The sequence below is a fragment of the Magnolia sinica genome, chromosome 5 (genome assembly GCF_029962835.1).
Source record: "Magnolia sinica isolate HGM2019 chromosome 5, MsV1, whole genome shotgun sequence".
In the NCBI taxonomy this organism is placed as follows: Eukaryota; Viridiplantae; Streptophyta; class Magnoliopsida; order Magnoliales; family Magnoliaceae; genus Magnolia; species Magnolia sinica.
Window position 1 is genome coordinate 55,035,793 of NC_080577.1, and position 72,089 is coordinate 55,107,881.

Here is a 72,089-nt window from a genome sequence, read left to right on the forward strand (position 1 = left end):
AATGTGGGTAGGGTCAGGAACATATTTCTTCAACATCGATACGTGAAATATATTGTGCACAGCTGTGAGTGGTGTGGGCAAAGCAAGGCAGTATGCTACCACACCCACCTGGTCTAGAATATGGAACGGATCAATAAATCGTGACATGAGTTTCCCCTTCTTGCCAAATCTAAGGACTCCCTTCATTGGGAAAACCTTAAGGAATACATCATCCCCAACTTTAAATTCTAGCTGTCGCCGCCTAGTATCAGCGTAAGTCTTCTGTCTACTCTAGGCTGCAAGAAGTTAATGCCTGATAATATTAATCTTCTCTGAGGTCGCCTGTACCAAGTCTGGGCCAACCAAGCTCTGCTCGCTAACTTCTGCCCAACAATGTGTAGCTCGACATGGGCACCCATATAAGGCTTCATAAGGAGCCATGCCAATGCTTGCTTGGAAGCTGTTGTTATAAGTAAACTCGGCATAGGGGCGACAGTCATCCAAACTGTCCTTGAAATCAAGCACACACGCTTGCAACATATCTTCTAATATTTGATTTACCCGTTCCAACTGCCTATCAGTCTATGGGTGGAACGCGGTACTGAACTTCAGTTGCACTCCCATTGCTTCTTGGATTCGAGTCCAGAAAATAGATGTGAATCGCGTGTCCCAATTCGACACAATCTCCATAAGAACTCCATGCAGCCATACAATCTCCTTGATGTACAGCTTGGCTAAATCATCTACTGAGTTTGAAAGTCTAATCGGGAGGAAATGAGCCAATTTCGTCAATCGGTCCACAATCATCCAAATGGATTCATGCCTCTTTCTCGTCTTCGGTAACCTAAAAATGAAATCCATAGATATGAAATCCCATTTGCTCGACCAGTCGAAGGGAGCTTGACCCGAACTCCAGCAACTAAATTCATGCTCTCTTGACCAGTCGAAGGCTTTGCTCGACCAGTCGAGTAGGCCACTCGACTAGTCGAAGGTCAATTTTATTCGATTAAGCTGAAAAATTAAAATTTGGTTGATTCTTAGACCAGTCGAAGGAACCATTTTTTAGCCTATAAATAGAGGTATTTTCTCATTCTAATTCATTTAGAAAAGCTACAAAAAGCCTTCACTATTAAAGAGAAAAGTCCCCATCATTATCAAGCTATAGTCTGGTAATTTTAGATATTTTTATAACTTTTGTTTTTATAATTCCTTGATCTCTATTTTGTGATTCTGATATTTTAAAATGGAGTCTTTACTCTACTTTGTGAGATCTAAGGAATTCAAACAAGTAGCTCCAGGTTTAGTAAGCTAAGGGGTCAGCGATGTTCGGCCTTAACCTGCTGGCACGTGAGACAACGAGACACAAAGTCTGCTATGTGGGCCTTCATGTTGTCCCATCAGTACGAACGTTTCATATCTCTATACATCTTTGTACTGGCCGGATGCATCGCCATCCTTGAATTGTGAGCAGCTTCCAGGACTTCCCTACTCAAGTCATAGAGATTCGGGACGCATAGGCGGCCACGATATCATAAACCTCCGTCCGAGCCAACTCTCCATTCGTATTCTTCGCTATCACTTGCTCGCTCTCTCATTTTCACTAACAGTTCATCTTCTTTCTGAGCCATAATAATTCGATCATCAATAAGTGACTGTGCGTGGATGTGTACGACGCTCTTGAACGGCTCCTCTATGTAAGCTTCTGTTCAAAATCTCACACATGCTCTACCATATTCCACTCTTCTATCATCAGCAGAGCTGTAAATTCTATTATTTTCTTGCGGCTCAACGCATCAACCACAAGGTTGGCCTTACCAGGATGGTAGGAGACCTCAAACTTGAAGTTTTCAAGGTTTCCATCCAACGTCATTATCTCATGTTCAAGTCTCTCTGAGTAAAGATGTACTTAAGGCTTTTGTGGTCGCAAAAGAGCTCGAACTCCTCTCCGTAGAGATAATGTCTCTAGAGTTTTAATGCGAAAATGACTGCTGCTAATTCTAGGTCGTGCGTGGGGTAGTTTTCTTCGTGTTTCCTCAACTGTCGTGATGCATAGGCAATCACTCTATCCTTTTGCATGAGTACACAACCCAAACCAACATGAGAAGCGTCGGTGTATATATTATATCTGACCCCTTGTTCTAACAATACTAGCACAGGTGCAGATGTCAGCTTGTCCTTTAATTCCTGAAAGGCTGCTTCTGCTTTCTCGTTCCAGGCAAACTTAAGATCCTTTCGAGTGAGTTGAGACAACGGTATAGCTATCTTGGAAAAATCTTTAATGAATCAGCGATAGTATCCAGCAAGTCCTAGGAAACTCCTCACTTCAGTAATGGAGCCGGGTTGCTCCTAGTCTTGTACTGCGGTCACCTTGGCAAGGTCCATGGTAATTCCTTCCTTGGACACCACGTATCCCAGAAACTTGACTTCTTCTTTCCAGAAGTCGCATTTCTGATATTGTGCAAACAACTGATTCTTCCTGAGAGTATCGAAGACTGCGTGCAGGTGTTCTTCATGATCCTTCCGACTCTTGGAGTATATCAAAATGTCATCTATAAACACAATGACAAATCAGTACATATACGGCCGAAACACCCGGTTCATGAGGTCCATGAACACGGCTAGTGCATTTATAAGCCCAAATGGCATCACGAGGAACTCGTAGTGCCCAAAACTAGTTTTGAATGCTGTTTTCTTTATGTCTTCATTTTTGACGCGTAACTGATGATACCCGAACTGTAGGTCAATTTTTGAGAAATAATGTGCCCCTTTCAACTAGTCGATCAAGTCATCTATCCTGGGTAGAGGATACTTTTTCTTAATGGTGATGTGATTCAGTTTGCCATAATCAATACACAATCACAGCGATCCGTCTTTCTTCTTTATAAACAACACAAGTGCTCCCCAAGGAGATACACTCGATCGTATAAAACCTGAATCCAATAGATCATCAATCTTTCTCCGTAACTCCTCCATTTCATATGGAGGCATGCGATATGTCGGTAAAGAGATAGATGTCGCACCCGACACTAGGTCGATGGTAAAATCGATCTCGCACGAGGAGGTAGCTCAAGGATCTTTCTGAACACATCGTGAAGTCTTGGATTACTGACGTGTTCCCAAGTGTCGGACCCTCAACCTTTTTTAATAAGGAAGCGTAACAACGGATGCGGAAGGGGCAACTAACCTAAACTGGGAAAGTGAAGGTTGTGCCCTCGGGTCCATGTGTCGTCACTAATCTGGTTTCACAGTCGATCTCGACCTTCATCTTAGTGAGCCAATCCATGCCGAGGATGACATCATAATGGTATATCGTGGTGACAATCAGGTCAATGCACACTACCCTGCTTCCTAAGTCTTTCAGGCAACCTTTACAAAGCTTCGTACATCAGTAAAAGTTCGTACTGCCGCGATGACTCTCACCCTAACCATAGGTGTAATGTTCAGCCCTAATTGCTTAACTGTGGAGTATGCAATCATTGATATACTGGACCTGGTGTCCACCAACAGGAAAATTGGTGTACCTTGGATATGGAAGCTAATGGTACTACAGTTGCTGACTCAGATGCTTCAGCTGCAAGTGCATGTACATGGGCTTGTTGTGGATAATTTGGTTGTGCTGCCATAGGTCATTGTGGCGGTCTATTTCGAGGTACAGGTGGTCGGTAAAATGGCTGTGCTGGCGGTGTTGATCGTAGAGGTGGATTTGATATAACTTGTGGTGGTTGGCGGTTGATCTTCTAAGGCAGCGTAAAACCATTGTCCCTCATCTTAGTAAAGCAAAAGGGCTCGTTATGACCCGTCTTCTTATAATAGGCACACCAAAGATCTGATTGCCTCTGCTGGGTCAATGGAGCCATTAACCTGGAAGGTGAATTTACACGTGGCCTCTTACCGAGGAATGGTTAATTTAGTAATTCAGGCCGAGGCCTCGGGCCTATTGGTATACTTGTCCGAGACACTATCTCCATCCTGCTCAGCTCGTAGGGACATGTTCACTAGCTCAGCATAATTGGGAATGCTAGCGCAACACATCTTAGTGCGGATATCAGGCTATAGACCCTCTGAAAATCACCGCATTCTCATCGTCTCATCTGCTAGGATTAATGGAGCATATTTGGCCAACTCCGTGAAGCGGTTTTCGTATTCAGCCACTGTCATACCCCCTTGTCAGAGGTGAAGAAATTCACCCTCCTTTTCATTACGATAAGTGAGGGGGAAGTACTTTCCATGGAAATGAACTTCGAACACATCCCACGTCCACACGTATCCTAAGGGAACGGTTCGTAGGATGCTATCCCACCAAAGACTAGCCTCCTTCTTGAGCATATAAGTAACAAGCTCCACTTGCTCTGCCTCAATATAATGCAACGGCTTTAACATCTTAGAGATGCGATCTAGCCAGTATTAAGGCTCCTCGGGCCTGTGAGTACCCGCAAAGGTAGGAAGTCGGAAGCGCTGGAAGTGCTCAAATAAGCCACTAGTATTCATAGCTCCCATAGGCTACATAGGTGGCATAGGCGGGACCGCATTCATGTTCTGGGCAATGGTCCCTGCAATAATAGCCAAGAGTTGTTATTGTTGTTGCATTAGGAACATCATCTACTCCAACCTATTAGGAGGAGAAGCCGACTAAGGCATGTGTGGCGTCGACGAAGATGCACGGTTCTGTCCCATAACCGGTGGTGCATTCGGTGTTGGCCTATTCGTAGGGTCAGTGGCCAGTTGTGAATCCGACATAGTCTCAATATCCAGGCCCAAACTGGGGTCCGTTTGGATATCGCTCAGGAGAGGTGCCTTATTAATCGATCCGCCAAGTGCAAGACATGCTATATTTCGAGTGTTTTTAGGAGGCATTCCCTATATACAACATAGGGTGCAACATGTGTAAGATTAGGATAATATTACTCACTTGTCCACACATTCTACACATTCCAACTCAAAAGAAGCTTCATGCATTTCATTTAACCAAAACTTGTCACAATACATGAGATGTAGTATTACATGAATTATGACAGAAGATGCATGTGAGCTAATTTAGCAAAAGCTTTAACACTAACTACTCTAACATCCAACTAAGCCGACCAAGGCTATTACAAAGATAAGTAAGAAATAAGGAAAACCAGAAAACAACTGCAACACATGACTAGTCCTCTGACTCTGGTGAGGGAGGAGGCGTACCCTTATCCTGTATACAGCACAGGAGGGTCTTCAAGGTGCGAGACATTCTCTTGAATTTCTGTTTCAAGTAAGCCTGATTCTCTTTGAACTCCTGCTTCAGGGCGGCCTGGTTTTCTTCAATCCTAGCCATGCGGGCTTCTAAGGTAACCCGATCATTACAATCTTCATGTGTAGCAGGAGATCCCCCATCTGAATCTTGGGCCTCCTTTACCTCTTCATACTCTTCCTCCTCACTTCCCACTTCATCCTCACTGCTTTCTTCCTCACTGCCTTCTTCCTCTTCATTTCCTTACTCATCTTCATTTCCATCGTCCTCTTCACTTTCTTCTTCTATTTCATCCCCATACTCATCGAGTCGGGCTTAGCGTTGCCTAGGGCCAATCCCCATATTGTTGAGTGTAGTCTCACTGATAGAGTGGATGGGCGCAAGATTATCCATATTTAGTCTGAAATCGAAATTACGATTATAAGTCGGCCGAATGGGAGTGAGGCGTCTCCCCCAGTAGAGCGTGTGGTCCTAATTATTTATGACAAGGCGAAAGTAGGTAAACACAACTTGTCTCCCTGTCCAGCTCTATACAAGAAGTCAGCATAAGGCGAGTGCATTCTGTATGGTTACTCCACCTAGGATACATGTTGTACGTGCATATGTGGTGGAGTAGGCGGAAGTCTGCCATCATCTTAGTGATGCGGGGCTATTGTCTCACCTCTAATGAGCCAGTCGGCCACAAAGAAAATGTGTGCGGTGATCTTTCTCTCGTCTACTAGAGAGATGAGTTGCACTTGCATGTACCACACTACACTTAATTCCCATAATATGGGCCACCACATCCACATTGACTATGACTTCCTGCCTCCCTAAAGGGATAGTAAACTGAAGCGGCTCCAGTAGTGGATTTCGTATGTGGGCATAGAAGGCTCGTACGGTGCCTTCACTTGCATGAGCCTTCCCTTCAAACATGAGACCTCACCCGGTCTCCAACAGAAAGTCAATAACCGATTACAACCCAAATAGTTTCTCATCAACATGAGCTTCAAATACAACTTTACAGTTACAGAACTTACCAAATTCGGCACCCACCGGTAGCGATCTTTCCAACGGGATTCGAGGATCGAAGTCCCGTTTCGATCTTTGCTCTCGCTCGGCACTTGTACTAGCCTTGGAACTCACCTTCTTCCTCGAGAGGGTTGGACGGCTCGGCTCGGCTCGGCCTCATCCGGGGCCGCTCGTCTCTTTCCCATAAGGGAAAGGAGCGTTGAGATGGAGAAAATAGTGGTGACAAGCTCAAAGAGTGCCATGGAGATGGAAAAGTTTGAGAGTGAAGTGGATTTGAGGATATGGGAAGTATCAAACACAAAAGAGGATTCTTTTGCTCAAATAGGTGGAAATAAGGAAGATGGAGAGATGAAAAGGTAGTTTTTGAGGAATAGTTATGTAAGGATGAAAAAGATAGAAGATTTGAAAGTTTAGAGTGAATGGGAGAGGGGATTGAAAGAGAAATGGGGTTTTGGAAGGTTTGGAGTGTTGGAGGGGTGAAATTTGGGTGAAAATGGCTAAAGGGGAGCAAGGGGAGGGTTTACAGGGTGGTCCCACACGTGGGAGGGCCCCACATGCATGGTTGGTGGGTGGCGTGCCACCGCTGCCGCGGTGCCACAGGGGCCCGCTGTGGAGGGGGGTAGTGCCGCCACGCCCCTCTAGGGTGTCCAGCGGTGGCTCTGCCCTAGGGCGATGGCCACCCCCTCCCAGGATGCCGAATAAGCGCAGGGGACCCCCTGGGTCCCACTATCTTTTGCGGTTTGGGCCCCTATGCCCGTGAGATGCACTTTCGCCATTTAGCACGTGCATATTCCTGCCTTTTGGCTTGTTTTAAGTTTGGGATTTGCCGAATTATAGTTTAAACCCCTCAATTGACGGCCTAAAAGGGATTAAGAACATTTCACATGATCTATGACACGTACGAGTTACACTACAATGGTCAATCTCACCCGTCGTTGAAACTTTGGGATCCTACGATCATTTCTACATTTCATCGCCCCCTTCCTAAGTAAGAGTGCGTTTAGAGTGCGTTGTATTACCTATAACCTAGGTCCAGTTTAATCCAAATCATGCTCTGATACCAACTTGTAACGCCCCGGATTTCGAGGGTCGAGCAAGGCTCAACTCCCGAGATCCAACACATCACTTATGCAACATGGATAATGATGTTTAAATGTTGTCCATATCAATGCATTAAACATGAGTGAGATTATACTAAAATGACATATCTTACTCCAGATATAATTAAATTTAGCAAGCGGATGACTGAAACATAAATATATCTGAACAGGTAAATGTTTTACAACCTCCAAAGTATGGTTATGTAGCCAGGCTGAATATGTACATGTATTGTTTTAAAATAGGCAAAATATCAAAATATAAGTGACCAGCTAATCTATGTGACCCAGTTATCCCGTCAAATCAGTACAAAGTCTACGTAGACCTGCCCGATAGCTGAACATAGGAGAATTCCTCCTCATCTATGAAGTCCAACTCAGCCGCATAGACTTCGTCATCACTTGCATCTACAATAGAGTATGGTTGGTGTTTTAAAATATCATCCCAAGGTGGGAGTGAGTGATCAACTCAGTGGTACTATAAGGCAAAGGTTAACATGTTATCAAGTCAATCAAGTAGTAATGATAAAGCAATACAACAATCATTTCCTAACTACTCTTGTTAATGCAGGGATGGTATGCAGTAATGATGTATGCCCTTGCACAAAGCTCCCTCACAAGTGACTCCAACAACCAAATTCACGCATGACAAACTCCTTAAAGTGCAACTTCCTCACCAAAGCACATGCAATGCGGTGCATGGTCGTGTTAGCGGAGTACTTAATTAAGCTTATTCATACAACAGATTTGAAAAGCTAAAGTACCTCCATTTATATCATTCACCCAAACGAAAATCCATTTAGGGTCGCCAATCCTAGTTAACCACATACGATAAGTAAGTTATAGGGCATCACTCCTGATGAAAAGTAGTGGATAGGCAAATTCAAAAGTTTATACTTGCGGTCACTACGGGGAGGCTCGTCACCTCAGCGTAGGCCTGCAACTCGAATACGGTGTCCCATACCACCATGTTCGGTTCACGAGTCTGGGTTGCTCACTTATCACTACGGGGAGGCTCGTCACCCCAGCGTATGCCGACAGCTCGACCACAGTGTCTCATACCACCATGCCCAGCTCATGAGTCTTAGCAGATTGTGGTACCATGATTAAAATGGGCTTTTACATTGGTAAGCGGTACCTTAGATTCAAGCAGTGATATCCACACATGGTAAACACACAATAGGCCAATCGGTTTGTTTGGTAAGCTCGATTGGTACGAGCCCAGGTTGACTTAATCGACATGGAGCGCATAAGCACCCCTTGTGGTCTAACCACTGTCGACAATTGCTATACGACACAAATTCGTCAAATTACCCAATGTGGCAAGACTAATTCTGCCACTTGTACAAGGATTGTTACCGATTGCCTAGGCCACATTGTAGCCCCAATCTTACTCAGATACAATAGATAGACACATGTGATAATCATATCAGCATTTAACAAACAGTCCAAATAAAATCCTCATTTGAACATTTCATCAAACATATTGAACATATCACCAAGCACTTGCATTTTATCCATAAATTGCGTAGCAGCAAATATGATTACATGAAAGAAACTATACATATGATTAAAGTAATAGAGAATCTTATCTTAATACACTTAATAAATACAAATCATCAACATTTTCTCATTCAAACATTTTATCAAACACTTAAGTTACACTTCACCAAATACATAGACTAGATTAGTTATGACATATATTATGACAATTCCTTACATAAAAAGATCATCATGCATCCGACAAACAAGTATCCTATATTAACAGTCATGGCAAGCACAAATCATAATTTCATGTTCATTCAAACATTTCAACAAACACATAGGATGCATCTTGTATTCAACATAGTTCACACATGTATAGTATATCGAAAACGTCGGATCTAAGGCAATATGACAGTAATCAAGTCAGACATAAATCATTAGCTGACATTGAAAGTATTGAAAACCATAACCTAAACGTTTATAGTCCGCACCTTTCGACGGAATACTCGTTTTGGACTTGGTTCGAATCCTACATTCCCAAAAATGGAATGACATGTACTTAAATCATGAAATCCATTAGCTAGGTTGATAAACGATTATTCTAGGTCTTAACTACGACATTAGGGTTTGGATTTCTTACCCAAATCATAGTTGAAATGAGTTGTGTAGTGAAATGGGGAGGTGAATCAGTGCGTAAAGTTGTGGGAAAGAATCCCAGCAAAGATCTCCAAGAATCTTCCTTCCTTCCTCTTTTCTCTCATTCTCTCTCTCTCTCTCTCCCTTAGAGTTTTTAGAAAATTCGTATGGAATGGGAATGGGGTGGTTTAAGGGCTTTATATAGGCCCAGAATTGATGCAAATGGCCCCAAGGCCATGGTATACTTAATTTATAACCTAAGGGTGTCTGTTTTTGACAAACCAGGCTCGTAGGAAGGCCCATGACTCACCTATGCCACAGAGTAAGTTCCTTGACAATGGATCTATGCTAGAATGTGATTTCAATGTGATCGGATAGGCCGATCAGCCATGAAAGACCCTCGTCAGATCAACGGTCATGCTTGCTCGATCGAGGCCACAGGTATACGGATATGAGCAAGGAAATTTTATTTTTCCCTGGGTGAAGTTTGGTCAAAAATTGACGGGCCGAAATCCTCAATTTCGCGCGTAAGAGAACAGCCTAATTTACTTAAGTTTCAATACATTTTATAAAGATATTCGCGTTTCTCATAGACCTTACTTAGGGCTCAAGTTATGCGTTTCTGAATACTATCCGGGCTCGATTCCTGCGATGGTTGTCAAGCCCAGTAGGACGAACATAATCCTATAGTTTCGCGGTCGTCGAATTTTCGCCGTGCAATCCAGGTCTGATACAGAGTTTCAATGTACTCCCGAGGGCAACAGGCTCTTGGGATTTCTCCTAGGTTTTTAAGTAGTGTTGAGTTAGCGATTTTGATGGTTTTGGGTCTTGCCATTTGTGTAAACGGTGGTTCAAGCTAAATCCACCAATTAATTTAGTTCAGTACTTAAATAAATTTTCGCCTAAATTTCTACAAAGTATGGTCCCTAGGGATTTCTGCCCGAGTTCTACAAAGTACGGTCCTTAGGGATTTCTGCCTGAGGTGGTACTCGGGCCTTTGTACAGATTTTTCTGAGACGTTACGCACCTACATCTCGGTGTGTTTCCACCGTCTAAATAGCTGGACGGTGTGGATATAAAGTATATACATCACGTGGGTCCCATGGAGGGACGGTATAGATAAAACACATATGGCATGTGGGACCCATGTACCTATTCAGGACGGCATGAATGAAAGTGCGTACATCGTAGGTGGGTCCCACACAGATGGATGGTTGGGATATAACACATGCCTCATGATCAGAGCCACATAACCTGCTGACGTTAACACAGATGGATGGTTGAGATAGCACATGAATCAGATGGGACCCACCGTCCAGCTATTGGACGGTGCGAATGCAACATATACATTGAGGTGGGGTCCACGTGTACGTGGCCCACCCGCTCTTAATTAATCTGGTATTTGTGTCTTGCTTCTCCAACAGTGCCTACTGTTGGATGGTGCAGATACAATACGTAAATCATGTTGGTCCACGAGTGTGGACGGTGGATAAAACACTCACATCAAGTGGTCCCACTTGTGGAAAGTATGGGTATACAACACATCATCCAAGTGGCCCCACGTCCGGGCCCTAGACGGAGTGGATGCAGAATACATACAATAAGGTGGGTCTCACCTTCTAGCAAGTTGGACGGTGTAGATAAAACTCATAAATCATGGTGGTCCCACGTCCAGTGGGCCATATGCCCAAGATCAAGCTAATAGTTGTATTTTCCTTCATCAAGGGCCTGTCCCAACAGGTAGGCAGCAAGGTGGAGCCCAATACGTGGACGGCGTGGATCGAATGCATCATGGTGGGCCATAAGATGGGAAAGAGAGAGGTAGAGACATGCGATGGGGGGACCTCGCCACTATGGGCCCTCCCTTCTATGCATTGCAAAACATACATCAAGTGGGTCCCATTACATGTGAGCCCAACAATAAAAATCAACGGTGGAGATCCCTTTCCACCAAATGAAATGCAAGGTCTAAATGACCTTTCACAATGGTGAAATAAACATCATGATGGGGTCCATGGAAAATGGTTCCATCATGGGTTGATCATATGAATCATGGTGGGCCATCGGCCACACCTAGGGTCCAAAGTGAGAACCATTCCATTGATCGGTAGGCCCCACTTGGCCCATCATCAAAACACAATCTAATCCTATAAAACACCCACCGCTGGTCTTCTTCTTTAGCTCCTTGGACTCCTTAGCTCCTAGGCTTTCTCTTTAAGGGTTGATGATGAAGTTTGGCTGGTTGGATGGGAAGATTTGGTGGTAGGAAGATGGCCCTTGATCTTTGGTTCTCTTTTCTCTCTTTAGCCTTTTTCTCTCTTGGTTGCTTAGAAAATGGTAGAGAAATGGGATGGGATGGAGTAATGGATGGGAGAGAGGGATGATGTTGTAAGGAGAGATGACATGGAGGGTATGGTGCTTGTTGACTTTCGGGTGAAAGAAGAATGGGTGTCATGCCTTGTTGGTGAGAAAGGGATGTGCTAGGTATGAGTTGTGATGAGATATACTTGACTCGTGATTGATTGATTGATGTGATGTTTGGGTAAGATTCTCTCAGGTTTTGCAATGCACTGCATTTTTCTCGAAATAAACGCGGGCCCACAACTCTTAACCAGGGCATCACATTGGTATGCAAGACGCGGCGTTGGAACCGCGGCAACGGCACGGTCGCAAGGGTATGAGTCTTGGGTTCAGTCAACTCGGGTTGACAGGGTGTGACTTAGGGTCGCAGGAAAATGCCGACTACAGGTCGCGGGTTACCAGAATTCGACAGAGAGGATCGTGGAAGTCTAAGAGAGGTACGGATTAGGATACGGGCCTTACACATCAAGGTCAGTACGATCGGTTTTTCGGTTTAAAATGATAAGAAAAAAGGGATGTACAACGTGGATAAAATTCATACCTTGTACGAAGACTTCTTTGGGGAAGCGGATTGGCTGGTGTACCATACACCAGCTATATAGTTGTTGTCTTGACATCAACAAGTTCTGTGGGTTCCATCATGAGGTATTTGTTATATCCAAACTGTCCATCCATTTGGTTATCTCATTTTAAGGCTTTAGCCGAAAAATAAGACAAATTTAAAGATTAAGTGAACCACATTGTAAAAAGCAGTGGGAGATTGAACGTTTACCATTGAAACCATTTTGGGGGTCACAGAAGTTATTGATCAATATGAAATTTGTTTATCCTCTTCATACATGTATTTTTGACCTTATTAACATATTAGATGGAAAATAAACGTTATGATGAGCCTTACAAATTTTTTAACGGTGAAAATCATTATGCTCGCTGCTATTTTTGGTGCGGCTCATTTGAGCTTTGGATATGAATTTTTTTTTTTAATTTTTTTTCCAATGCTCTAAAATATCTAAAAAATGGATGAACGGTGGAGATATAATAAATACATTAATTTGGGTCCATGTAACTTTGATCTCCTTTGAACCGTTTGCACAACATGGAGCTCGATGAGCATCAACGCTAGTCTTCGCACGACACGTATATACAGCGGCTGGTGTGTGGTACACCAGTCAAACCGCTTCCCTTCTATGGAAATGGTACGGAAAGGTCAATTGCAAGTTTTTTAATTTTCTTTTTTATTTTATTCCTTTCTTTCTTAAAACAATTAGAGGAACGGATGAGTCCGTACGATGCTTTTTTAATTTTCGCTGGGCGGAAACTTAGTTCGTAAAAAGTGACTTTTTGGGGATCGGAAGCTGCTATTTTAACCAAAATACCCCTTAATGGTTAGGGTAAGCAGCTGTAGGAGAGGTATTTTGGTCTTTTTGGGTTCATCCGTACAACCTTAGGTCTAGTTTCACAATTATAATTTTTTTTCCAGCGAATGAAATTGCTGGCTGAAACCTGAACTCTATAGGCCTTAAGAACCCTTCTTTTTTTTTATTTTATTTTTTATTTTTATTTTTTTTATTATTATTATTTAAAGAAAGCAGAAGACGAAATGTAAACGGAACTTGGTCTTTTGCGTGTGGGACATTACAAGTGACGTGTAACAGGCAAAATGCGTCCTCTCTGCTTGGAAAAATCTTTATAAATAGGAGGCCAGGCCTGTCAGGAAGGGGCTTGAAGGCGCAGGTCAAGCATACATCTCTTCTTCCCTCTTTTTCTTCTCCCCTCTCTCTAGATCTTCTCTTGTTCCTCTCCGCTCTCTTTATACCCAACTGGGCCCACCTCATCCTCATATTCTAACCCTCAAACCCTGTTACCAAGATCGTCATCGTTATCATGGTCGACCATACCCTCAAAAGCAATTTCACCGTTAAATTTCTCTGCAGCTACGGCGGCAAAATCCTCCCCCGTTACCCCGACGGCAAGCTCCGTTACGTCGGTGGTGATACACGTGTCCTATCCGTGGACAGATGCATCACCTTCCGGGGTCAGTTTCTTTTATCTTCCCGCTACTCCGTTTGTCTCTGTGCGTCTTTTTTTTTTTTTTTTTTTTTTTTTTTTAATTTATTTGAGCCCGGATTCCGAATGAGCGAGGGATATTTGTGTATTTTATTCATTCACATGACTCGGTTCTGGTTTTTTTTTTTTTTTTTTTTTTGAAATTTACTTTTTCGGTGACGGGTTTTCTGAAATTGGGTGTTTTGTATACAGAGCTAATGTTGAAAGTTAGAGAGTTGTGCGGATCGTCGGCAGTGAGCCTGAGGTGTCAATTGCCGACGGAAGATCTGGACGATGCGTTGGTATCTATCACCTCCGATGAGGATCTCACCAATCTCATCGAGGAATATGATCGTGCCGCTCCGTCGCTAAAGATCCGAGCCTTCCTTTTCTCGCCAAAACCAAAAATCTCCCCTCCATCAACGGCTAAAGGGAAATCTTCCGACCGATTACCATCATCTCGGTCCATCCCAGCCGTCGCAGCAGCGCCCACTTGTATGATGCCCATGGGATTTCCTGTCTGTCGCGAGAAATCCAAATTAAACCGTTGCTATGCCTGCGTGACGCAGCAGGGAAACGCTGCAAATAACATGTTTCTTGTACACAACGGCAATCACTGGCAATAACTCCTCCAAAACCCCCATATAACAAGATCCGCTCATGCTTTCAATATCTAAAATGAAAAAAGAAAAAAGAAAAAGAAGGGAAAAAAAAGAAGAAGAAAAGGATCTTGATGTTGTTGTAACGGAGTGGCAAACGGACAAGATGGACGGACTGTAAAATCGTTAAAGGATTCCCAAATTCGCGGCCATTTAATGCATTTTATAAGCCCTGTTTGCATCGTGAGTTTCTTTGTGATTGGCTGGTTGTGGCGCCTTCTGCTTCTTCCCCCTTTTCTTTCCTCTGGATTGTTTGCCGCCTATCATTTGCTGCAAGCATAAAAGCACCTGCATCATATTCGTTTCTTTCCTTCCCAGCATCATACGCTTGCGGTGGCCGTTAGGGTTCCGTATTTTCCGCCGTTACATGTCATCTACGCGTGTCATTTATTAGTAAATGTGGTCTCATCTTGTTGCCTCGTGCAACGTAATCCCTTCCCAATTTTCATTTCCTTTCAACTTGCCTCACACGTGTCATCTCATTCATACCATATCCCCTCCGTAGAATAGTTGAGACGTTCAGTAGAAGACGTGTTGGTGATTCTTTTGTTTTGTTTTATTTATTTATTTATTTATTTATTTATTTTATACAATAATAACTTGTTGTATATTTGGCTTGGCAGGTCACCGGTTACGAGTGATGAATGATTTTTTAAAAGTCCACAGGAACGCATGTAGACGGAGCGTCGGCGTATGTGACAAATGATATTTTAAAAGTCTGCAGGAACGCGTGTAGACGGAGAGTCGGCGTATGCACATCTCAAGTATCGAATAAAAGAGTCGGTAATCTTATCACGCTGTTCAAGAATACCACTGCTTTGAAATGCTTTATTTGTCTACTCTACTGAGCCTGTTTTTTATTTTTTATTATACCAGATTCACTGGTTTATCAGATTTGGGTGGTTTATCAGATTTGGGTATAGTGGCGACAGGCGTTTGCTCTTTTGTGGTCCGCGCAACCACCATGGCAGAGTTGGCTTGCGACGTACGCGATCGCGTGTAATGGCTCTATGGCGCCCGCCGCGATGAATGCATCAGTCAAGCTCAAATCACATCCAAAAGTCCCAGTGGACCACACCAGATAACACAGTAAAAATTGAAATTGAACATTTATGGGAGCCACATAAGTTTTAGATGAAGCTAATATTTGGTCCGTGCAGCAACCTCCACGTTATGAACAAGTCTGAATGACAAATGAACATTTTTGGAAAGCATCAACGGTGGATTGATATCATTATCCTCAGTGTTTCCCACTTGATCTTGGGATATGCTACAATTTTAGGCTATCCTCTGAAATGAGCTGGCAAAGCTTATCGACGGCATCACGGTAGATCCCACAAAGTCATTACACCGCGTGGCTCCGCGTCGGCCATGGGCTTCCAGTATATACGGGACCCACCACTTGTCAATTTCGCTGCATGTTCCAGGAATGGGACAACGGGGGACCAGTGCTTTACAAAAATAAAATTTCGCTCGCTGGAAATATTGAGGAAAAGAGCGAAGCGAGAAACTAGGGAGGAAATATTTCTCGGCCCTACCGGCCGTTAGCGGTTGCGTCCGGTCCAAGCGAACAGAGTTCACGGCACCCTGAGGCCGTAACCTGTTGTCTGGTCCAAGCCACTTTAGACGGACGGGTTGGACATCTAACAATGAAACTATACTAAATAAATGAATCTATGAAAGGAAGAAATGAGTTAAAAAAAAACTTTAAAAGACTCAATAATAATTTTTAATAGAGAAGTTGGAAAATAAGGGTTTCTTTTCCACAAAATTGTTTTGGCCGTGTCTAAGGAACGGATGGGCTACTCCCCCGGACACCAGCCCCATGGCTGGTGGTCGATGCTCGGTGGGGCCCATGATGATGTATGTGTTTCATCATATCCGTTCATCCATTTTTACCAATCATTTTATGGCTTGATCCCAAAAATGAGAGGTATAGAAATCTCAAGTGGACTGCACCACATGAAAACAATAGTGATTGGATATCCATCATCAGGGCCCACAGAGAACCGACATGGCTGGTGTCAGGGGGAGTAGCCAAAGGGAAATGGATTGGCTACTCTCCCTGGCACCAGACCCGTGGCCGGTGGTCAATGCTTGGTGGGGCCACCATGATGTATGTGTTTCATCATATCCGTTCATCCATTGTTACCAATCATTTTATGGCTTGATCCCAAAAATGAGAGGTATGTAAATCTCAGGTGGACCACACCACATGAAAACAATAGTGATTGGATATCCATCATTAAAATCCTCGTAAAGCCCCACTGTACTGTTTGTTTGACATCCAATAGGTTGATTAGGTCATTCAGGCCCAGGTGAAGGGAAAAAACAAAAATCAGCTTGATCCAAAACTTTTATGGCCCCAAAATGTTTTTCAATGGTCGACGTTCATTCAACACTGTTTCCTGTAATCTGGTCAACTTAAGATTGATATATACCTCATTTTTTGTCTCATTTCATAAAATGATCAGTAAAAATAGATGGACGGCATGGATGAAACACATACATCATGGCGGGGCCCACGGAGTACCTACCACCAGCCATTGGCTGGTGTTGGGGGGAGTAGCCAATCCGTGTCCTTCCTAAAGATGTGGTGGTGTGTATACCACACACCAGGCATGCCTTACCCTCAAAACGAATGGACATATTTTGATATTTAATGTGTGATCCACCGCCATCAATTTCTTTTATAAAGCAACAATACAAGGCCGGCGCACTGTATGCAGAGAGCTACAGGGCAATCACCGGCTACAAGCAACAATAAAACAAACCAAAAGATGAGCGGGGAAAAAAAAGAAGAAGAAGAGGGTGAAACAGCAGCCACAAAACACAAACGGCTGGGAAAGCAAGTAAAAAGATGGAGCTCCAATTGGCTCTTTTGGAAGTAGAGTATTAACATGCAAGGACTTCTCTGGCTGATAGGAATTGAAACCTCCAAGAGTACGATGAAGTCGGAGCTTTTGGATGACTCTCTCTGGATTGCTCTTACTGATACTAATTTACATGGGCTAGAATTTTTACGGAGTAGAGAACCACCTTTGCCTGCATATGAGCCTAGGGCTGAAAGTTGGGCGGGTTCAACCTGACTGACCCATGACTCACTCAACATTGGGTTGGGCTTGGGCAATATGTATCGGGTTTGGTCTCGAGCTTGAGTTATATAAACACTAACCCAATAAAACTTGGGTCAGGCTTGGGTTGCCTGACCCAACTCGAACCGATCGATATATAAGTTACTTATAAATTATAATTGTGGATCGTCTTTGTTGAAGGCACGGGAAATTCCAATGTTGTCCGATCTCATTGGTCCACACCATTTCTGATGACTCAAGCTAACAAGATATGCCAGATTTCTCTCTCCCAAATAGATTGCGTGCTACACAACATGATTTTTAAAGGAGTTGTTGTCTTATATTTTAGCTTGTTAATTTAGAAAAAATAAGATTCTTTATGATAAACAACTATATATATATATATATATATATATATATATATATATATATATATATATATATATATATATATATATAAAATCATAAATGGTATAAATTTCCACTTCATCCCTACTTATAAAATAGAAATTTTATGTAGAAAGCTTCGAAATTTTCAATCGCCGAATCCGGTGCCGACAGCCTTCGTAGTACCCCCATTCTTGGCTTCCGGCACCCACATGCCAGATTCCGATCCTGGGATCCTACAAAGATGATTTTCAGTATAAATTTTTTTCTTTTTTTGAATGGTTAATCTGTTTTAGGCGATTACACATTTTGTACATGGTATCAACGCATATCGAAGAGATGAACCTGTTTGATATATCACACATAATAAGGTGCACCAGCTCAACAGTAATGAAGGAAACAATAGCAACTCCAACAACTCTTGCATGCGTCCTAAAAAAGTGAAAGTCATCTATTGTAACACCCTAAAAATCGGGGGTCGAGTAAAACTCAACTCCCGAGTTCCAACGCATCACTTATGCAACATAAATAATGATGATTAAATGTTGTCCGTATTAGTGTATTAAACATGAATGAGATTACACTAAAACAACATATCATACTTCAGAGATGATTAAATTTAGCAAATAGAAGACTGTGATAGATATATAAGGTATATGAGTGGTTACAAATCTCCAGAGTATGATCATGTCACCAGGCTAAATATATATATATATATGTTTATTCCAAAATATACAAAATGACAAAGTGTAATGTCCCACTAATTCGTATATCTGTAATCCCGTCGATCAGCACATGGTCTACATAGACCCGTCTGATAGCTGCATATAGGAGAACTCCTCATCGTTGTAGAATTCAGGCTCCGCTTCGTAAGTCTCAACATCATCTGTAGCTAAAATAAAGTCTGGTTGATTTTTTAAAATACCGTCTTAGAGTGGGAGTAAGTGATCAACTCAGTGGTACTATAAGGCAAAGGTTAACATGTTATCAATTCAGTCAAGTAGTAATGATAAAGCAGTACAACAATCATGTCCTAAGTACTCTTGTTAATGCAGGAATGATATGCTATAATGATGCATGCCCTAGCCTGCACTCCCTCAGCGGCATCATCTCACGCTCTTATGACTCTAGCCAAATTCACATTTTCAGATAATGACTCTACAAGTGAAGAAAATCTGAATAGTGAATGTGAAAATGAAGATGATCTTCAAGACACTTACAATGCCCTATATTAGGAAAGTTGTAAAATTGCTGTCAAACTTAAACTTCAAAAAGAAAAGTTTTCTAAACTCAAAAATTATTTTGAATCACTTGTCTTAGAAAAATCACAAATTTCAGATTGTTTTGAAAAATCAAAATGCGATTTGGAATTCAAAAACTCCCTAATTATTGATTTAAAATCTGAAATTGAGAAACTTAAAACTGAAGTATCTTCTCTTCTGAGTTTAAAGGACACATGTAAATATGCCCAAGGTGATCCAAAGTTAGAGAAACTTTTATCCGGATCAAGAAAATGTGGCGATCGATCTGGGTTGAGCTATGATAACAATGTACCTCCTAAACAAAAGTATACTCCTATGTTTGTTAAAGGAGAGTCCTCAAACTCAAAAGGGAAAAGTACTTATCAAGATTTTTCTAGAAATTCAAAAACTTTTCAAAAACCTAGAAGCAGCCATGTCAACTTTAATCAGAAACGAAATCCACTAGCTGAAAAGATAGTTGATTTACTCAAGGAGCTCTTAAAATCTAACTCTATAGGTCATTCCTACAAATATACACAAAAGAAGACCAATTATGTTCTTCAACCCAAAACAGTTATGAAATGGGTTCCTAAAGTCACCTGCTTGGTTGCTCACACTGCTTTCAAAGCAACAAGTCATTCAAAGTAGTACCTAGACAGTGGATGCTCCAGGCATATGACAGGTGACAAAGCTTTATTCACGGATCTGAAAGATATGACTGATGGTTCAGTCACATTTGGTGATGGTAGCAACTGCAAGATTATAGGCCAAGGTACGGTTCAACCTTTTAATCTTCCTGTGTTTAAAAATGTTTTATACATTGAAGGCTTAAAACATAACTTGCTTAATATATCTCAAATATGTGATAATAACCATAATGTTTGGTTTTCAAATCAAATCTGTGAGATTCTAAACAATAAGGGTTCTGTAATATTAACTGGACGTAGAACGTCTGAAAATTGCTATATTATTAGCGAATCCAGCTCATCTAATCAAACATGTTACATGGTCCATACAGACGAGACTGATTTATGGCATAAACGTCTTGGACATGTACATTATCAAAATTTATATAGATTGAGCAAACGAGAACTTGTAAAAGGTTTACCCAAACTTCAGAAATTAGATAAAATATGTGGTGAGTGCCAAATAGGCAAACAAACAAAGAACTCACACAAAAAGGTGAATTCAAATACCACATCAAGACCACTCAAACTTCTCCACATGGATCTGATAGGACCTACCAGAACAGAAAGTCATGGTGGAAAAAAGTATATCTTGGTAATAGTTGATGACTTTACCAGATTCACTTGGATAGTCTTCTTAAGGGATAAATCTAAAACCCTTGAAGAAGTAAGAAAAGTTTTCAAAAGGATTCAAACTGAAAAATCTTCTCAAATCAGTAAAATTCGTAGTGATCATGGATCTGAATTTGAGAATAGCAATTTTGAGAAGTTCTGTACCGACCAAGGAATATTACATGAATTCTCTGCTCCCAAAACTCCACAACAAAATGGAATTGTAGAAAGAAAGAATAGGGTGCTTCAAGAAATGGCTAATGTCATGTTGAATAGCATGAAGCTCTCTAAAAATCTTTGGGCTGAAGCAGTCAACACAGCTTACTATATTATTAACCGAGTCTACACTAGCAAAGATAATAATAAAACGGCTTACGAATTGTGGTTCAATAAAAAGCTCACTATTAAATACTTTCGAGTTTTTGGCAGCAAGTGCTATATTTTACGTGATCGTGAAATTTTGGAAAAATTCGATACGAAGAGTGATGAAGGAATTTTTCTAGGATATTCCTTAAACAGTCGAGCTTATAGGGTCCTGAACAAAAGGACTGGTGTGATTCAAAAATCCATTAATGTTGTCATTGATGATCACTTAAACACACCAATTTCTAATTCAAATAATGATGAAGTACTAATCATTGATAAACCCAATACTTCATCGAATCAAACTGATTCTGAGTTGAGGACTATTAAAGATCATCCAATCACACAATTCTTGGAAACCTTCTCACCAGTGTTCGCACCCGTAGACAACTTGAGGTTACATGTAATTATGTATGTTTTACATCCCAAATAGAACCATCTAACGTAAAAGAAGCTCTTACTGATGAGAACTGGATTGTTGCGATGCAAGAAGAACTCAACCAATTCATAAGAAATGATGTTTGGTATCTCGTACCAAGACCTAAAGATAAACACATCATTGGAACAAAATGGATTTTTAAAAATAAGTCTGACGAGTGTGGAAATATAATTAGAAATAAGGCTAGAATAGTGGTACAAGGTTATACTCAAATTGAAGGGATTGACTTCGATGAAACTTTTACACCAGTAGCACGTCTTGAATCTATCAGACATTTATATCCATTGCATGTTTTAAAAAGATAAAGATCTATCAGATGGATGTGAAAAGTGCTTTTCTAAATGGCGATTTACATGAAGAAGTCTATGTTGAACAGCCAATGGGTTTTGAAGATTTCAAAAATACTGATTATGTATATCGGCTTAAAAAGGCACTTTATGGATTAAAACAAACACCTAGGGCATGGTATGAGAAACTAACGAAATTTCTTTTAAGTCATAATTTTCAAATGGGATATGTTGATAAAACTCTGTTTGTTAAAAAAACATAATGATCATATCTTAATGGTGCAGATTTATGTTGATGATATCATTTATGGATCAACTTGTACTGACTTAACTACTGAGTTTGCAGATTTGATAAAATCACAGTTCGAAATGAGCATGGTTGGGGAATTGACTTATTTCCTTGGATTGCAAATAAAGCAACAACCTGAAGGAATATTCATTTCTCAATCTAAGTATGCTTTGAATCTAATCAAGAGATTTGGATTTGAGAATGGCAAGAATTTCGATACTCCTTTGAGTACTACCCTGAAACTCTCAAAAGACTCTAATGGTAAAAATGTTGACTCAAAACTTTATCGGAGTATGATTGGTAGTTTGTTATATTTAACTGCTAGTAGACCTGATATTTCTCTAAGTGTTGGTATTTGCGCAAGATATCAATTTGATTCAAAAGAATCTCACTTGATTGCTGTCAAGCGAATTATTAGATATGTCGCAAGTACTGTAAATCTCGATCTCTGGTATCCTCATGAGACTAGTGTCCAATTAGCTGGGTACTCGGATGCTGACTGGGCTGGTAATCTAGATGATAGAAAATCAACCAGTGGTGGTTGTTTTTACATTGGAAATTGTCTAGTTTCCTGGTTTAGTAAGAAACAAAATTCTATATCACTTTCAACAGCTGAAGCTGAGTATATCGCAGCTGGTAATGCATGTACACAGCTTGTTTGGATGCAACGAATGTTAAGTGATTATGGAATTAAACAGGATTCTATGTTATTACATTGTGATAATTCCAGTGCAATAAATATTTCAAAAAATCCTATTCAGCATACTCGTACTAAGCACATTGACATTAGATTTCATTATATAAGGGAATTAGTAGAAGAAAAAGTTATATCGCTATAATATATTCCTACTAAAGATCAACGTGCTGACATTTTCACAAAACCTCTCGATAAAAGCAGGTTCAAAAAGATGAAATTTGATCTTGGCATGTGCATTTTAAATTGATTATTTATATCTTCTTGTATTATATTGTATATATTTGCTAGATTGAATTTTAATTTTTGTATAATTTGCAAGATATATGAATTTTTGGGCTTTCTTCAACCAGTCGTGAGTATACACGACCAGTCGTCCTACGACCGGTCGTAGATACCCACGACCAGTCGTAGAACTCGGGATTCACTTAAAATTGGGAATTTTTGCTTTCTTCCTCATTTCATTTTTCTTCTCCTTGGAGCCGAGCTTCGACTTGTCGAACCCATCCTTCAAGTTCTTCAAGTTTAGTATTCTAAATCCCGTTTTGCTTGTAGATTTGTGTCTAGATTGCTTTCTTTTCAAGCTTTAAGCTTTCTATTTTGAATTTCATTGAGATTTGGGATTTGGATTTTGAAAAATCTGTTTTGTGTAAACCCACTTCTCAATCCTTTGCAACTTCTTTATTCCTTGAAATCCTTGTTGCAAATAGCTTCTAGAGATAGTAAAACTACTTCACGTGGTCCTTCTTCTTCCTCCAGATCAACCGCTATCTCTAAGCGTCATCTTCTTGTTCCCAATGATGATCCATCATATGTCAGGGACATTAGATTACGTAATGTTATTGTTGAACATTCTGTTGATGTTAATCATATTGCACCTTTTGACATCCTTCATATGCTTGAAGCTGTAGGTTGGGTTAACTTATTACATTGGGGTGGGCCTGCATATCGGTCCATTGCCCAATCCATGTTTACATGTATTAGTGCTTTCTCACAGGATGATTTAACTTTTAAAATTTCTACTAGAGAAGGGCCTTTTGATGTTGATCGTCATTTAATTTCAGCCCTTATGGACATTCCTGTGAATGATGAGGGTATTCCTATCCATAACTTAACTGATAAACCCTCAATATCTAAAAACGCATGCACACTAGAGATTTGTGCAACATGGATGTTCAATGGACACAAAAAGGGAATGCGCTCCCCGCAAGGTATTTGTTACCCAAATACAGAATTCTCCACAAAATCTTTGTGTCTAATCTGTATCCTCGTTCGGGTAATAAATCTGACTTGACTTCGTTTATGGTTCGTGTTATCCATGTTATTTCCAATGGTACTCAGATTTTTTTGTCATCCTTAATCTGTCATTTCATTCTTCAGTTTAGACTCCATCCTGGTCATAGTAACATTCCTTTTGCCTATTTAATGACTGTATTGGCTACTCATATGTTAGTCGATATGCCGGTTGATGAGGCACCAATCCATCATCTGATTTTCAACAATACTAATATCAATAAGATGAAGCTGGATCTACTTCCTGAACAAGGTGGTGGTGGTGGTGGTGGTCATGAAGAAGCTGGTGATGACATTAATATGGATGACATTTTTGAGGAACTGGATTCTGACTCAGCAAATGATCCAGATTTTGTACCATCTGATGTTGATGCACGTCTGAGTGCATTAGAGGGTAAAGTTGAGAATATAAATGTAAAGTTGGAAAACATGTCTGTTGCTCATGATTTACAATTCAAGTACATGCGCAAATATCTTAGGTGCTTGAACAAAAGCATGCACCAACTTGATTCCTCTATTCCTGCTCCATCATCTGGTTCTGGTTCTGAGTAGTTTATATGAGACTTCTGGTCTGTAATAACTTTATAACTTAGCACTTGGTTGACTGATTTTGAGTTGGATACTATCTATGTCTTATGCTGGATATTTATTCTATGTGAAGCTATGCTGAGTATCTCTATCTCTGTTTTACTATACTCTCATAACTCCTCATGTTTACTCTCATATATCCCTTTATTTAATTCTCCTTTGTCATATTGTAACAAAAAGGGGGAGAATGGTTTGTTCTTAACGATGTGATTGTGAGAACGATGTGATTGTGAGAGGAATAGCATTGGTTATGTTACTCAGGGGGAGTATGTTTGAACTAGTTGAATGAAACTGGTTGAATGTTGAATGTTGAATATTGAATATTGATTTGCAGGTAAGCCAGTTTATATGACCCAATTGTTTTACTTTATGTTTATCTTGGTTATGTGTTTTGTCACTAATTTGACAAAGGGGGAGATTGTAAGTGCTATAGTTTATATCCCTGTTTGTTGTCAAATTTGTGGTGCCAAAATCACTATTATACTCTGTTATATATAACTTGCATAAGTGAAGCTCTCTCAAGGATCAACATTCATAATCAGCTAAAGCTCACAACAAGTAAAGCTCACAAGTACAAGGATCAATCTTGAATACAAGAACTGCTCACAAGACAAGACTCAAGCTGCAAGACTTCAAGAAGAGTACAAGGCAGTTTGTAAAGAACTCAAGACTCTTTCAAGATTGAGCTACATCAAGATTTCAACTACATCAAGACTTCAAGGCTCATACTTCAAGGTCACTTGTTCCTAATGTTTCAATGTCCATACTTCATGGTTGAGGTTTGACTGACCATAGGTTGACCTTAGAAGTAGGTCATTTTGGATACATAAGTCGAATGTTTATTTTACATGAGTTTGGTCTGTTCTTCGACTAGTCCTAGGCCTTCTTCGACTAGTCCTAGAGTTGCTTCGACCAGTCTAAGAAATTCCTCGATCAGTCGTGAGTTTGTTACAAATTTCGGATGAAAACTGTTAGGCTTCGACTAGTCCAGGAATCTGTTCGACCAGTCGTAGGAATAGTGTCGACTGCATCTACGACCAGTCGAAAATCTTCGACTCAAAATCCAGCGATGTGTTATAGGTTCTTCGACCAGTCGAAGGAAACCTACGACCAGTCGTAGGTGACCTACGACCAGTCAAAGGTGACTTCGACCAGTCGTAGAACGGTCAGAGCTTATCCCGTCGGATCTTTCAAATATCTGTTATTGCTTCGACTAGTCGAAGAGCTCTCTAGACCAGTCGAAGACACGATCTTCTCACCTATAAATAGTGCACGAATCTCAGAAGAAATCATCGAATTAATTAATCTATTCAAGCCAATCTTCGTCGAACTTCTGAGAGATAATTTTGTGCTTCATCTAAGCTAAGTGTGCTTATTTAATATTCTCTTTCCTTAGCTTTATTTTAATTGATTTTGTTTCTGCTATTCCAATCTGATTTGATAAGAGGAATTATTATTCCCTTTCTTTGGAATCAAAATCAATTAAGGCAAGCCCTATTAGGTTTAATTTAAAATCTATTAGAAATAGAACCATTGTAATTGAGTACTGGACAATGAACTTGGACATTCAATCATCTACTCTGATTTGGTTCTACCGGGCTGCTACAACGAAGGAGATAATCAGGTATTTTACATTTAATTGTAAATTCCTTTTTGTTTTGGTTTCTTTCAAGATTTGCCAGAAAAATCTTGTTGTATTGGTTATCTGAGGACAGCCAGGAAAACTCAGAAGTGGGGTTTTTTTTAATTATATAACCCCACATACAAAGACACAATTGTAAAGGTTTTGGGTGAACCTGGGAAAACCTATTTTTAGTGAACGCTAATATCCCCTGTGTGAGGATATTATGAGTGGAGTAGCATTTTGTGTGGCTGTTGTTTAACAGTTGGTGAACACACAGGCGAACCACTATAATCCCTTGTGTTGTGGTTGAATGATTTATACTTCTGATTTTTAATTATTCTTTTGTGGGATGTATGTATGGTGGTGAATGTTGTAATAATTTAATTCAAGCATTGTGAGAATGTTGTAATAGTTTAGAATTTATTTTCTGCTATTCCTTTATCGCTTGATATTTTAATTTCTTTTGAAAGTTGTTCCAGCAAGGTTGCCCTGCCATTTTTATTGTGTATGGCTGTCCCTAGAACAATACATTTGTGATTCAATTTATTTTAATTCAGTTTGTATTTATTTCTGTATTCCTCTTCGATTTGAGATTTGATACAAAGATCTTTCTAGAAATAAGGTTGTCTTACCATAAACTCTGGTTTTTGGTGTAAAGTTGTCCTTAGAATAACGTTTGTATCAACCTCTCAAGATCTGAATTTTGAGGCTATTTTTCTTTCCTGCATTGTGATTTACTTTGGCTATCATATTCTATTTAATTCCGCTGTTATAAGTTTTATTTGGCATTGTCCTATTCACCCCCCCCCCCCTCTAGGACATATAGCTTGGCCTTTTCAAATGCTGTGTGGGTGGATTATGTGGATGTTGAATCTCACAGGTTGCATCCTCCGTTGAATGTAGGGTATGCCTCCTAAGGGTTCGAAGACTTCGGCATGTCTCTCTTTGGGCGAGTCGCTTGCCGGGGTTTTCCCCTAGGCGATAGCCAGACGAATCCACAGTCGGGCCTGTCTCATTTTGGTGCTGGGCCGGAATCTCAGCCAGCTACTAGCCCCGCTACTGGGCCAACTCCTGTGATACCACTTATGGCTCCACCAGTCACGCCTTCGGTTCCTGAGCCGAACCGTGCATCTGCGTCGACGCCTCATGCATCTTCGTCTGATCCACCTCCTGATAGGCTTGAGCAAATGATGTTGTTGATGCAGCAGCAGCATATCCAGCAGTAGCAGCACCAGCAACACCACCACACCAGCAGCAGTAGCAGCAACAGTTTTTGTCTCCATGGCTGGCATCTTTGCTCAGTCGATGGGAGCGACTCCACCTACTTCACCTATGCACCCATCTGGGAACGTTGATGCTAGTGGCACATTTGAGCAATTCCAACACTTACGACCTCCCACATTTACGGGTTCTCATAAACCCGAGGTGGCCGAGTACTGGATTGACCGCATCTCTAAGATGCTGAGGCTGCTTCACTATTCTGAGGCTGAGCAGGTTGAGCTTGCCTCCTTCATGTTTGAGAAGGAGGCCAGTTTATGGTGGCATAGTGTTCTCCGCACAGTTGCGGAGGGTTTTGAGTGGACGTGGCAGGCGTTTGAGGCACGCTTCCACGAGAAGTATTTTCCGGTCACTTACTGACACGAGAAGGAGAGTGAGTTCTTTCACCTCCGTCAGGGAGGGGTGTCGGTGACAGAGTATGAGAACCAGTTTATTGAGCTGGGTCGATATGCTCCATTGCTCCTGGGGGATCAGCCGATGCGGATGCGGCGTTTTTCTGAGGGGTTGAGGCTTGAGATTCGATCGAAGATGTGTTGTGCTAGCATATCTTCTTATGCTGAGTTGGTAAGCATGTCCTTGCGAGCTGAGCAGGACGGGGACAGGACGCCCCATATGCGAGCACCTATGGTTCTCAGACCGCGACCTGACTTTTCGAGTACACCATTTCTCGGCAAGAGGCCGCGAGCAGATTCTCCTCTAAGACATGTAACATTGCCCGCTCAGCCGATGCGTTCTGACTTGTGCTGTTCTTACTGTGTAAAGATTGGGCATTCGGATCGTAATTTCTTTATGTGAATGCGGGATAGTGGATTTACGCTACCGCAGAGGATCAGCCGTCCGATGCCTCAGGTCATATCAACTCCACCCCTTCGTTCAGCGCCAGCTCACCCATCCTTCAGACCTTCTGTACCTCGCTTTAGGCCACCTTAGCGGCCCATGGTACCACCGCCGAATCGCCCACAGCAGGCTCGAGTTCACGCGCTTACAGCTGAAGCGCCTGGGGCTGACTTGACACCGAGATCCTTTGAGGTTACAGCTCACATCCAAGGTATTCCCGTTTCCTTGTTGGTGGATACCGGGTCCACTACCTCTATTATATTGTATTCGGCAGTTAAGCGGCAGAGTTTGGGCACTGTTACTATGAAGGGAGTGACACTCATTACCGCTACAGGGACCTCCTCTGATATTACCAAGATTTGTATGGGTTGTTTGATTAATCTAGGGAGCAGATCGATTCTAGTTGACCTATTTGTCTCACCTCTATATCATTACGACGTCATTTTAGGCATGGATTGGCTCACGAAGATGCGAGCAAAGATTGATTGTGAAGCTAGACTGGTGACAGTCCATGGACCTGAGGGTGAGACATTTACTTTCCCTGTTCAGGTCAGTTACCCTTTCCGTTTTAGTTGTTATACTTCTCTGTTGGAGAGTATTGCTGGTTCGGCACTTAAAAGCACGCCAGTAGTTCGAGATTTTGAAGATGTATTTGAGATTAATTTTACTATCAATCTCATGCATGGTGCGACACCTATTTCATTGCCCACCTATCGCATGCCTTCGAGTGAAATGGAGGAATTGAGGAAGCAGATAGATGACTTGTTGAAGTTGGGCTTTATTCGACCTAGTGTGTCCCCTTGGGGAGCACCTGTTCTGTTTGTCAAGAAGAAGGATGGTCCCTTACGATTATGTATAGATTCTCGCAGGTTAAATCAGGTGACTGTGAAGAACAAGTATCCCTTGCCCAGGATCGATGATCTGTTTGATCAGTTGAAGGGGGCACGGTACTTTTCGAAGATTGATCTGTAGTCAGGGTATCATCAGTTGCACGTCAAGAATGAGGACTTGCAGAAGATCGCATTCAGGACTAATTTCGACCATTATGAGTTCCTTGTGATGTCGTTCGGCCTTACGAACACATCGGCCATATTCATGGATCTGATGAACAGGGTATTTCGGCCATTTTTGTTCCGATTCATCATTGTCTTTATCGATGACATTTTGATATATTCTGCGAGTCGGGAAGAGCACGAGGAGCACTTAAGAGCGGTCTTGGATGCTCTCAGGAAGAATCAGCTTTTTGCGCAGTTCAAGAAATGTGACTTCTGGAAGGAGGAAGTCAAGTTTGTAGGACATGTGGTGTCCAAGGAAGGGATAGCAGTCGACCTCGCTAAGGTAGCTGCAGTTCAGGACTGGAAGCAGCCTGGTTCGGTTACTGAGGTGAGAAGCTTTATAGGCCTAGCAGGTTATTATCGACGCTTCATACGAGACTTCTCGAAGATAGCCAGACCGTTGTCTCAGTTGACACGGAAAGACTTGAAGTTTGCTTAGAATAAGAAGGCAGAAATAACTTTTCAGGAGCTGAAGGACAAGTTGACGTCCGCCCCTATGCTAGTATTGCCAGAGCAAGGGGTTAAGTATACGATATATACTGACACCTGCACATTGGTCTGGGTTGTGTCCTTATGCAGAAGGACAGAGTGATTGCATATGCTTCGAGACAGTTGAGGAAACACGAAGAGATTACCCTACACACGACCTGGAGTTGGCAGCTGTCATTTTCGCATTAAAGCTCTGGAGACATTTTCTCTACGGAGAGGAGTTCGAGCTCTTTTGCGACCACAAGAGCCTTAAATATATCTTCACGCAGCGTGACTTGAATATAAGGCAATGCCGATGGATGGAAACATTGAAGGACTTTAAGTTCGATGTCTCTTACCATCCGAGCAAGGCAAACCTTGTGGCAGATACGTTGAGTCGTAAGAAGGTTATAGAGTTTGTGGCTCCGCTAATGAATAAGACATGATGGAGTTTGTGCTATACTTTGAGCAGAAACTTACGGTGGAAGAGCCGTATGAGGTTATCGCACACATTCAAGTGTAGCCCCTCATTGACGAAAAGATCATTGCAGCTCAGGCAGATGATGAACTATTGGCGAAGATCAGAGAGCGGGATTATACAGATGAGGACTCCGAGTGTAGTGTTGGTTCAGATGGGGGCCTATGATTTCGTGGCCGGCTATGTGTCTTAGACATTCCTGACTTGAGATGAGAGGTTCTAGAGTCAGCCCATAATTCTAAGCTTGCGATGCATCCAGGTAATACGAAGATGTATCAAGATATGAGGAGATCTTATTGGTGGGACAACATGAAGGTTCACATTGCTGAGTTTGTATCTCGTTGTCTCACATGCCAGCAGGTCAAGTCAAAGCATCGCCGACCTCCTAGACTGCTTCAGCCCATGCCCATAGCAGAATGGAAGTGGGACTTTATCTCTATAGACTTTATTTCAGAGTTACCGAGAACGAGGAAGGGACATGACTCTATTTGGGTGATCGTCGACTGATTGACGAAGTCGGCTCATTTCTTACCGATCAGAGTCACAAACTCTGCAGACGAGTTAGCTAGGTTGTGCATCAAGGAGATTGTACGTCTGCACGGAGTTCCCTTGGAGATTGTGTCTGACAAAGACACGCGATTCACATCTATCTTCTGGACTAGTATCCAGAAAGCGATGGATGTGAAATTGAAGTTCAGCACTGCGTTTCATCCGCAGACAGATGGGCAGACAGAACGTGTGAATCAGGTTCTGGAAGACATGTTGCGAGCTTGTGTTTTGGATTTCAAGGATAGTTGGGATGACTGTCTCCCTTATGCAGAGTTCGCGTATAACAACAGCTTCCAGGCGAGTATCGGCATGGCTCCCTACGAGGCATTGTATGGCTGCCCGTGTAGGGCACCGCATTGCTGGGCAGAAGTTGGCGAGCCTAGTTTGATTGGCCCAGAGTTGGTACAGGCGACTTCAGAGAAAGTTGACATTATTCAACGTCGACTTCTGACAGCCTAGAGCAGGCAGAAGAGTTACGCTGATACGAGGCGACGACCGCTTGAGTTTGAGGTTGGAGACCATGTATTTCTTAAGGTTTCCCCTATAAAGGGAGTCCTGCAGTTTGGTAAGAAGGGGAAGCTCTCGGTGAGATTTATTGGTCCATTTTTAATACTGAATCGAGTGGGAGCAATAGCATACCGCCTTGCTTTGCTCACACCACTTGCGGGCGTGCTTAACGTATTTCATGTTTCTATGCTGAAGAAGTATATTCCTGATCCTTCGCATATTATCAGTTGGGAGCAGGTGCAGTTGAGCGAGGATGCCACATATGTACTGCGACCGACACGTATCCTAGACAGGAAGGAGCAGGTATTGCATAGCAAGGTCATCCCTCTTGTTGTGGATGCATCACAGCGAAGAAGAGGCTACTTGGGAGACTAAAGCTGAGGTTAGAAAGAGATACCCTCAGATCCTTGAGGAGTATGAGAAGGTACGAATTTCGAGGATGAAATTTTTCTTTAAGGGGGGGTAGATTGTAATGACCTGAAAAATTTCGTGTAAAGACCTGAGTACTATCTCAAATTCCTTGGAAGTTAAATGTGGGTTAATTAGCGCTACACTCGATTACTTGTGAAATTAGCACCAATCACTTTAAATTTGATTTGCAGGACCCAAAACCTGTAGAATCGTTAGCGCTATGTTACGTTGAAATCTAGGATTCAACGCTAAATCCAGTTGCTCTCGGGAGTACTTGGAAACTTTGTATCGGACCTGGACCGCGCGTCGAAAGTCTGATAGCGATGATCTTAGACAATTATAATTACCTTGTTAGGCTTGACTATCACCTCAAAAATCAAGACCAGATGATGTCCTGAGGCGATTTGCTTGAGTCCGGAGTTAAGAGTGTGAGAAAGGTGAGAAATTAAATATGAATTTATGAAATCTGAGTCGTGTCGCTTGTGCGCCGATTCTAAGCTTTCTGACTATTGAATTCTGACCCAAATTTACCCTTGGATCAGGGAAGATGGCCCAGATATGTCAATGTGCTTGTGGCCCTGATCGAGTTTCGGTGACCGTTAAAATGAGATTGGTCCACCATCGTTGATCTGTTAATCCGATCAGTACAAAAACTCAGCCTGACCTAGATCCATGGTCAGTGAGCTTAAGTCCGACCGTACGTAGAAAAGGGACCACCAAAAGTGCTCCGTTGGATCGAAATAGTCCCGATTTGGTTATAACCTAAGTATACCTTGGCCCTGGGGCTATTTTCATCAATATTAGGCCTATATAAAGACCTTAAAACACCACTCTCAATTCTATACGAATTTTCTAAGCCTATCTAAGAGAGAGAGAGAGGAAAAGAGAGAAAGTGAGAGAGAAGTTGGTGAATCATCTTGAGATTCTTCCCTGTTATTCTGCGTTTCTAAACCATCACTTCTAAATCGTTATTCCGGCGATTCTAAGTTCATTCTTGGGTAAGTCAATCAAACCCTAACCTGTTTTGGAGCTTAGAATAGTCTAAGTGTTGATGTAGCTCATTTTATTCATGCCTTAGGTTCTCTAGTTGTCGTTGACGAAGACTTATCGTCTGAATCAGATCTGTTGTGCATGTTCTGGTTTAAGGTGCGGACTATATTCGTATAGGTTATGGTTTTCAAGGCTTTCAATGTCGGTTAATGGTTTATTATTATTGTGGGTGCAATTTCACATGCGAAATGCGATGTTTATATTTCATTCCTGATATATATGAGATATATTGAGATTTGTGTATTCTATGTATATATAGAAAGTATGTATACGTGTGAAATATGAACATGTGTTTGCCATGATTAATCATCGTGTATTTGTGCTAGTTGTATGTGTATCAACTCGGCGAAAGGAATTATCCAAATGTGTGTTATCACCAATATATATCATGTATGTTGGAATATGTAGCCTAAGTGTTTGTAGAAATGTCTAATATTGCACTTTGAGGGGCGTTGAGAAGAGATTCTCAACTATCTTATTGGTGTGTATGATTTTCTACATGCAATTTACATTCTTTGTTATTTAAATTTAAGCACTAATTATGGGTAAATCCATGTTAAGTTGATATTCATCAAATACTCACATACTGTATGATTAGAATTGTTGTTCCTTTACTGTTCTAAATTGTTAGTGTGAACATCTATTATTATTGAAGGTATTTGGGACTATGAAATAGTCCAGGAAATCGGTAACGAGCTTGAATTTGTGGCTGTGGTTGTTTTCGCCACGTAAGACGTGTTGGACGAACGCGATCGCATTAGGGTTGTCGGCAGTGGTTTGGCCACACGGAGTGTTTGGCACTCTATGTTGTTCAACTCAACGTGTGCTCGTATTAGTCGAGTTCGTCAAGTAACCCGATTGTTCCGGTGGATGTGCACCATGTATGGACATTATTGTTTGAATCTAGGGTACCAAACTTATCAATGAAATTCCGTTAACCATTGTACCTAGATCCGCTAAGACTCATGAGCCGGACATGGTGGTATGAGACACCGTGGTCAAGCTGTCAGCCTACGCTGGGGTGACGAGCCTCCCCGTAGTGACCAGTGAGCACACCAGACTTGTGAGCCGATTATGGTGGTATGAGACCGTATATTCGTGCTGTCGCCCTACATTGATTGGTGACGAGCCCTTTGTAGTGACCTCGAGCATACCTTGATACTGCATTAAGGCGACGAGCCTTGGGGTAGTAACTAAGGTATGATAGGCATGCATTGATTGGTGACGAGCCCTTTGCAGTGACCTAGAACCATATGATCGTATGAGATTGTCTAGGACTGACGACCCTAGAATGGATCACCGTTTGGGAATTGATATGAGGAAGGTACCTTAGCTTCCCAATCCTGCTGTATGAAAAGGACTAATAACAATTTGGTAATCATGTTCACCATCGCATTGCATGTGCTTTAGTGTCGTGGGCACTGCGGGAGGTTGTCATGCGTACCGTAAGATGAAGACGCTGAGGGAGTGCAGGCGAGAGCATGCATCATTTCTACATACATCCTTGCATTAACAAGAGTAATTAGGACGTGTTTCATAAGTGATGTTTTGAAACTCGGGAGCTGAGTTATGCTCGACTCCTGAATTTCAGGGCGTTACAGAAAGAAAGTGTGAAAGAGAGAAAAAGAGAAGGAGGGAGATCTTGTGAGAGAGATCTTGAAGTGTTCTTGATGGATTCCCTTTGATCAAGCCCTAGCCTCGACATTCCCCTCCACCGAATCCATCCCACTTATGATCAAGAGGTAAGGAATGAACTCTACTTCCCAACCTAGGTTTTTCTATGTTGAATTGCATGAATTTCACCTAGTTACTTTGAAATTGGTGTAGGGATCATTTTTCCCCAAATCTCTAATCCTAGGAGCTCAAAATCAAAAATTCCTTCTTAAAGGTGCAAACCATTATCTCTAGGTTATCTTTTATAACGTCTTGTATTTTCACTATTTTGAATTTCCAAAAATCCTTGAAAATTTTCAATATAACTAGCCTACATTGTCACTTATTGACCCTTGACGCTCGATGTGAGCCTATACGTGGTTGGTACTAATAGAGAACCATACAAATCTGATTAATCAACCATAGGAAGTCAACGAATCCGTCTGATCACTTAAACATCGGGCTTAGCCTCATAATTTGTTACGTAGGGTCCAAATCTAATTGACCTATCACTGACTAATCATGACAACCATTATTAAATAAAGATCTACCTAAAGCCGAGATGATTAGGGGTCAGATCTTAATTAATAAGTCAAATTGACTCAATTACTCATCTAGCATGAGAACCAATGGTTTAGGGTGATTATGAATGAATGGTCATTTTCGCTAGTTACGAATATGCATACTATCAACTTACCTATTGCAAACCCAAATCATTGCACACAAGAAATTTGGATACTCAATTCATTCCAGAAATGCTCTAATTATCCAAACAATCTCTAGACCGCTCGTTAATGAGCCATTAAACCCAAGACTATAGAAAGACATTCATATTAGTGGGTTTGACGTCCATCGCGAGACATCGAGCTAAGGTCGTATCTCGAATTGCGCAACTTGGACCCACAAGCTAAGTGCATGAGATGTGTGAATGCCTTAAGTGAAAACCTGAAATTTAAGTGAAATTGGCCTAATGCTCTTTCGCGAAGTTGTAACTTTCAGATCGTCAGTTCATGGCCAAATTTGGGGTATCGACTAAAGATAGTTCTTTACACATATCAGTATAACCACAGCCACGATTGATCATCGGTGACCGTCAATCTAAGTTAGGGTCTTCCCAGTTGATCGCCACATCTGATCATCGAATGGCTGTGTCCAAATGTAGATTGCCTAGTGGGACACCTATCACATGGTTTAGATTAACCCACACACCTCCCAGTGGGTCCTATTGGTTGGAAACAACTCCCTCTATGGTTAGTATAATGAATAAAGAGTCATTGGGGCCATTTGTGCAACATCTGGCACATAAATACCATTTCATTCCACACCCCCTATCCCCATACGATTTTACCCTAGAAATAAAGAGAGAAAGAGAGAAAGAGAAGATAAAGAGAGAAAGAGGAGGGAGATCTTGGAGTGTTCTTGATGAGTTCTCTTTGATTAAGCCCTAGCCTCAACCATTCTCCTCAACTGAATCCATCCCACTCGCAATTGGTAGGTAAGAAACAAACCCTACTTCCCAACCTAAGTTTTTTGAGGATACATTCTATGAATCTCATATGGTTATTGGTTTTTGTATAGGAATTGATGATTTCTCCTAAAAGCACTAACCCTAAGCACGATTAAGTTATGTAAAACCCTTTATGATGCAGACCATTATTCATAGGTTTCCATTTATCAACCATTAAGGGTTCCAATTAATGATTTTGTTGTTTGTAGATAGGTTGGTGTATGTTAACACGTTCACATTTCAATTTGATCGCAACATGCGTTATTTCTTATTTGTGGATGCTCACATGTTTGATAAAATGCATAAATGATTGAATATGTTGTTCTATTGATGCTTACATGTTCGATGAAATGCCTATGTGATTATATTGTGTTGTTAATGCTCACATGTTCGATCAAATGCCTATGCGATTATGTGTCATTAATGCTCACATGTTCAACAAAATGCTTGAGTGATTGCGTTGTTAAATTTAGGCTTCATATGAAATCTTATTATGATTGTTGGATGAATTATTAGTCCTTGGCAATGTTTAGGATTGCTTATGATGTTGGGTCAGTCAGTAAATCACCTGAACCAAGAGGTGGCCTGAGTTAGGCCGGCCACCCTAGGCTTGTTCGATCGACTCAGGTTGAACATGGATGACTGACAGTAGCTCGACTACACGAGATGTTTGCACCTAACACCGGTTGTGCCAGAGTTCTCCAAATCAATCGAATTAGCCTAATAGTCAACTGACCATGTGTGTTCACAATGTATAACAAAGGACAACAAAGGACAAATAGAATCTAAGATACTCATTCCCAGTTGATGAGTCCATTCATAACTGTTTATATGATACGATCCCACTAAGACTCATGAGTCGGGCATGGTGGTATGGGACACCATGTCTGAGCTGTCGGCCTATGTTAGAGTGACGAGCCTCCCCGTAGTGAACAGTGAGCACTGATGGAAATGAGAGATTGTTATTTGAAGAGCTCCCATCAAATTACTCCGCCAATGGTTCCATGCCAGAGTATCATTCCCCAGGTATAAATGAAATTGGGTGACGAGACCTTTCCTTTGTGGTGAATTCATCTTATGTGACAAGCCCGCACCCCAGAACTAAGTGATCATACTTGGTGTTTGGATGATGACCCATATCGAGTTGATCCTCATACATTTAGGTATCATGTCGTACCTTTAGAATTGTTGATTGGTGAGATAATCGGGTGATATCTAAATTTGGATCAAGGGATATTGGTGATGAGCTGCTACGTACAGTAACGAGACACGTGAGGAGCCGCTAAGTTAAGCGGTTGTACCTAATCCTATCGTGCAAATTCGGTAAGCAAGGAAGTATTAGAACCCCTTGCTCCATCTACCATCTCAGGTTCAATTCAACACCATCATGGACAGGCTTGATTCTTATATAAAAAAAACAAAAAAAAAAACCCAATCAAGACAAAATACAAAGGAGACCCTAACATGCCTTTTAGAGGAATATAAAAGAGGGCACCACAAACTTTAGCTTCTACACCAACTCTTTGGGGTTTGGTGCGGACATGATTATGTGGCGCTGATAAGGCTTAATGAATCCATCGTCCATAGTTTTGTCGATAAAAGTAAAAAAGGGAGTTGTAGTAACCGTCCACATTAAGAAGACCCACCTACACATACATACAGATATCCCATCTTTAAGATACAAGTACTTCTATGTTGGGTGTATGTGATTTTCTGTTAGTAGAGATTGCTTACGGGTTTAACATGGATTCCTAGATGAGCCCATGTGATGACTTCCAAGAGCTCTTCTAAGGTTCCATACCCATCTGAAATAGGAAAGGAAATAAGAAAACCTGAAAGCTTTAAGAATCTGATTAAATGGGTTATTGAGAGAAGAAGAATAGAACCCGGTAATGTGATGAAAGCGTCAGAATGGTGGGACATCATTGCCTTCCTTTGATGCATGCTGACCCCTGGTTTCACCTATTTTACTGTTTCTCCTATAACCTTCCATTAAAGAACATCCTTCAACAACAAAAGAAAATGAGAATAGATGAAAGAAGCAAGAGAAGAAAGGAATATCTACTTCTTTGCACATGAGAGTCCTTAGTATGATCCTATAAAGAAAAGCCATCAAAGAAAAGGTCGAAAAACTTTCATTAATCTAATGAAAAACAAAACCCATATCAGAAATCATTCCTTTTTTTGTGATTGTGTTGGTTTCTCTCACCCTATAACATGTCATCCTCCTTTATAAAAAGAGTGAGAAAAACTCTGTTTCAACATTGAGAAAAGAGTGACAAACTCAGCTCCTTTCTTTCAGCCAACATTCACAAAAAATTTTGTTTACTTCATTAAGGAAACAATGATGAAGGTTGATGAAAAGAGTAACAAAACCTTGAGGAGAAAATAAAGTGATGATGGAATGATTAATTCCCTAGTCATGATTACTAGATTCAAATGTCTAGAAAGCAAGACCCGCACACATGCCAATATGTTAGAATTAATAATATAAAAACCTATGTATCAAAAAAAATTATAAAAACCTATATATATATATATATATATATATAACTAATAAGCTTTTATTCTCTTCACAATTTGTTGAGAGAAACTAAGAAGATAGATAGTTTGATCCGAATCTAAAAGAAATAGTACCATGCCTGATCAAATGACACCTGATCATCACATCGAGGTTTAAAATAGTTTGTGTGAGGACTTCTAATGTGTACAGACATGAAAACATGGGTAGAAGCCTGATTGTCAAACTTAATTCAACAGCATTTAAGCAACCATGAAAAGTAAAGATAAATTAGTACAAGGTGCACAGGATGAGATTTAGCTTACAGGAATGATTAGCTTTTGCCCCCACGATGGAATTTAATTCTCCAAAAGATTCCCTACTATTGAGAAAAATATAAAAATAATGATTTTTTTCTGTAAAATATAGAAACCAAAAAATTCAAATGGATCTGATATAAGGACAGGTTGAAGCACGTATGAAACGATGTCCTTAAAGCATTATTTTCCCCTACTCAAATAAATTGAGTATGCCGTAAGGTTATAGGTAAATTGTTTCTAGGATACGATGAGCCTGGTGTGGGTCTGCGTTCAGCAAACACGAAGGCCCACCAATGGAACTCTGTTACACGGTATCTGGAAGAAATTAAAACGAAAATCCCAGAGAAGAGAGAAGAAGAATGTGAATTAGACCACTGCACTGGCTTGGTCTTCAGCTAATGGTTCAGATAAACTGTTCTACACCACACTGTTGGTCTAATCTTCAGGCAATAGTTCAGTTGAACCTTGCTTTGTTGCTGGAATTTCTAGTCTGTAAGAGAGGAGTGGCTCTGGTTCGTATGGTTTCTGCTGGAGTGTGTTGAGATAGATTGAAAACTCATCCAAGCCCTACTTATATAGGCATTGGTGGCTGGGGGTAATGGTCCAGGGAAATAAATCTTATTGATTATTTTTCTAACTGTTGGAGAAACTAGCCGTTATTAGCAATTTCTGGCTATTGTGCATGAGCCATAACAGCTGCTGCATGCTGACTGTTGTGAGACAGTGGCTAGCCATTTCTAGCTGTTAGGCTAGCCACATGCAGCAGTTTCTGCATGGTTAGTAATGAGCAATTACACTTCTTTGCAACATCTCTTTTCCAGCCTCTATATATTCAGAGGGACTCTCATTCAGTCCTCAAGTCTTCCAGCCATCCTCTTAGTCGCACCGCAACTCACACATGTCACGCACCGGTTCGCGTAAGGTCACGAAGGAGCGACCCTCTGCGACATGATGTGGACATGCGAAGTGCAAATTGTGCCACTAGAGCCTCTATAGCCACACTGCCTCATGTGTCCACGCCATCACACCGAGCTCGTGCCCATGACCATGACCGAGACTAAGCCCGAGCACGAGCCCGTGCCCGAGCGCGAGCGCACGCGCGGGTGTTCCAGTACTACGCACTAGAACACGCAAGTTGCATACTACTTAGACCATGTGGGTAAATATTAAATACTCCACTCTGCACATTTAAACCAAAAATTCTTCTTCTCCATTTCTAATGTGGGATTATTCCCAAAAGCCATGAAAAAGGTATTTTGTAAACCCTTTTTGTATATATTAATAATATTTTTATTATTAAAATATATTTAAAATCAATATATTACAACAATCCCCCACTTGATTTTTAAAATATATTTTTTCAGAAAAAATATTTCTGCCAGATTAAACAGCTTTTATGCATAAAGAAAGATATCTTTCGATTTGAATCTTCCCTTAGTGTATCTCAGAGCTCTATCAAAATGACTGGTAGTCGTAACATTGAACCAGTTATTCTTAGATAACAGAGCTAGAGAAACCACACGCATATTCACTATGTGTTAATTAGAGTTCCCACAATCTTGCTCAGCACAATTAATGGTCATGTGCTTATCCAATTTTGTGAACGATCCTGAGAAAAAACTCAACTCTCATGAGAGACGGCACCATCTCTACGTTCATATAGGTGAAATCCTTCCAGTGTCTTCGTTACTATAAAATACTTATCTTTTAGACTGGATTTCATTAAGAGTTCTAAGACTCAATCCTCTTTCGTAACGCTCAACACTTATCTATTATGGATGAGGTCTTAAATAATTTAGTACTAAAACTTTTCACATTTCAGTATCTTGTTTTTACCCATTAAACCTAAAATTAGAGATTTTCTGATTTTAAGTTGGGTTACCATAACTAGTGAAACTTTGGTTGAAAAGTTTCAACCCCATCCCTCTAGATGTTGCCTTTACTACCTCTCTTAGTAGAGGTTTGGTAAAAGGGTCCGCTAGGTTATTTCTTGATTTCACATAGGAAATAGTAATGATTTCATCCTGAATCAATTGTCTGATATAATCATGTCAAAGACTTATATGTCTAGACTTACCATTATATGTGCTGCTATAGGCTCTAGCTAATGTGGATTCACTATCATAATGTAGTGACATATCCGATATAGGCTTTATACAGAAAGGAATTTCTAATAAAAGATCTCTTAGCCACTCAGCCTCTTTGCATGTTGCAGTCAGGGCTATAAATTCAGACTCCATAGTCGAGTGCATTATACAGGTTTATTTCTTGAATTCCCAAGATAAAGCTACACCTCCTAAGGTGAATACCTATCCTGTAGTAGATTTGTTGTCCCCCACATCCGATATCCAGCTCGCATCAGTATATCCTTCTAATACGGCAGGAAACTCTAAACAAAATAATCCTATGTCTTTAGTTACTTTTAAGTAGCCAAGGACTCTATTAATTGCATTCCAGTGTTTAGTACCGGAGTTACTAGTAAACCTACTAAGTTTACTCACAGCATATGCGTTATCAGGTCTAGTGCATTGCATAACATACATAAGACTTCCTATAGCACTCGCATATTCCAATTGTAGAAATGTTCTTCCAACTTGATACTTGGATCAAATGGGGTTTTTGCTTCTTTTATATTTAGATGGTTAAACTTGCTTAACATCTTCTTAATATAATAAGATTGACACAAATCATAATCCCCACAATATTTTATAACTTTAATACCTAGGATGGTATCAACTTGTCCAAGATCTTTCATTTTGAATACGGAAGATAAAAATCTCTTTGTTTTAGTCACACCTTCTATTTTATTACTATTAATTAACATATCATTAATATATAAACAAATAATAATTATATAGTTACCATTTACTTTAGAATATATGCATTTATTAGCTACATTATGCATGAAACCATGAGATAGTATTTTGAAATCAAACTTCTCATGTCATTATTTTGGTGCTTATTTTAATCCATACAAAGATTTAATTAATCTACATACTTTATTTTTATTTCCTGATAGAACGAATCCTTCAGGTTGTTCTATGTATACCACCTCATTGAAGTCACCATTCAGAAATGCGGTCTTTATATCCATTTAGTGGATGTGAAGATGATGTATGGAAGCTAGCGCAAATAATATTCTAATAGATGTTATCCTAGCTACAGGAGAATATGTGTCAAAATAATATATCCCTTCTTTTTGTCTAAAACTCTTAGCTACTAGTCGAGTTTTAAAGGTTTGGATAGTCTCATCAATGTGATATTTCTTTCTAAATACCCACTTGCAACCTATGTGTCTAGAACCTGGAGGTAAATTTACTAGTTCTCATGTTTGATTTAACATTATGGATTTCATTTCATCATTAATAGCTTCTTTTCAGAAAGCTAAGTCTCTAGAGGATACAGCCTCTTTATACGTTTTAAGATCACTTCTATAGTCATTACTATATATATTTTTTTTATAATATTTTCTCTATCTCCTTTTACAAGATGAAAAAAGATATGATGTAAGTTTATATATTCATCTTCTAGACTCTTCTCTATTCTTGTCCTTTGACTTCTATGAAGTTCAATAGGAGCTTCCACTACTTGTGGAGCTGTACTATCTGGTTCTCTATCAGGAGTTTAGACTTTATTATCCTTTGACTCTAGGGATAGTGAGTTCTCAAAGAACTCAATATCTCCAGATTCTATTATGGAATTAGACTTTAGATCTAGAAGTCTAGAAGCTTTACTGTTTTGTGCATACCCTATGAAGGCGCACTTAATAACTCTAGGTCCTAACTTAGTTCTTTTTGGATCAGAAATTTCGCAATATGCAAGACACCCCCACACTTTAAGATATCCTAGGTTAAGTTTTCTACCTTTTCATGTTTCATATGGAGATGTTTTATATTTTTTAGACAGAATTCTGTTTAATATATGACATGTTGAAAGCAATGCCTCACCCCATAGACTTAGTGGCAACTTCGCTCTAATTAGCATTGAGTTGACCATCTCCACTAATGTTCTATTCTTCCTTTCTTCTATTTCATTTTGTTGATGTGTGTATGGCCCAGTACATTGATGTATTAGTCCATATTCTTCACAGAAGTTATCGAACTCATTAGAGAAGTATTCTCTTCCTCTATTACTACGAAAAACTTTTATCTTCTTGTTTAGTTGATTTTCTACTTCTGCTTTATATACCTTAAACATGTTCAACGCTTCATCTTTGCTCTTTAATAGGTACACATACACATCTCTAGAGTAATCATCAATAAAAGTTATCAAATACCTTTTACCTCCATGAGTAAGAATGTCGTTTAACTCACAGATATCACTGTGCATAAGATCCAATACTTGAGATGATCTTTTGACACTAGGAAAAGGTTTCTTCATCATTTTAGATTGTATGCACACTTCAGACTTATTGGTTTCATTTTCTGTGTGTGAGATTAAACTATTCTTAGCTATGAACTTCAAGGTACTATACCCTATATGGGCAAGTCTATCATGCCACAGTCCAATGGATTCAACCATATACGTAGAAGTGCTACTTTTATTCAAAGAAAACTTGACCATACCGTTACAGGTGTATCCCTTTCTGACAAAATTCTCATTCTTAGAAAGAATTAGTTTTCCTGACTCAAACACCACCCTTATTCCTGGTTTTCCTAGAAGATCCTCAGAAACTAGGTTTCACCTCATGTCTAGGACGTGTAGGACATTTGTCAGGATCACTTTTTTCCCAGAGGTGAATATCAGTTCGACGGTTCCTTTACTGACAACCTTCAATCGGACTTCATTATCCATTTGGACTTCTTGACCATCGGTCAATTCCTCATAGGTTTTGAAGGTTGATCTATCGTAGCACACATGTATGGTAGTGGCAGTATCATACCACCAACCTGAAAACTTTCCTTGGATGGTGTTCACCTCAGTGATCATAGCCACAATATTACCTTCTTTACCTACACTTGCTTCTTTTTTAGATTTGTAATATTGGCAGACTTGAGCATAGTGCCCATTTTTTCCAAAGACATGGCATGGGCCTTTGAACTTTCCGTTCTTCTTTTGAGTATTTTTCTTGAATTTTCCTTTATTAGGTTTCAGGGAATTGTCCTTCTCGGGATTCTTATTATTAGTATTTTCTACTGCGTGCACGTTGGATGAGGAATTCCCGTTGTCATTCTTTTTATCGTGGTTACGAGATTCTTTCTCAATTCTGAGATGTTTCTGGATTTGTTCCAGTGTGTAGTCCTCAGTCTTATGTAGCAACTTCTTTTTTAGTCTTTTCACATCGGTGGCAATTTAGTAATAATAGCCCTGACTTGGAATGATTCAGGAATATCAATCTTAATGGCATTGATTTTGTTTACTATTAGCTGCAGTTCTTAGATCTGGGCTAGTAGTGGTTTGTTATCTACCATATTATAGTCGAAATACCTACTAATCAGAAACTTATTGGTACCTTCTTCTTCAGCCTTATATTTGAACTCCAGAGTGGTTCAGATTTCTTTTACTGATGACGTTTGTGTATACAGATCGTACAGCCTATTGGAGAGCGTGTTTAGAATGTGTCCACAACATAGAAGTTCACCTTCAACTCGTTTGGTGAGGGCAACAACTTGTTCAGGTGTGTCTTTGTCGGATGCTTCAGGTAGTGGTTGCAGAGTAGGATCTAAAATATAATAGATCTTTAGCGCTGTCAGAAGAAACTTGAGTTTGTCTTGCCATCTAGTAAAATTGGTTCCATCGAACCGATTAAGATGAATCAAGTCTTGATTCATCAATTTGATAGATGATACACTATCGGCTTCAATCAGAAATAATGCTTTAAGATTGTTGAGAAAAATACAGAAATAATGATTTTTTTTTGTAAAATATAGAAACTGAAAAATCCAAATGGATCTAATATAAGGACAGGCTAAAGCACGTATGAAATGCTATCCTTAAAGCGTTATTTGCCCCTACTCAAATACATTGAGTATGCTGTAAGGTTACAGGAAAATTGCTTTTAGGATACGAAGAGCCTAGTGTGGGTCTGCATTCAGCAAACACAAAGGCCCACCAATGGAACTCTGTTACACATTATCTGGCAGAAATTAGAAGGAAAATCCCAGAAAAGAGAGAAGAAGAATGTGAATTAGACCACTGCACTGGTTTGGCCTTCAGTTAATGGTTCAAATGAACCGTTCTACACTACACTATTGGTCTAATCTTCAGGCTATAGTTTAGTTGAACCTTACTTTGTTGCTGGAATTTCTGGTCTATAGGAGAGGAGTAGCTCTGGTTCATATGGGTTCTACTGGAGTCTGTTCATATGTATTGGAAACCCATCTAGGCCCTGCTTATAAAGGCATTGGGGGCTGGAGGTTATGGTCCAGGGAAATAAATCTCATTGATTATTTTTCTAGCAGTTGGAGAAACTAGCCATTATTAGCAGTTTCTGGCTGTTGTGCATGAGCCATAACAGCTGTTTCATGCTGACTATTGCGAGACAGTGGCTAGTCGTTTCTAGCTATTCGGCTAGCCACATGCAGCAGTTTCTGCATGGTTAGTAATGTGCAGTTACACTTCTCTACAAAAACTCTTTTCTAGCCTCTATATATTTAGAGGGACTCTCATTTAGTCCTCTAGTCTTCCAGCCATCCATCTACCTTAGCCTCTTAGTCACACCGCAACTCGCACACGTCTCGAGTAAGGTTGCAACACGATGTGGACGTGCGAAGTGCAAAGTGCGCCACTAGCCACACTGCCTCATGTGCCTCTACAGTCAAACTGCCTCACATGCCCACGCCCTCGCACCAAGCTCGTGCCCATGACCGAGACTGAGACCGTGCTCGATCGTGAGTGCGCAAGTTCCATACTCCTTGGACCATGTTAGTAAATATTATAATACTCCACTCTCCACATTTAAACCAAAAATTCTTCTCCTCATTTTCCAATATGGGATTATTCCCAAAACCCATGAAAAAGGTATTTTGCAAACCCTTTTTGTATATATTATATAATATTTTTATTATTAAAATATATTTAAAATCAATATATTACAACACCTACAAGGACAGTTTGAGTCTAAATAGATTGAGCATGATAAAAGGAAAAAACAAATCTCAGCAGGATAAATGGTGCTAATTCAAGGTAATTACGAATCATCAACTAAAAGATGATTTTTTAGAAATTGAAATGGGAACTAAGAAAATGACAAAATGACAAAGAAAGCAAGAAAAGAATTCACATTTAGATACAAATGGAAAAATAGAATACCTTTGACAAAAACATTATAACATGGATTAATTGATGACATATTAAACCACAGATAAGTACCGGTTATTAAGCTTTGTTATTCCTCAAAAAGAAGGTGACAGTATAAACGGGCTTCTTCCAAGTTCAACCTTGCAGTAGATGATGAAATCTTAACCCCGTCAAGATAGGATTAGGTGCACTAACTGACCTTGAAATGTGGAGGGAAACAGTGCATCAGCTTGACTTGCAGACACAGTCCAATAACTGTTGTGATGCTTTAATGCTGGATGGTTGGAGTGAAGGTAATCCTAACAATTCAAGTAGGGAATTGGTACCACAATATTAAAAAAAAATACAATAATCATTGCTAAAAACTATCAATAAATCCATATCAAGTAAATATAAAACATGGAGTAAAAACAATTCAATGGCAAATAGAACTACAAGGTAGCCCATATCCAATTTTTTGGTGGCACATATTAGAAAACAATGTTACTAACAGCAGTGTGACAAATATCATTCAGATTTTGAAATATTGCAAGAAATACATTTGTGGGCTGAATTTATTTTTGGGCTTGAGAATTGGGATAGCAGAAAGGAGCTGTGGGTATCTGTAGTTTTAGATGCAGAAGCCAAACTGGTTAAGATGATGATTGTTAGTCTCTGGAATATCTATATTCTTCACGGAACACATTGAGGGGTCTCGATCTCTTTCTTGTGACCTTGCTCTCTATATTCTATATTCTTGTGATGTTATATCTGCCCAGAGCATGATGATGTCCTTCATACTTTTTGACAATCTTAAGCTTATTTAGAATATATACACTATCATACCTTGAGGAATTTCCTGTTGAATACCTTCAATTCAAATCATTCCTTATGGAAGAGAATTGGCTTACATGATCTACTAAAGGATAAAGGGATTATAACTTAAATATAATTTATATGCGCCTTAGAAACTTGGTAAAAGTCATTCAATTCTTCTTTAATGACAACTGCAAACACATATTTTGTACGAGCAAGGTCAGTCACCAGGGTGGAGATACTGTCACTACACCAAAATCATCATTTAGGAATAGTTTATAACCATTCCTAAATGCTTCAGGAATGGTTATAAACCGTTCCTAAATGAGGCATCGCAGAAAATCAGGAACGGTTCAGAACTGTTTTGGGTACCATGTCTAATTTTAGAAATGGAATTTTAGGAACGGTTTTAAACCGTTCTTAATTTTTCCAACGGTCAGATTTTAAATTTTAGGAACAGTTCTTAATGTTCCCTTATTTTAGGAACGGTATTTTTCATTATTTAGAAATGGCCAATAAAAGCTATACATTTTTTTTTATATTTAAAACCCAAAGAATATTAAGTACAATTAAAAATTAATATTAACAAAATATAGTACAACTTTATAATAAAATTTATATATATTTACAACAATTAATTTACAATGGGCCATCCTTCGAAAAATTAATATCCGATATTAAGGCAATAATCTCTGTAAAGAATGCCCTTGAACCAGGAGCCTCTTGCTCTTCAAACCTGTACATGAATAGAAATCATTAACTAATGCTTTATGAGTTTGGGAAGTAAGATCGCTGAACAAGTAACTTATAAGAATAGGCCATGAAATCCTAACCCTATGAGCTAATACCTTATAGAAGGTGATCACACCATGAATATGATATAGAACCCGCCAGGTAATTAAAATCCCAATCTATGAAGTGATGTTGTGAAGGAAAAAAGTGGTTTTTGTAATGAAATTTGGCTTAGTAAGCACAATTAATACTCTAAGTAAGACTGATGATCAACTTACCGCCATGGAAATTCGCTTGTGTCTATCCTAGCTTGATGAAGCTCATCAACATATTGCAACGCTTCTCGGCACTCTTCCCTATCATCGAATAACTCCTTGTTGCTGCCTTCTAGTTGATGAGTTTCATGACCTTTACCAGCCACAGCCTACAACATATGTGACAGTGGTTGAGTTAGTGGAACTTGCTATGTGAAGCCAACTGGGTGTTTCACACTTGCAAATGCCAATGATATCAGGTACCACTTAGAAGTCATAATTAACATAAAAAATTATCAAAGAGGTAAGATTTTGTAGACAAATAAGATCAAAGTAATTATCAAAGAATATAAAAGTAACACCCGTGATGATTCTCCGTGGACCTAATTCCCTCATTGTATCAAGGAGCCTAGATAATGCATCAACTAAAAGTCTAAAATGATATGTTCATTTTCCCCTTGTGATGATATGCAGAACTTGATCTATTCCCCATCCATGTTGTTATTGCCCATCAAAAAGAAAAAGAAAAAATGTATTGATTCATGGGAAGATGAAGCTGCAACAACCTAAAACAAACAAAGAACTGTTAAAAATAATTAACAATAATGAAAAGTCACACAGCAAAACGAGGGTTATAAAAATAATTAAAAATAACGAAAAGCATTAAACTGAGCTGGCCTTTCAAATCAATAAAGATAGTCAAGAATTGCATTGGGAGGTACCTGCAACTGAGCAAGTGCTGAAAATTGGAGACTATAAACAGACATACTATCAAATGATACAGGTATGTATCGTTCTGAAGTAGCAATGGTGAAAAGACATGCTTACCTGTGAGGAAACATTAGCCTAGACTGCACATCCATTGGCTAACCAATTCTGCAATAGGAGAAAACAGAAGTTAGTTACAAACTCACATTGTTCAAATGTGAGATATGACCCAACACCAATCACAATAAGAAATTTCAGAACTGGCATAGCTGCGGAAATAAAAAATATGGTTGCAATACACGTGGCCCATCTTGTTGAGTGGATAGGATGCCCCAAGATACTATTGCATTGTGAAAAAAAAAAAAAAAACCTAAATGAAACTATTGCATTGGATTGTGCAATTGGAATTAAAAACCCAAAAATCCAAAACAAACCCAAATCAATTCCCTATTATGGGGCGTTTTACCCATAAAATCCTGTGCAACAAGCGCAAGTGTCACCCATTTAGATGATAATGAACCGCTGTTTATTTCGACAAGAAACGAATGTATTTCGTTTTGACAACACCATTGTTTTGATGGTTCTCATCAGGATTGAAAAATCTCTTCAATGGCACAATCCTAACCTTTTCAACTGTTGGCCTAAAAATAGCTGGTTTAGAAATACACCAAAAGTTGAGATTCAGTGGAAGGATCAAACATTCAATAGCTAGGATCTTCAAAATTGGGAGATTCTTACTGCATGGTCCCTTCATGAGGGCCCATCAGATCAATGATTTGGAGCACTGAATCATGGTCACCACATGCACAAACTCTTTATGAAATAGTTGAGTTCTCAATTCCTTGCTAAAAGAGTACTCAAACTCCAACAATAATAATAACAATAAAATATAAATTAATAATAAACAACAAAGATGATGATGATAAAAACCACAACAACAATTACCTTTTAAACTGATCTGGAAAGAACACCAGGGAAAAGTATAACAAACTGACACCTAACCAGTTTGGAAGAATTGCCCTTGACAAATAGACTACCACGCAATCCGTGAGGTTCCTAAACAGAAAAATAAAACTGCTAAAAGATGCAGTCAATTGCTAAAAGATGCAACATATGTTAAAAAAATAATGAACTTTAGCTGATTGGTTGTGGGTGTCATGAAGCCTTGGTCCTAGAAAAGCATACTTCATACAGAGAATTTGGTGCTGAGCATAGATTCAGATAACCATCCTCAATATAATCCTTGGTTTTGCTGACATGCCTGCAAACATTGGAACTACAAATAGAATTTGCATTGTGAAATTAGACTCACTACTAATTTCAAAGTAGGAGCACCATGGAGAAAGATATATGCAAGGAATACTTGGCGCAAGTTTCTGTACTAAAATTATAAGATTCTTTTTCCAGGTGATTTTGTAGCAAATAACTATAAAATACCACAATGATTTTCTGAAAAAATGTAATAACAATTAAATGTCATTCATTGAACTGTGTAAAGTTATAACATCACATTGTATCTGCAATGCCCATATCCTATCTACATTGTGATGGTTTGAACCATGGTACTCCAAGCACTTGTTTGATAGTTATTTTAAAATTTCTAGTTCCATACTCACCTTTTTCGACCTTCATCATTCAACTTTGATTGTATATCCAAACGTGGCCATAGAGAAATAGGTACATTGATACTTCTGCTCACTCTTATTCCAACACCACTGAATGCTCAGTGCACTCACTCACATGCTGATGGACAGGGTGACTTTGTTGCACGTGTGTGAGATCTGGGCCATTCGTTAGGTAGGACGCACAATAAGCATACCCTAGACCAAAATCAATCATCCATCCATAAGATAGGCCACATGTGTAAATACAATATTAGCCATTGATCACTATTTCTTACCATTCGTCCAACGGGCCACACACATATATAGAACATGGGCCATTGGTTTTTCCCCCTCATAACATGGGCTATTGGTTTCAAGTTGAATCAGTGAGTTTTAGAACTATGATCTCAATGAGGCAACCTTTCAGGACAAAGAATGAATGAAAAATACTGATTTGACTTTTGAAAACAGCAAAGCTATAACATGAATAAAATGTATTGCAGGTCCGAGGGGGAAGATTCAGAGCTAAAAGATGACTAGTTTGAAGGAAAAAGCAATTAACATGAGCAATATAATGTAGTGAAATCTGGAGGATGATGTGTGCACCTGAGGAGGCATTCCCAGCTCCAAGAAAAGAGGACCCGTAATAAAGCCTCCACCTAAACCAATCAGTCCACCCACTATCCCACTAATACACCGCAGTAGTAAAGAACCAACTGATAGACTTTCCAGTTTGTCCCTTCATCTCCCTTGGATGCGATTACTCTTCTACCTTTGTATAAGCTAACTACCTCACGTAGAGACACCCCAACAACAACTAGGATCTGAGAGATATCAATAGACAGACATTTGATACTCCAACACATTAAAAACCAGGCTTCTCAGGAGCATTCATCTCTTATCAAAGTAATCTTAAAAACTCTTTGAGTTGCTCGGTTAGAAAATATGCAGGTTGAGTTGAATGGAGCCCAAGTACTAAAAAATTATGGAAAACAGACTATAACATATTCTTGTAAACTAACTGTAAAGAGATAACATTCCTATCTGTTGTCCCAAATGTAAATAGTGTCATTCTTGTAAATCAAATAACTATTGTACTTAAATTTTGTAACCACATCTCAGTAAGTTCAAAATGTGTGTAAACCAAGGATCAGAGTAAGATCGTACCTGCAATAAGTTCAAAACCCAGTATGCTATCGGACAGGTTGCCGTGTAATGTTACATCAAACAAGTCAAGCTACTGATCGGTTTGCTCATGTTCTAACAAACACAATATAGGAAAATCTACCGCACTTGAACATGAAAATGAGGCATAGTAGAGCTCTCACTTTGGCAATCTGTAGTGCAAGGAATGCAATCCAGACAGAGACAAGAAGGATGAGGTCATTCCAGTAAACATTCTTAAGAACTGGGACTTGGGATGGTTACAAGAAATTACTCCAACAGCTTAGATAGATGGGAATACAACTAACAACATAAACTCACCTCTGCATCTCCAGATGCCCTAGTCTCTTTTTTAGTACCATTGCTTAAACCACCAGGGAGAGGCTTGTACTCCACCTCTTCATTGCCAGTGCCTGTTTCAAAAGGGAAAAGGAATTGTAAGTCTGAAAAAAAAATTTAAAAAAAATGCTATTTTCCACAGAAAAAAAATTCAAACTCTGCTTATAGCTAGAAATACAGAGTTCTGAAGACCTCTTTTTGCCTGAATCTCCTATAGTTCGGTTGGAAAAAAACAAAGATTTTTAGCTACAAAACTTCAAAATAGAGAAATTTAAGAAAATAATGTTCACTCCCCAAGTATAGGGTTGTGATGTAGTAATAAACTCGGTAAGACCGAGGTCGAATCCACAGGGACTGATACCTGTACGTTATCTGAAACCAAGTAGAACTAGAACTAGACTAAGATGTGATCTAAACCAAATAGAATAATTGTGGAAGAATTATCTAAGACTTTAAGTAATTCAAAGGAAGGAAAACTAGGGATTCAGAGGATCCACTCGTAGAGATCAGGGAGATCTTTTTCCTGCATCAGGAATCATGGAAATCAAACTGAACTTACTTGATCTGGTTTTCAAGAGATGAAAGGTGTATGAATTAGAATGGATTCCATCACCAAACCTTGCCCAGGAGAGAAAGCAAACAACAGAATTAATCTAATTACCAATCAATCAACATGCCATGAAAGTTAGGCATAGTACCGTCATCCGACCATGCCCATGAGACGATGGTGAACAATAGGGCTTCCTGACTTCATAAACATGAAAAGGAGAAAAGGAACGTGCTCAAAGCTATCACAGACCCATTGTAATTTCAGTCACAATAGACCATTAAAAACTACAAACATTCCCTTAACAATTAAACCATAATCAAGTTCAATTCACGATTAAATAATTAACCCAGCAATCAGAGTCTCCCATCTCACTACAAGCTTCACCTCTTAGCCCTAGCTAAGAGGTTTAGCCCGTCATGATGCGGGCTAAATTCTAATTAAAAGAAAAAGAAGAAGAAGAAGAAGAAGAAGAAGAAGAAGAAAGAAAACAAGGAAGTAAAGTAAAGGAAGAAAAAAGCTTCTCTCTCTAGCTCTCAGACCGTGCACAGCAGCAGCAGCAGCCCCGTTTTCTTCCAAGCCGTGCACAGCAGCAACTCCCCACGTCCCTGTCTTTCTCCCAAGCCGTGCACACCCGCAACTCCCCTCTCTCTCTTTTTTTTATAATAGTGGTGAGGTCGGCTGCCAGTGCATCAGGGTTGCTGGAGTCCGTGTAAATCGGACGTAGTGCGATGCTGTTACGCAGACAGGCCGCGCACACAACACCTTTCGCAGCAACAAAACCGGAGAACTTCTTGCGCAGCTATCTGGATAGTCATGAGAATGATGGATCGGCCTCAATCTGATCTAGAAATTTGAGTCCTACCAACCTCATCCAGCTGCTGAGATTCTAGGTGGATTTTGATCACTATCTGATGGTCCTGCCTTGAGGATCTATGGCCAGTACACTCCCGCGGGTTAGTCTTTACGCAGCGAGAAAAAACGGAATCGGCGGAATTTTCTTCTCGCAGAGTAAAAGTAGATAAAATCGGATATCATGGCAGCGACCGGACCTCCGGGCATCCACAGACGACGTAAATCAAGACGTCCCTATGGACGGTTTTTTGGGTGTGAACAAGATAGAAGGTCTGGATTGGCCATCCGATCAACGAGGGTGGCCCACCTGGATGGATCGCAGCTCGGTTTGCGAAGCAGAGCATGTAATGCCTTGCGCTGTGAGAGTCAGTGGGCCCCTGTTAAGTGACGGTTGAAAAATCCACTCCGTTTACTGAACGCACAACGGAAAAATAGGTGGGAATGGCTGGTTTCGGATCAAATTAGGTGTGGCCCACGGATAGTTTCGTTGCACCGTCTATCTTTCATTTTAACGGCTGAAATCATATCTCCGTTGTCTTTCGGGATTCCGTCACCTAGGATAGGGTCACGCCTACATTCTGGAGTGAATGAACAGTGTGGATTATCCATATGGACTATCAGTAGGGCCCACTACTCAAAAACGGAGGGATAGCGTCCGTCCGTTTCACGGACGCTGGAATGAAAAACGGGCTCTCCGTTTTTTTCTTGGAAAGAGTCTCGGTCAGAGACGATTTCAGCTTCTTTTTGTTACCGTGCACAGCTAGTGCAATGGTGTACTATGTACACTCTGCTTAAGTGGGGACCACTATGATGATTATGAAAAATCCACACCATCCATCTTGTTCCCCATTTGATTTGAACCGTGGGAACCGAAGTTGAAAAGTATCCGGACAGCGGGTGGGCCCCAAATCAGGGTTTTATGGACTGATTTGTCAGTTCAGCTACTTCCATGAGGATCCAATGGCTGAAATTTGACGTGTACGGTTAGTTTTTGGCCCTCGGGCCATGTATAAAGTTTCGAGCCAAACAGATGATGGAAACCCAGTGATCTTGCATTCTGGCTGACTTTCAGGCCGTTTGAGTTTCAATTCCTCGATTTCTGCGGACCCCTGGTGTATAATTTCGTCGCTCTTGGTCTTCTGGAGTCCGTCCCATGCTTTAGTGTCATCAGATCGGTAAATCCATGCTTTTTAGTGTCCTTTCCCAGTCCAAGCTCATGAAGACGCCCTGCATCACAAATTCAATTAAATTAGGCTATTAAATGGTGTCATGCTTGTAAATCCATGCAATAAATGGGTCTGATATGCAATATTTGACCCTCAACACAACCCCCAACCAGCATTTTGCTAGTCCCGAGCAAAATATGCGAAAAATAAGTTGAGAATTACAGGAGAATTTCTATGAACTCGAGTGATTTTGGAAAACAATCTAGATATTCAGAATTTAACAATTCATGAATGTTGGGCCTTACTCTCTCCTAGACTCAAACACACGATAAACTTCATTCAAAGTATTAGTCCCTTAATTAGAAATAATCCTAAACATTGAGTTCCACACTTATAGGGAGCAAACCTATAGTAAAGATTCTTTGCCTAACCTTTTCAACGGTATCTCTTCCTTTTAATTGATCTTGACGGGCAATTGTTCAAGTTGGTTCCTTCTATGCTTACTGATCACCAAATTAACCTTTCAGTTTCAAACTGAAATCTTAATGAGTAAGCGAGATGTGACATGTGAAATCATGACTCAATCAATGTTTACAACTTCTAATCATGGATTAATAATTAAACTTAACTGTGAAATCTAACGAGCAACTGAATCCACGAGCAGTAAATCACCAACATTCCATATCCTATAATTCTAAATCAAAGATGGTCGTCCAATCACTTTGAATTCACCAGAAAGTCCAGAGAAAATTTAAAAATTTTCACAATTTTTGCTCAAGAAAATACTGATTAGGTAACCTAATCTCCCACCCGCAACTTAAAAGCTACATTGTCCTCAATGTAAAGGATATGAGTATGGAATGCGCATAGAACAACAAAAGTAAAGAAAAAGTGAAGGGAAGATAGTACCTTGATGATGAATCGTGAGAGACTTTCCAAGAGATCGCAGCATGGAATCCGGTCAGCACGAGAGAGAAAGTAACACAAAACTAACAAAAATAAAATCCTACCTATACCACTTTCGCAGGTGCTCTCGATTGCATTTAGCGCATGCAACAAGCCTTTAAACCCCTATGTTACCCCTAGTGGACGAGTTGTAGTCTCGTGAGGGTTTGCAGTAATGTTACCCACAAACATTGAACTTGCTAGGAAAATGAAATAAGTTGAAAGGCTGGGTTGCCTCCCAGGAGCGCTAAGTTTAACGTCTTCAGCCAGACCAAAGCAACTACCATAATCCTATGAAAGCGATAAACCTACCTATACCTCCATCAGACTAGGAGATCAGTCCTGGTAAACAGGATCAGTCAGAGGCATGGACATGTCCTCTGAATCAAATTTCTCGATAAATGGCTTTAAACGATGTCCATTTACTTTAAACTCCTTGCCATTGTCGGGATCTCTTATCTCGACGGCCCCATGAGGATAAGCAGTAACAACAATGTAAGGGCCGGTCCAACGAGATCGAAGCTTACCCGGAAAGAGATGTAATCGAGAATTATACAAAAGGACTTTTTGGCCTGGCGTGAATGATTTTCGTAGAATATGTTAATCATGAAACGCCTTCATCTTGTCCTTGTAAATTCTCGCATTATCGTACGCATCGTTCCGGATTTCTTCAAGTTCATTTAATTGAAGTTTGCGTAGCGAGCCAGCGTTGTCCAGATTGAAATTAAGATTTTTGATCGCCCAGTACGCTTTATGTTCCAGCTCCACAGGCAAGTGACAAGCCTTCCCATAGACAAGTCTAAAGGGAGACATTCCAATAGGAGTTTTAAATGCAGTACGGTATGCCCATAAGGCATCGGTCAATCGGATTGACCAATCCTTACGATCTGGGTTAACCGTTTTCTCCAAAATGTGTTTGATCTCCTTATTGGAAATCTCAGCTTGTCCACTTGTCTGTGGATGGTATGGGGTGCTCACCTTATGAGAGATACCGTATTTCTTCATTAAGCTCTCGAATGGTCTATTACAAAAGTGTAAGCCTCCATCACTAATGATGGCTCGAGGCGTTCCGAATCGAGAAAGGATGTTCTCTTTCAGGAATTTAATGACCGTGCGATGGTCATTCTTTCGACACGGAATCGCTTCAACCCATTTAGTGACATAATCCACGGCGAGCAAAATATACAGATTTCCAAACGATTGGGGGAATGGTCCCATGAAATCGATGCCCCAGCAATCAAATGCTTCAATGATAAGGATGGGATTCAAAGGCATCATATTTCGATGGGACAATGCTCCCAATTTCCGACAACGCTCACAAGCTTTGTAAAACTCATGAGTGTCCCCTGAACATAGTGGGCCAAGAAAAGCCACACTGCAGAATCTTGGCCGTGGTCTTTTTAGCAGAAAAGTGACCACCACAGGCCTGTGAGTGACAGAAGGAGATGACGCTCTGATGCTCATCGTCTGGTACACATCTCCTTAGAATTTGGTCTGGGCAATATTTAAATAAGTAAGGATCATCCCAGAAAAAGTTGCGCACCTCGGTGAAGAATTTCTTCTTATCTTGCGCAGTCCACTGTGTCGGTATGGCACCTGTAGCAAGATAATTAGCAATATCAGCGAACCAAGGTGAATGGGAGACTCTGAACAGTTGTTCATCAGGGAACATATCATTGATATGGGTCGCCTCAAGGGAATCAGAGGTATTAAGGCGAGAAAGGTGATCGGCCACTACGTTCTCTACTCCCTTTTTATCTTTAATTTCCAAATCAAATTCTTGGAGTAGAAGGATCCATCGTATCAAGCGGGGCTTAGAATCATTCTTAGAAAGAAGATACTTCAGTGCCGCATGATCTGTATAGATAATGATCTTGGATCCGATCAAGTAGGACCTAAATTTGTCCAAGGCGAACACTACAGCTAAGAGTTCCTTTTCCGTAGTCGAGTAGTTCACCTGGGCAGGATTTAGAGTCCTACTCGCGTAATGAATGACGTAGGGCTTCTTATCTTTTCTCTGGCCTAGGACCGCCCCAAGAGCATAATCAGAAGCGTCGCACATAAGCTCAAAAGGAAGGCTCCAGTCGGGTGGCTGCATGATAGGTGCAGTGGTTAACGTGCCTTTAAGCTTGGTGAAAGCTTCCTGGCACTGCTCAGTCCACTCGTACGGAACATCCTTTTGAAGAAGATTACATAAAGGACGAGAAAGAAGACTAAAGTCCTTTATGAATCGCCTGTAAAATCCCGCGTGTCCTAAGAAGGATCGCACGTCTCTGATGTTCTTGGGTGGAGGTAGGTTAGAGATAAGATCGATTTTTGCCTTATCTACCTCGATTCCCTTGGACGAGATGATATGCCCAAGGACAATTCCCTTCTGAACCATGAAATGGCACTTCTCCCAATTAAGTACCAAGTTCTTTTCTTCACATCTTTTCAGCACACATTTAAGACTTTCCAAGCACTTGCTGAAAGATGGACCGTAAACAAAGAAATCGTCCATGAAGACCTCTAGATATTGCCCTACCATATCAGAAAAGATACTAAGCATACATCGCTGAAAGGTGGCAGGGGCATTACATAGTCCGAATGGCATCCTTCGATAGGCAAAGGTGCCGTAGGGACATGTAAATGTGGTCTTTTCCTGGTCTTCGGGGCTATCTCTATCTCGTTGTAGCCTGAATACCCATCAAGGAAACTGTAATAGGAATGACCAGCTAACCTTTCCAGGATCTGATCAATGAATGGTAAAGGAAAGTGGTCTTTCCTCGTGACGGTATTCAACTTCCGTAGTCAATGCACATTCTCCAACCAAGAGTGACTCTAGTTGGCACGAGTTCATTATTAGCATTGGCTACGATGGTGATTCCGGACTTCTTAGGGACCACTTGAGTTGGACTCACCCATTGACTATCAGATATAGGGTATATAATACCCACATCCAATAGTTTAAGAACCTCGGCTTTAACCACTTCCTTCATGTTTGGATTTAGTCTACGTTGTGGTTGCCGAGCGGTTTTTGCATTATCCTCAAGATATATGCGGTGAGTACAAATCGAGGGATCGATTCCCTTGAGATCCGCTATCGTCCATCCTAGGGCTCCTTTATGCTCAATGAGAGTAGATATAAGCATACTCTCCTGTTCTTTCTCCAGGTGGGCAGAGATCACCACCGGGTATGTCTCATCTTGACCCAAATATGCATATTTCAAATCAGAGGGCAAAGGTTTTAGGTCAAGGTTCGGCGGCTTGAGGTTAGACGGCAGAGGCACTACATCAGTTTGTGGTAATTCTTCAAATTGTGGCCTCCATCGGTTAACTTCAAGTACCGGTGCAGTATCAAGCAAGGCGCACGTCTCCCTAATCATGTCATCATCAAAATCATGGGAGTGGGCCAGGCACGTCTCTAGATGGTCGGAGGATAAGGTCAGAGGTATCATATCTTCCACGAAAGAGTCAATCATGTTAATATCGTGGAAATCGTCATCATCCTCTGAATTGCTGCCGTTATTGAAAAAAATGTTTGACTCCAATGTCAAATTTCCAAAAGACATAGTCATGATACCATTCCTGCAATTGATAATTGCATTTGACGTGGCAAGGAATGGGCGACCAAGAATGACAGGAATCTGAGTGCTCATGTTATTGATGGGTTCAGTGTCCAGGATGATAAAGTCTACAGGGTAGTAAAATCTGTCAACTTGGACCAACATATCCTCAATTATCCCTCTTGGTACACGAACAGAGCGATCAGCAAGTTGTAGTGTGGTTAGGGTGGGTTTTAATTCACCCAAACCTAACTGTTTGTATACCGAGTAGGGAATCAAATTGACGCTCGCTCCTAAGTCAAGAAGTGCGTGATCAATTCGATGGTTCCCGATTACACATGATATGGTTGGGCTACCGGGATCCTTGAATTTCTGCGGCACGTCTTGCTTCAGGATGGCACTCACTTTCTCAGTCAAGAAGATTTTCTTTTGAATAATTTTTCGTCGCTTGGTCGTGCATAAGTCTTTTAGGAATTTGGCATATGAAGGTATCTGTTTAACGACATCAAGTAGAGGAATGTTGACTTTCACCTGTTTCAACACCTCTAGGATATCCTGAGAGTTAGAGAGAGGTTTTGGTGAAACCAACCGTTGGGGGAATGGAGCAACTGGCTTCTCTAGAAGTTCCGGTTCTACTTTTTGTGGGGCATCACTGGATCCATCATTGTTGTCCTCTTTTGGTTCTTGAGGCTTTTCGGGCCTAACCGGAAGAGTTTTATCAATGATCTTCCCACTCCTAAGAGTGGTGATGGATTTAGCATGTCCCATCTGATTTGAAGAGCTGGGATCATTATTCTCGTATTGCGGTTTAGGATTGGGGAGAGGTTGTGCAGGAAGCATCCCCTTTTCTATAACCGTCATACGAGAATCTATCTTTTGCATAAAATCTGTGATTCCCCGCATTGCCTGAGCCAACTCTTGTATGGGATTTTGAACCGGTTCCTCTTGAGGTTTCACTTGATTTGGATTTTGATTGAAGAAACCTGGAGGAGTCGCCGTTTGTCCATTCCTCCAACTAAAGTTTGGATGATTTTTCCAGCCAGGATTGTATGTGTTGGAGTTAGGTCCAGAAAAAGGTCTTTGATAGTTATTTACGGCATTGGCTTGTTCATTCAACACTCCTCGAAAGGCAGGTATTGTAGGACAGTTTTCAGTTGTGTGAATGTTGCAATCACAGATGCCGCAAACAATTTCATTGACCTTATCCTTCTTTCCTTCCATGGCCTCAACTTTCCTTATGAGCGTAGTCACTTTACACTTGAGATCATCCTCTTCTTTCAAGAGATATAATCCACCTTTCTCCTTTAATTGAGTCGGCCTAGACGTGGTGTTCGACTTTGGGTAATAGTCCCAAGATTGTGTTTTTTCAGCCAAACTGTCGAGGTAGTCCCATACCTCGTCGACATCCTTATTAATGAACTCTCCATTACACATTGTCTCGACCATTTGGCGCATGGAAGATGTCAGTCCATCGTAAAAAAAATTTGTAATGCGCCACGTTTCAAATCCGTGTTGTGGGCATGAACTGACCAAATCTTTGAACCTTTCCCAACATTGGAAGAATGTTTCATCTTCCTTTTGGGCAAAGTTCATAATTGCTTTTCTGAGAGTAATCGTTTTATGATGTGGGAAGAATTTTTTTATGAATTCCCTCTGCATATCGTTCCATGTGCCAATGGATCTAGGACGCAGTGAATGTAACCACGTCTTAGCTTTCTCTTTTAAGGAAAAAGGAAAGAGTTTCAGCCTAATTGTATCCTCAGATACATTAGGAAAACATAATGTAGCTATTATCTCATCGAACTCTTTCAAATGTAAATATGGACTTTCAGATTCAAGTCCATGGAATTTGGGAAGGAGTTGGATAACTCCTGGCTTGATGTCCATTTGTCCTGTGTTTTCAGGAAAAATCATGCATGAGGGCGTACTCACTCCCGCCGGTTGTAGAAAATCTCATAAAGTACGAGGCGGGGGTGCCTGTTGCACCTCATTCTCATCTTGGGTATCCTCCACCCTGGGTGGGAGTAGAGGAGGTTGGTCTTCAGCCATAACTTCACTTAACTCAGGGGATTTCGAGTGGTGTCTAGTCCTGCGATGGATAGTCAACCCCTCAACCAGTCCTCCTTCAGTCAAGAGACGTCGAGTGTCGTCACGGGCCCACTTGGGCATGAAAACACTCGCAGCCCTCGATTAAAAACCTAATCCTAAGAAAGGAAAAGAAAATCTAGAAAGAAAGAGAGAGTTGGAAAGAAATTACCAAATTGGAGTCCTAAGTTAAAAACCTGCAAAATAAAACAAAAATAAGTTAGATTCCTAAAAAGAGAAATAGCAGTAAATCAATTTCTAAAAGAAGGAATTTTTAAAAGAAAGTGGAGATTTCTAAAATAAATTAGGAAGGATCTAAACTAGAAAGTAGATTATTTAAAAGAGAACTGAAAGATAGGAAGTAAGGAAAGAGCTTACCAAATTAGAAATTTCTATCTTAAAGGCCTACAAAATAAGAAGGTTAGTTCCTAAAAAATTCTAAAAATAAATTAGGAAAATAAATTAGATTCTAAAAGTGCTAGAATTAGAAAATTTCTAAAATTTAAACCCTAATTCTAAAAATATGAAAAAGTAGAGAGATTAGGAAGGAATTACCAATTGAGAAACTTATGTCCAGATCCTATAAAATAGGAAACAAGTTAGTTTTGAACTCAAATAGAAATAAATAAATAAATAAAACTATGGTTAGTACAATCCTAATCTTAAACTAATCCTAAAACCAATTAATTTCAGAAAATCGTAACCGTCAGTCCCCGGCAACGGCGCCAAAAACTTGTTCACTCCCCAAGTATAGGGTTGTGATGTAGTAATAAACTCGGTAAGACCGAGGTCGAATCCACAGGGACTGATACCTGTACGTTATCTGAAACCAAGTAGAACTAGAACTAGACTAAGATGTGATCTAAACCAAATAGAATAATTGTGGAAGAATTATCTAAGACTTTAAGTAATTCAAAGGAAGGAAAACTAGGGATTCAGAGGATCCACTCGTAGAGATCAGGGAGATCTTTTTCCTGCATCAGGAATCATGGAAATCAAACTGAACTTACTTGATCTGGTTTTCAAGAGATGAAAGGTGTATGAATTAGAATGGATTCCATCACCAAACCTTGCCCAGGAGAGAAAGCAAACAACAGAATTAATCTAATTACCAATCAATCAACATGCCATGAAAGTTAGGCATAGTACCGTCATCCGACCATGCCCATGAGACGATGGTGAACAATAGGGCTTCCTGACTTCATAAACATGAAAAGGAGAAAAGGAACGTGCTCAAAGCTATCACAGACCCATTGTAATTTCAGTCACAATAGACCATTAAAAACTACAAACATTCCCTTAACAATTAAACCATAATCAAGTTCAATTCACGATTAAATAGTTAACCCAGCAATCAGAGTCTCCCATCTCACTACAAGCTTCACCTCTTAGCCCTAGCTAAGAGGTTTAGCCCGTCATGATGCGGGCTAAATTCTAATTAAAAGAAAAAGAAGAAGAAGAAGAAGAAGAAGAAGAAGAAGAAAGAAAGAAAACAAGGAAGTAAAGTAAAAGAAGAAAAAAAAACTTCTCTCTCTAGCTCTCAGACCGTGCACAGCAGCAGCAGCAGCCCCGTTTTCTTCCAAGCCGTGCCCAGCAGCAACTCCCCACGTCCCTGTCTTTCTCCCAAGCCGTGCACACCCGCAACTCCCCTCTCTCTCTCTTCTTTATAATAGTGGTGAGGTCGGCTGGAAGTGCATCAGGGTTACTGGAGTCGGTGAAAATCGGACGTCGTGCGATGCTTTTATGCAGACAGGCCGCACACACAACACCTTTCGCAGCAACAAAATTGGAGAACATCTTGCGCAGCTATCTGGATAGTCATGAGAATGATGGATCGGCATCAATCTGATCTAGAAATTTGAGTCCTACCAACCTCATCCAGCTGCTGAGATTCTGGGCGGATTTTGATCACTATCTGATGGTCCTGCCTTAAGGATCTGTGGCCAGTACACTCCCACGGGTTAGTCTTTACGCAGCGAGAAAAAAAACGGAATCAGCGGGATTTTCTTCTCACAGAGTAAAAGTAGATAAAATCGGATATCATGGCAGCGACCGGACCTCCGGGCATCCACAGACGACGTAAATCAAGACGTCCCTACGGACGGTTTTTGGGTGTGAACAAGATAGATGGTCTGGATTGGCCATCCGATCAACGAGGGTGGCCCACCTGGATTGACCGCAGCTCGGTTTGCGAAGCAGAGCATGCAATGCCTTGCGCTGTGAGAGTCAGTGGGCCCCTGTTAAGTGACGTTTGAAAAATCCACTCCGTTTACTGAATGCACAACGGAAAAATAGGTGGGAATGGCTGGTTTCGGATCAAATTAGGTGTGGCCCACGGATAGTTTCGTTGCACCGTCTATCTTCCATTTTAACGGCTGAAATCATATCTCCGTTGTCTTCCGGGATTCCGTCACCTAGGATAGGGTCACGCCTACCTTCTGGAGTGAATGAACAGTGTGGATTATCCATATGGACTATCAGTAGGGCCCACTACGCAAAAACGGAGGGATAGCGTCCGTCCGTTTCACGGACGCTGGAATGAAAAACGGGCTCTCCATTTTTTCTTGGAAAGAGTCTCGGTCAGAGACGGTTTCAGCTTCTTTTCGTTGCCGTGCACGGCTAGTGCAATGGTGTACTATGTACACTCTGCTTAAGTGGGGACCACTATGATGATTATGAGAAATCCACACCATCCATCTTGTTCCCCATTTGATTTGAACCGTGGGAACCGAAGTTGAAAAGTATCCGGACAGCGGGTGGGCCCCAAATCAGGGTTTTATGGACTGATTTGGCAGTTCAGCCACTTCCACGATGATCCAATGACTAAAATTTGATGTGTACGGTTAATTTTTGGTCCTCGGGTCATGTATAAAGTTTCGAGCCAAACAGATGATGGAAACCCAGTGATCTTGCATTCTGGCTGACTTTCAGGCCGTTTGAGTTTCAATTCCTCGATTTCTGCGGACCCCTGGTGTATAATTTCGTCGCTCTTGGTCTTCTGGAGTCCGTCCCATGCTTTAGTGTCATCAGATCGGTAAATCCATGCTTTTTAGTGTCCTTTCCCAGTCCAAGCTCATGAAGACGCCCTGCATCACAAATTCAATTAAATTAGGCTATTAAACGGTGTCATGCTTGTAAATCCATGCAATAAATGGGTCTGATATGCAATATTTGACCCTCAACAAGTAATCTAATAATCTCTTCTTTTGAGTTTCTGGAAAATCTCCTCGAACCCCTTTCTCTTCCTCTAAGCTCTACACCTATATCCTCTGATCTCAATTCCTACAACTCAACCATTCATTTCGGTTCTCAAGCGCTTTCTCTGTCAATTCCACAATGTGAGCAGAAAAAAGACGAAGATTACGAGATCCGGTAGGTTGAACAACATAATGGCAAAAACATCCGGGCTAAGCGAGATTTTCTGATGGAAATGGAGCTTCCGGCAGACTTTCCCCCGAAACTCTTTGTCAACTCCGACCGTAGATCTTCCAATCCAAAATCTAACAAGATTGATAACCCTTTCCCATTTTCAATTGTAGGAATTCAGTCCTCACTATTTGTTGTGGTGTGGTCAACTTAAGCTTTTGATCTGCCTCTTTTTGGATTAATGTTTTAAAACGATCTGAAAAAGTTAAATGTACGGCTGAAGAAGGAAAAGAAAACCAAGAAACCAAAATCACAGACTGAAGGAATGCACATCAAAATCATCAATTACAGCAACCAAGAGTGTATGCTAAGGCAAAAGAAGAGAAATTTAAGTGAATTAGATAAGAGAAGACTAACATGAACCTCTGTCTCTTGTTCTGCCTCCATTGGCAGATGGGACAGATAAAAATGCTCAAATCTCCTATAGATCTACTGCCATTTTTCTGCAAACCACTTCAATGCCAATCAGATCTAACTTCAAGCGCCTAAAAAAAGGCTGAAAAATGGATTTCTCGCAAAATGCAATTTCCGCATGAAACCCTCCACTGAATGCTTCAACTTCAACTAGATCCGCTCCAAGTCACATCCAAAACCCTAAAAACCAGCTCTTTTGAATCGAATTCGTCCAAATCCAAGCCAAATCTAAAGGGAAAACCCTCAAATTCCACCCTCAAACAGCAATCACAATGAAAACCCTCAAATCCGAGCCAAATCTAAGGCGAAAACCTCTTTTAAATCCGTCATCCTCTAATGTGGCTTGTTCAAACCCTAGATCCAGACCTCTAGCCACCATCTTCTACGGCTGCTCCCAATCATGACTTCCACCCCTGCTCTGTCGAGAGTAACACATATTGCTTCCACACTTCCTTCAATGCTAGGGTTTTAAAAAACCCCTTTCATCAACCCTTTTGATCTGTGAAAAAGAGAATCACAATGAGAGCCTAATCTGACAACTGGAGAAATAACTTCCTTTGACAACGGTGAGGAGTTCGTGCCCTAGGCTGTGGCCCTCGATCACAAATATTGCGAAAATCCCTGCATAGGGTTTGGAAAAGGAAAAAAAGAGATTTAAAGTGTTGGAAAATAGCGAGAGAAAGAGAGACGACGCTCTTTTAGAAACCAAATCAGCCTTTTATTTTAATTACCTTTTAAACCTTTGTTACGTACGGCCTAGAACCGTTTCTAAACCAAAAACAGAGCTATTTCTGGTCATCGATTTTGGTGTAGTGTGTGTGGGCAAAAGCGTGAATTTTTTCCTTAAAAAAAAAAAAAAACTTTGGGTAGTTTCTTGGTCCACCTCCTATGTTGTGAGTGTTACTGTTACAGCATGACAAAGAATAAACTATCTGGACTTCCAGAGTTATGATTGTGAGCTGTATGATAGTCCATAACTTGGTCACTTGTCTATGTTGGATGTGTGCATGAGGTTACAGAGGTCAATTCAGGAAGAAAAAAAACCAACACATGATAAGCCTCACACATCTATTTTAATTTTATATATATATATATATATATATATATACACACTCATAATCTACGTAATTGTGAAAACTTTTGTATTTTATTGGAGATAAGTTGCATGTGAGCCTTTGCCATGGCCAGTTACCGGTTCGGTGGTTCCAGGGCCTGGTTAAAAGGGGAAAGTTGATGTTCGGACTTGGCTACTAGCTCTTCACACTTGGCCTGGCACAAGAAAGAAGCAAAATATAAAAACAGATTTATAGTGGAGTCCATCGGCAAAGAACAGCTTTCCTGGATAGATGGTTGGAATGAGCAGATGGCGAGCCTCAGTTCTTGATCAAGTAGAAGCAAGGCTCCCAACAGCTGGAGTTCAGTAGCTATAACAGACATTGCTATAAACATTGACCAGAAATAGATTCAATTTCAATGCTCTAGCATTTAAATAGAATAAACCATTATGTAAAGAAAGTGTAAAGAAACCAATGAAAGGCCAAATATTTGCTATCACCACACGTTGAAATTTCTGAATGTTGCATCCTATCTTTAGAACAGAACCTTTGTTATCAAAAGTAGAGCATCCAAGCTTGGAATGAATATTTTTATGTTTCTTGGGATAAGAGAAATGCTACTGCTTCTAGATTTTGATTATTAGAATGACAAAAATAACTTTCAACCATATGAAATATTTTCTGATTGGGTTGCATGACCAGCTCAAGAACATGGGTGCTAAAAAGTAATATGCAGATACATGAATGCAATACAGTCTTCATAAGAAACTATGCTTCTTGACTCTCACACCAAGTTCGCTAACTTTTATTTTCTAAATATGTCTTAAAAATGAACCCATGTGAAGTAAATGTGCCTTCAGTCATATGTGGTAACTTGTAATTAGAATGCATTGGAATCCAAACCTTTTAGATGGCTAACATTTGGATAGTTGAATCATTCTATTGTTGTGATTTTAGTGTTGTAGTCGACAATTGGATTGTTTTGGAGTATAATCAGTGTGTTACATGTATAATGGATTAGTAGCCTAGAAATAACTTTGTTAAATGTTTAACTCTTTTGCTTTATAAAATAAATAAATAAATAAATCTAAAAATGCATTGAACTCCAATTACTCCTTAATCAGAGAAAAAATGTAAGATTCCAAAGTACACCAAAATTGTGTATTTCTAATACCAACGATTTTATTTACTTCAAAAAACATAGCGTTAAACGCAAAAAGCAATCATGAAAAATCCATTTATCCCTAATACATCTAAAACGACACTGCCAAATAACTTGTTAAACGAGATTGCCAGATTTCTAAATTTTGTCTATGTGAGTTATTGAGGATTCTATGTTAGTTTTCCATGTCTACATGGCTTTTTGAGGATTCTATGTTAGTTTTTCATGTTTAGAAATCTCTATAACCCAATCCCATAATTTAAAGCTCCATGGAAGAGCGAATTTAACTGACCAGGTGGAAGAACGGTTTCTAAATTATTAAAACTAGTTTAAGATAACCTTTTCAAGATAATCTAACCATGTTGCCAAGGACCCCAAGGGCCCGTTTGGATACCACCATATCACAATGTCATATGTTGGGGCTTTATCCTTTGAATTCGGATTGTCTTCCAATGATCCAAACCGTTTATACAATGAGACTAAACTTACAGAACAATAGATGGATATCTAATACAGTAACATATTCTCTAATTTCTTGGAGTGCCTATATGCAATGAATGGGATCCAATGTAGATAACCTATTTATACAATGAAATTTTGATCCAAACAACCTATTTAAGGCTTACCTTAACTTCTAATCTAAACGCCCCCTCAATATTTAACCGATATAGTTGGGATCCTTAGGTTGGTTAAAATATGCTGAAAAAATGGTTCGGATCCTTCCAATAGGTTAAAAAAATGCTGAAAAATTATTCTCCTATGTCTCAATTCAAAATCAATTAAAAATAATCTAAATCTATAAAAAAAAAAATAATAATAATAAATAATAAAAATAAATAAATAAACAAAATCCGATCAAACCATTAGATAGGCTACACGTGATGTTTTCAATAGTATATAATGTTTTCCGACAGCGGCGCCCACCTTATGATTGGATCTACAAGAGCTATACCTATTGGACGGTTTGGATTTCATAAACATACCACGTGGGAAATAATTCTCAACTCCACTTCTTAGAGAAAAATAATGAAGGACATTTTGGTGATTTCAACCTTTAAAAAAACCAATAAATTCTTTTCTAAAAATCAAAAAAAAAAAAAAAACCTTACTTCCTCTCCTCAAGAGAGTAATCCTTGAAGAGCTGCAGCCTCATTTCCTTCACTTTCTTGCAAATCTTCAAAAATCATGCCATGGACTAGATGGTTGGGATTACCTGATAGATAGTTCAAATTGCTGATTTAACCATCATTATATGATTGGCCATGTCAGATAGAATGGACAACACAGATTGATCCATTCCACCGTACTAGATCATCTCTCTTTTAAGTTATTCTTTTGGATCCTGTAAGCCAAGGTCATCTAATCGATGACCCCTTTCTTTCCACTTTTTGGAATATAATAGCATAAAAGTGGAGAAAAGGGGGTGTACCTATCAAAAGGTAAGAATCTCTCTCTGTTTTTTTTCATGGTAGCCTTGGCCAAATGGACGGTCGAGATTGATCCATTCCATGTAACAGATGATCTCTTTTTTGCTTTCAATAAGCCGTTGCAACCTTTCTGTTCACTTTTCATAGTACGGTGGTAAAAAAAGTGGAGAAAAAGGGTGTTTCTATCAAAAAGTAAGGCAGAAATATTACTCAAGCTTCTACATTTGATGTTGCCTTTCCCGCCACCATATCACTTGTGTCGAAAATCCGAGCTGTTGAAAACGTGGGCCGCATCATAAAAAACCAGCGCGGGGAGAGCTGGACGGTCAACTCATCAGGTGTGCTACACCATCGAAATCAATGGGCATTCAACGGTCTTACTCAATGCGATGGTGTGGCTATCTAATAAGCAGATTGGCCCAGCACTTCAACGGCTTGGATTTTGTATAAGAGTCGCGGGTTGGCAGGATAGAAGACAGTTGTGGCCATGTGTCGCCATCATGACGAGAGTTGTGATGGAACTTCCTGTGAAGATGTCAAAGATGACGTTTCAGGTCTTGAACTTCCTTGGCGAGGTCAGGGGAGGAGACGACGACGAGGTTGTGCTGGCCCATCTGGAGGAGGAAGATCTCTCCGAACCAACGTGCGAGATCAGACAGGTTTCGATGGTTGAGATCATCGTCGACCTGGAGCCAGTTGCCAAAGACGAGAATGGGGAGTGGGCCCGGCAGGAGCTTGAATTGCTTCCTGCGCTGCTTTGATACGACGGTGGCGACAATGATGGAGAAGAAGAGGGTGGAAAGGGCCTTCTGCAAGAGAAGGAGATCCATGGCTGAGAATGAGCGGCTGGGATTGAGAGAGAGAGAGAGAGAGGGGGGGGGGGGAACGATCGGGGACGAGGGAGGGAGGGAGAGAGAATGAAAATGGTTGTAATTAGGGTGTAGGCTGTACACTTATCAGACTTTTGCCAGCACTATGTTCTGAGCACCGGTATAAACATGTTTAAAAAGCATTCCATATTACATTGGTATTTCTAGGAAGATGAACTGAGGAAGGGGGAATTGGAGGCAGATAGAGATAAAATGATGAAAGAGTATAGGGCTCAATTAGATGCTGAAAGGGCAAGCAAGCTCGCCCTTGGGAGAAACCACTCAGGCAAAAAGACTAATCACAAGAAGGATAATTAGTAGAGGGAATATAAAACAAAAGAAATTTTTGGGCTTGATGTCATAGCTGTGCATTTGACCAGCCTCTTCTTTAACTTCGGCATATGCTATGGCATAGAGAAGAGAGAAGAATTTCAAGAAAAGGAGAAAAGAGAAAGGTTTGTTCTACTCCTAATGAATGATTATCTTCTCAACTTCCTAAGCAATTCCGCTCTTTCTTGTGCATTTTCTTCTCCTTTCTAAAAGTACTTGATGAATTCACATCTTATGACCTCATGGTAAATATTTTTGGACGTTTGAAACTGTCTTGGACCTTTAGTTTTTGGCATCATGGATTTCTAATATATGTTTGGACATTTGGGTATATTAAGGTTGCATTTGGATGGGTAATTGAATTGTATAGCAATAATTAGTTGAAACACAGGTTGGATTAACTCAGAGACTCGATTCAACTCAACCCTGTTGGACATAGGCCAATGGGGCTCACTGGTGGGCAATCACTAGTGGGTGGGTCCCATGAGTTTAGGCCTCTTCCGGCCTCTTCAGTTAGAAGATGGTTTTCAAATTCAAGTTTCAATGAGGATTTAGATGAGGAGATAGGGATAAGACCGGATAATTTCTGGTCTCATCCAAACTCCCATCTTTTCTTATAAATAGGATAAGGCTCTATCCTGAAAATACATCAAGGAATAATGAGAGTAAAAAAGAGGAATAGTGGTATATAGAAATTTGTCTGTTTAGCTTGTCCTTGGGATGATCTAAGCCATAGATCGTAATCTGGGGCCATTTATACCATAGAATCAGAAGGGTGATTAGACCCATCTGCTCCAGTAGTGGTTAGGTGGACTGCTAGATCTGGACCGTTCATCTTCGGCTTTGTGAAGGTTCCATATCATGTAGACCATCAAATCTTGAGGGCTCACTCTTTCGCACTTGCCATCAGACCCTATATTTAACAATTGAACTAGGAATGATACTTCGCTAATAATATGTACTTCGCAGTGTACGAGTATAAAAATAGGCAAAATAAATCACGAAAGTAGTGCTTGGCCTACTGATACATGCTGTTGTGTTGACTTCTTGGGTCAAGAGTTTAAGTCTTGCTAACAAGGTATTCTATAATGGGTAACGGTGACCATAACGGCCACCACTATTACCTTTATGATATGGGGTGTAACGGCAGGGGCCACAATGGCCTGTTACGACTTTTTATTTTTTTTTGAAAAAAATCTAAAAAACTTGTATCAACCCTGTAACGGTCTATTACAGGACCGTTAAGGGGTTTGTAACAACCTTTATAGGTAACGGTTGCCACCATTACCATTATGTAACGGCCTTTATGGCACACCAAGCTTGCTAACTGCACTTCTTTTAAAAAAAATGAATTAACTTGGGTACTAACTCGGTTCGAGTCATGCCGAGTCGCATTGAGTCGACTGAGTAAGCAAGCCGACTCAGCCGACTCGAGGATGCACACATTTTGGCTGATAAATAGTAATACAGGCTTTGTCTATTTATAATGAGACAATGGTATAACTTGATAATACTGTATTACCAAAAAAAAAAAAAAAAACAGAGAGAAGTTAGGTGTAATTTATCAGTCGGGTGGGTGTAAATTATGGCTCCCTATAGCATTTGTCAAGAAGTTGCATGTAACGACATTTCAGGGACGATCAGCGGTGCTTGTGAAAGGAAAATATGGCTTTGATAGTGTTTTAAGCGTAGTTTAAAAATCAGAAACTCGACTCAACTTGATGTCCATCTGATCGAGTTGACAAAACTCAACCTGATTTGACTCGATAGTCAATAGTTATAAATAAATAAATAAAAATAGTTTAAAAGATAAGAATATAGGAAGTAAGTGTTGGGTAGCTTGTTTGTTGAGAGTATCCGGTTGCTACGTGGAGGTTGTGAATTCGAATCTCACATATTTCTCCTTTCCCTTTTATAAAAAAGGTGCTATAAGAAGGCGAGTAATTAACTGACTTGTCCCGATTCACCGGGCCAAGTCAATTTCGGTTCAGAGTTTCCTGGTGACTTGGCTCTAAATCTCGCTGAATCGAGTTGACTCAGACAAGTTTTGAGGTGAGTCAGTGAGTTTTAGAACTATAGTTTTTAGTGCAAATGATAGCTCTACGCTTTTAAGAGAAGTGCTAAAGCATGTTGTGCAAGTAGAAGATTGAAGAGGTAAGATCCCAACATGGCATGCATGTGTGTGATACGGAGGCCCGATCTGATAAGTGGTTGGATCCTACAGGCAGATGTGCCATGTTGGCATGCATGCCCACAAGTTACCTCTTCCATCTCGCATTGCCATTGTTGTCAAAATCCTATGATTTACAATTTGAGTCAAATCTTAAGCAAAACGATTTTCTTGAATCCCTTTTAGATGAATCCTACAATTTATGATTCAATTCCCAATTTGTGATTCAAATTACATTTGTTCTCTTCTTTTTAAACTTGGCTTTCATTTTATGTTTTCAAATTAGTGGGGGCTTTAAGAATCATTTTTAAAAGGTCAATTATTTTTTGTTTTATTCTTTATGAGGGAGAAGATTTGTGATTTTGATATTCAAAAACCCAACCAAAGAAATCAAAAAATATTTTTATTCAGTCAACAAAATCAAATTCTAGTATTCTCAGCGTATTCCTACACTCAGTAAAGATTTTTTTATTTTTTTTTTTAATAAATTTATTGTTATTAGAGGACAGTTTCATATTTTGTAAGGTAAATTTCTTGAAAGAAAAATCATAAAGGATGATAAACAAAGAG

At 40.2% G+C, this 72,089-nt stretch overlaps 1 protein-coding gene, 3 long non-coding RNA genes and 1 other non-coding gene across 6 annotated transcripts; 3 read left to right on the forward strand and 2 right to left on the reverse strand.

The window, feature by feature from the left end:
* The first annotated feature begins 13,495 nt into the window (after nt 1-13,495).
* On the forward strand, nt 13,496-14,685 carry LOC131246049 (protein PAL OF QUIRKY-like). Its single transcript, XM_058245917.1, has 2 exons — nt 13,496-13,828; nt 14,053-14,685. The coding sequence occupies exons 1-2, from the start codon at nt 13,678-13,680 to the stop codon at nt 14,463-14,465; spliced, it is 564 nt and encodes a 187-aa protein (XP_058101900.1). The 5' UTR covers nt 13,496-13,677; the 3' UTR covers nt 14,466-14,685.
* An 859-nt stretch (nt 14,686-15,544) lies between these two features.
* Nucleotides 15,545-17,451, forward strand: LOC131246050 (uncharacterized). Its single transcript, XR_009171124.1, has 2 exons — nt 15,545-16,282; nt 17,068-17,451. It is a non-coding gene; the product is annotated as an uncharacterized LOC131246050 (long non-coding RNA).
* A 29,770-nt stretch (nt 17,452-47,221) lies between these two features.
* LOC131246051 (uncharacterized) lies at nt 47,222-51,256 on the reverse strand. 2 transcript variants are annotated; one of them, XR_009171126.1, is made up of 5 exons: nt 51,188-51,256; nt 49,362-50,759; nt 48,071-48,274; nt 47,733-47,878; nt 47,223-47,458 (listed from the first exon to the last, which is right to left on the reverse strand). It is a non-coding gene; the product is annotated as an uncharacterized LOC131246051 (long non-coding RNA). The 2 variants fall into 2 exon arrangements; XR_009171125.1 differs by lacking the exon at nt 51,188-51,256 and having other exon boundaries at nt 47,222-47,458; nt 49,362-51,171.
* Nucleotides 51,257-60,085: 8,829 nt separating this feature from the next.
* Nucleotides 60,086-60,192, forward strand: LOC131247701 (small nucleolar RNA R71). The gene has a single exon (XR_009171973.1). It is a non-coding gene; the product is annotated as a small nucleolar RNA R71 (small nucleolar RNA).
* Nucleotides 60,193-64,283: 4,091 nt separating this feature from the next.
* LOC131247310 (uncharacterized) lies at nt 64,284-64,995 on the reverse strand. Its single transcript, XR_009171625.1, has 2 exons — nt 64,956-64,995; nt 64,284-64,919 (listed from the first exon to the last, which is right to left on the reverse strand). It is a non-coding gene; the product is annotated as an uncharacterized LOC131247310 (long non-coding RNA).
* Between the last annotated feature and the right edge of the window lie 7,094 nt (nt 64,996-72,089).

Bases quoted from the DNA above. Each gene is read 5' to 3' on its own strand.
- LOC131246049 (XM_058245917.1), top strand. From the start codon at position 13,678: ATGGTCGACCATACCCTCAAAAGCAATTTCACCGTTAAATTTCTCTGC. The intron at 13,829-14,052 runs GTCAGTTTCTTT...TTTTGTATACAG, and splicing joins CAGATGCATCACCTTCCGGG to AGCTAATGTTGAAAGTTAGA.